Here is a 69825-nt window from a genome sequence, read left to right on the forward strand (position 1 = left end):
TCACCACGTTAAGGTCACGCAGCAGTCCAAAGGCAGAGCCGGGGCCCTGACCCAGACTGCTGCTCTCTCCCCACCCAGCTGGAGGAGGCAGCCTCCTGGATCAGGACACAGAACAGGTGTGTTGTCGGCCCAAGCTCCCAGGCACTCGGGCTCTGCCCCACCTGTAAGCCGCAGAGACCGGGGCCTTCATTAGCAGAGTGGTACTGACAGCTCCCTGAAGATCTATCTGGCCCTCTGGCCCCAGGGCAGGGCAGGTGTGTTGGAGGATGAAACCCTCCCTGGCTGGCTTGTCCCCCAGAAGCCAAGTGCGGACAGCATGGATGACACCCAGACATATGGAAAACACTTGCCTGGGTTTCTGCACGGATGCAGAGGGCGGACTCTGGGCACCCTCGTGAGCCAAGGGAAATGCAGGTGCCTGCAGGTCCCAACCTAACGGGCCGAAGGAGCCACTGGGGCCAGCCAGAAGGGGGTGACAACGTGCAGGGGCTCGGGCTGTCCTTGCTCCCCTAACACCCGAATGGCTGCAAACAAGGTGTCCTGGGCTTCGGAGGTGACCCTGGCAGGGCCCTCCCCGGTGGCCATTTTCGTTCTCACCGTATGGGCCCTCGGCAGTGGGGGCGCCAATGAGGCCTCACTCAGAATGTGCCATTTCTATGACAAGCTCGATAAAGTCCATTTTAATTTTCAGGCTCCTTTGCCCTCGCACACACAGAAGTCACCAAGCCCCACATGGAGTAGAACCCAGACCCCTGCAAAGCCAGAGTGCTTGTTCCTGGGTAACATGCAGGGGACGACAGGCTCTTCCCAGCCATTAGAGCCCCGGGCTCTACCTGCTGATGCGCCTTCCTCCACCCGGGACAGGAAGGCTGAGTGCCGCCAGTGCTCGGATGGGCCCGCACTGTGGCTTTTGTCAGATTCAAAGAAAACTCCCGGTTTAACCATCCAGAGCAGTCTCTGTCTAAACTGTGGTGGCTGGGAAACCAGTCACGTAGCAGAAGGGAGGACAGGCCCCAGGTGGCTTGGGGCTACGTCCTCAGGGGGCACTGCGATCTCAGGGCTCCCCCTAGGACTCCGAGGTGGCTCCTCTTCGTTACACTAGACGTGGTCCATTTTGCACGTGCGGCCGCAGATGGGGCCCCATGCTGGGTGAGGAGCCTCCCGGTGCGGACAGCGGGGTGGGGCAGACTGCACAACCCCTGGGCTCGGGGTGGGACGTGATTCCCAGAGCTGAATCCCCTTTATTTATTTACTCGATTCCCACAGTACAAATCCCCAGCCTGCCGCCGCCCCCCCGAATCGACAGAGCTCCTGATTCTTGCTCCCCTGATCACGGTGTTGCTCTCTGCATGATTAGCTGCTGGTTCTCCAGACACTGCTTCAGCTTGTCTTCTGTCAGCGTCAGCCGCTGCTCCAGGATGGAGACTGTCTGCAAAATAATGGGCGGTCCAGCTCAGAGGGGGCAGGGGTCACCAGGTTGCCCTGGGGATGCCCTCAGCCAGTCCTGCTCAGCCACCCCTGCCTGCTGTCCAAACGCCAGCTGTCGGCTCTGCCCACCCGGGGTCCTGCCTGGCCCTCTGGTGGCTGTTGGGAGAGCCTGTGCCTTTATGTCCACTCCTGCTGGCTCTGAACAGTTGTCTGGTGTTTGTGGGCGGGGGTAAGGCCCTGAGGGAGAGGAGGCAGCAGGTCCCACAGCCCTTGGTCATGCCCCTGGTGGTCTGGCATTTAGGCGAGAGTTCAGAGCAAAAGCGCCTCCTATCGGGGCCAGGCTTTGCCCATACACAACTGGACACCGGCAACCATCTTCATTCCAGAGGTGAGAACGCTGCACCCACGGATGACGGCACCCCATCTAGGTCTACGCCTCGGCCCTTCGCCTCCACACCTGAAGGGGGTTCCGGGGCTGGGAGGTAAGACCCTGAGCCCAGGAGGGCCTCTGCCTCTCTGAGTCCAAAGACGGCCACTGCAAGGATGTGCCACCTTGGGGTGAGGCCCTGACTCCCCAGCTCTGAGCCCATGTTTCACCCGCAATGGGAAAGATGAGACTGAGCTTGCGGCGGTCCCGGAGGCTGCGAGGTGAGTCAGCATGGTGCCCAGCTCGTTAGCTTGCCCATGTTGGCCACTGTGACAATGCCTGTCATCACACTGGCTCTTGGAGGCCGAGCCCTGGCTCCCTGGCCTCTCCCGCACACCCAGCACAATGGCTGGCCTGTGGACCTGGCCATCTGGCCTGCCAAATGCCCCAGCTGCTGGGGCTGTATGTGTCTGTGGGCCAGGGCCAGCCTTGCAGACATGGCTCACGGACAAGGCTGCGGGAACCTGCCTGCCTCCTCTGGCCTTGGCCAGTGTGGCAGAGGGGCAGTGGTGTCTGGAGCTGTGTGCTCCCAGAGAGGGGCTGGCCCACTGCCCTCAAGTGCTCCCCGCATGGCCTGCCCCGCCCGTCACAGGCTCCCCCTGCCCTCGCAGCCCTCACTCAGCCTGACCCACGCTGGCAATGACCGCTGCGCTTACCACACACGACCCTCGCCGAGGGCGGGCTGAGCGCCTCTGCATGCCAGGCCCACACTGGGCGCTGGGCACGATCGCTGTGAACAGGGTCAGATAAGAAACACGACTTTCTATTAATTCTCCCCATTTGTCTGTGGGCTCTCCCGAGTCTTGCCACCTCCCCTGAGGCTCCGTGGAGGCCCTGGGCCTCGGTCCAGTGGAAAGTTTCCTTCCGTGCATTTAATGAAACGCTGAAACATTCTGGGACGGGTTTCCCGCCAAGGCTGCTATAAAGTCTCACTGCGTCCCAAACCACCCAGCCGCCACGAGGCTGCTCCTCCTGGCGGCCTCTCCTGGCTGAGCCGGCCGGGGCCGCACAGGCTCGGAACCCCAGGCCACAGGACAGGGCCTGGGAAGCTGCCGCCCGCGGCGTGGGGTTGCACCCCGAGAGGCAGAGCTGAGCTGGGACAGTCACCCTCCCCCACGCCAGCCAGCTGTGGAGGGGGCTGCATTTCATAAAAGTGGCAGTGGAAGCAGCCCCCAACCCCCGCCGGCCCCCGGCCGTTCCTAGACCAACAACTGGCCGCTGCGAAATGCACGCTGAGCCAAGCTCCAAAACCATTCTTCGCCCAGACTTTTTCCGATGGCCCCGGACTCCGGGCCACGGTGGGGGAGCCAGCCTGCTTCTCTTCTGCCCCCTCCCCCTAAACATTTCACAGGGGCCGACTTCCCACGTGTGGAGGCAGTGGGTGCGGGCCCATGGCAGCACGAGGCCATACTTCAGCCCGACAGAAACAGGACCATCACGTGTCAATACAAAGTGTCTGAACAGGAAGGCGTCACCCGTTTCCCACCCGGGCCCCCAAACCGAGGGTGCCAGGGTGCCGACCCAGTCGGGGCCTCTCCTCCAGGAGCTCTGAGGGGTGCTCTGCAGCATGTTACAGACAAATGGGTTTAAACGAAGCCCATCCCCTCCCACACCCTGAGCTCCTTGCTGCCCTCCGGCTTCCCCGCTTCCCAGCCGAGCTTCTGCAGGAGTCACCCTCATTCCCACACTGCTGCTCCCCTCGGCCCCCAGCCTCCTCTGCCAAGGTGCTGGGTGGCAGCCACCATCCAGGGATCAGGCCCACCAGCTCTTCCCCGTCCGTTCTGATCCCCTCCCCACCCCCACCCCCCAGCTGGAAGGACACGTCAGGATGTCTGTCCAGTGTCCTCTGCTTCACAAACTGTCTTAATGACCCTCCTCCAATTAGGCAGGACCTCGGTTCACAGAGAGTGGCGCTCCCTGACGGTGAGTGGACGCTGGGACCCCTGGACTCTACCTGCTGATGTGCCTTCCTCCACCAGGACAGGGTGTCCCCAGGGACGGGAAGGCTCGGGGTGGCCAGAGCCCAGGCCACCACAGTGCCACAGCACGTCCTGGCCCCCGGGACCTCTGGGAGGGGGAGCACCCGGGAAGGGTGCGGGCTATGGGGCGTCTCCAGCGAGGGCTGCCTCCATCCCGGGCCATGCGGCCTGCTTCGTAGTGTGAACCTCACACCTAGCGCCCTGGGTCCAGCCCTGGGGACCCTCCCCACACCACATGGAGCCCGGAAACGAGGAGGCCAAGGAGGAGGGCGCCAGGGGATCACCTCCGCGGTCTGAGACCACGCTGCCCGCTGCGGGCTCGCCTTCCTCTGTTCAAGGGCAAATGAGAACCGACTTTCCCGCAGCCCCTTGACCCACAGGCCTCCCACCTTAACTCTGTCCAGAGGAACAGGGAGCAGAGGTCGCAGCCTCCCAGAAAGTCCCCAAGGGCGTGCAGGCCAGTGACAGGTGCCAGTGATGGAAATGGCCCTGCCTGACACGGAGCAAGGGCCGAGGAGGCCGGTCCTGGCCGAGGAGGCTGGTCCTGGCCGCGGGGCAGGCAAGGGAGCCAGGAAGAGGGCCCACCTCCCGAACGCCTTCAGCTGGGGTCCACACCCTCCAAGGTCGGCCCCCCCCTCTGCTGGCCTGGGAGACGCTGGGCTGCTCCTGCCCCCTCCCTGTGCCATGAGGCAGCCTCCCCTCCCGAGTCCCCTCGGAACCTGGGGGGGTAGAGCACAGACTTGGGGGAGACCAGTGGGAAGACGCAGAACCGGGCTCTGGGGGGGTCATCCGATGGTTCTTGACACTGCTGTGGGGGCTGCTCTCGGCAGGTGACGTTCACGGAGCGCTCACGGTGTACCTGTGCTCTGTCCCCACTGAGCACACATAAGGGGAGACCTGGCATGACTGCCCTTCCCCCACTCGCTCCAGCCGTGCCGATGGCTGCTGGCCATGAGACCCCAGGAGACGGTCTTGTCCCTGGCCCCGTGCCCAAACTTGAGCAGCCCAAGGAACCCGTGCGTCTCTGTTCTACTCAGTGTCGGCCACCGTCTGTCCTGCCAGGCCACCTGGCCTGGTGGCTCTGGAGTAAATGAGAAGCAGTGGGAAGGCATATCCCTCAGGGTCCCCGAGCGGCCCCCTCACACCCTCAGGCCACTCTCAGAGGCAGTCCCCAGGGCTTAGGCACCCCCAATCTCCAAAAGCAGTCTCTTACCTGGCTAAACATTTAGGTTTGGAATTATCACAAAAGTCATGACTTAGAGCTATAAAAGGACAATGTTATAGGGACCAGAAGGACATGCTGGCAAGGACTGTTCACTGACACGCACCGAGACACCACCTCACCACCTTCACTTTAGGCGTTTTCACTAGGGTACGGCACAGGTGACCAGCCCCACGACACACTGGAACTCGCTCAGGTCGCTGCTGGGTGCCCCACCCTCACGAGACGGAGCTCGACTTTAAACAAGGCACCTCCCCGCTGAATCCGACCCCATGCCGGGGACTGTCACCGCTCGGCCAATACTGTCTGCCTCCCAGGGCCACTGGGGAGCCCTGTGGGGTGAGGTAAGAGGGGACCCAGAGGTTTCATCTTCAGAGTCACACCTGTCAGAGGGGCACTTGTTTCTGAACCACCTTCTGCTGCTCCCAGCAATTTCCAGGAAGCCACGGACCTTCTCATAGAAATCTGTGCCCCCGGCCACAGCCCCGTGTGCGCTGGGTGTACTCTGCTGTTTCTCTAGAGCAAGGGCTGGCACCCCCGCCTGCTGCCCGCTCTCGTAAATGAGGCTTTGCTGTTGTGCCCATTGTCTATGATGGTCTACGGCTGCCTTCTGGCTACACTAGCAGGTAGGGCAGTTGGGACAGAGACTCGAGGCCGCAAAACCTAGAATATTTACTGTTAAGGAAAAGCTGGCCAGCCGCTGCCCCAGACTGTTCACTCACCTGGATCCTCCCCACGCCAGCCTGTGCCAGGCCTGGGTGACCGTGGTGCAGATGGACTCAGCTGGGCCCAGGGCTGCGCACCAGTCTGAGGACATGAGCGCTGAGCAGTCGCACAGACAGCGGGGTACGCTGGGAGGCGTGGCGGGGTCGGGGAAGGGGCCCCGGGAAGTGAGAGTGCGCAGAGGCTGGAGTTCGCCAGGCTGGGAGGGGGCTGGGCCGAGGGCTCAGAGTGAGCAAAGGCCCCGAGGTGGGAGGGAAGGTACAGAGCAGGAGGGAGAGACCAAAGGAGGCTCGTGCACAGGGGTGAGGACAGGGACCTCCGAGGAGGCAGGAGATAGGCCGGGCCCTGCAGCCACGCTGGCCAGCCTCGTCCTCAGCATCGGAGCAGCGGGATGGTGCTGGGGTCCCAGGCCGAGCAGCGATGAGACCCTCGGGCTGCTAAACAGGGATGGTCTGGGCAGTGGCTGTGGAAGGGTGAGATGTGGGCGAGAGAAAATGAGAGGGGGCAACACTGGCTTGGACGGGACGGGGCAAGGCAGAGCAGTGGACAACCACAGGTACCCAGGCGGCATGAACCGCCACCACCTGGTGATGAGTCAGATGGGGGACAAGAGAGGACAGATGCTCCCTGAGGCCAAGAGCACAGAACCAGGACAGGACGGGCCTGCCAGCAGGGAGAGGGACGGCTCCAGACCGGGCAGGCTGGGAGTGAGGCCCCGAGAGGGTTAGCTTGCATTTCCGAGATCACCCTCACCGCTGGGGGCGGCCAGGGGACCTGCGGCGGGGGTGGGGGTGGGGGTGTGTGAATCCACAAGCCATGGACACTAGAGGTGGGCTGAGGGCCGCGGATGAAGTCACTGGGTGACGCCCCTGAGATCTGCTGGGAAGCAGCTTCAGTGGGCAACAAGGAGGGACTGCCCAACCCCGGGGGACCCAGCTGCTTGGGGAGAGAGACACCGTGACCTGTCTCCCACTGCAGCAACGTCAACTGGGTGAGCGGCTTCTCTCACTCACAGTTCAAGAGGTGTAAGACGCTTCATGTAACACCCTGAGGAGCCTTCTGAGTGACACAAAAAAAAAAACCGCGTTTATTTTTAGTCCCCGAAGAACTGTGGTGATGCCCAAAGAAGTCGCACCGAATGCCAGTCCTCAGTGACATGTTCGGCCCTTTCCATTGTCCCCCGTTCTCCTCTGGCCACCTAGTTCCCAAACCCCCGCTTCCTCGCGGCCCGACCCCCCTCTTCCAGCCTCCCAGGACTCTTCCCGGCCTGCGTCCCTCTCGAGGTGGGCTTGTCCTGCACACGCCCTCAGCTCTCTCCCTTAGTTCTCATTCCTGCTTCCCTTTTAGGCCTGTTTCTCGTCCGCTTTTCACTGTGTTTGGAGAGAAGGCAGGAAAAGGGGCAGGACGTCGGTCTGACCCGCAGGCCGGGCTCGGGGGGCAGTCTGGGCCCCTGTCGCGGCTCACCGCTCTGGGGCTGATGCCGGGGCCGGCGGGCCGGGAAGGAGAGCCTCGGCTCCGACCGGGGGTCCGGGAGGTCCTTCTCAGATACTGCTCTCATTAATATTTTTCTAAGATTAAAAAAAAAAAAAGCCTATGGCATCGAATGTGTTTCTAGTGCTGGTAAATGTTGTAAAAGTGCTCTTGAAATTCAAAAGGGAAGTTAAAAAAGCAAGACAACACGAGACGGGCCACAGAAAATGCATTCTAAGCACGAGACGCAAGTGCAAAGGCCCCGAGGCAGGGAGGGACATGGCGGACAGGGAACCGTCAGGAGGCCGCGGTGGCCGGTCTGAAGAGGCTGCAGAGAAGGGGGAACAGGCCCCTGGCCCAGACGAGACAGGACTGGGGAAGCCCCCGCGCCCCGGCACTGCCTCGCCAGAATCATCGGTCTGAGCAGGTGTAGCCGGGGGGACGGCGGCCTCTTGCCTGCGGCCAGTCTGTGGAGCGCTGGCTCCGCAGCGAGCTCTGGGAGGAAGGCTCGGCCCGGGCACTGACCGTAGCCGCCTCATCCCACACCAGGCAGTGGACGGAAGGGCGTGAACTGGCACCTGAGACCAAGGGCACACACACTCTCCAAGCCAGGTCCCTTCCTGCAGCTCCTCCTCCCAGAGCCACTGCCACCTCTGTGGAAAGCTTCCTGCATGTTCCCCACGTGCAGACGTAGCAGGAACACTGAGCTACAGTGTGTGCAAAGCCCTGAGGGGCCGTGGGACACCCATGGGGCCCTCCTGACGTCACTCGTTCCCATGCGCCCATCCGGTGCCCATCACGTGCACCAAACAAGAGACTGGCCGGCAGGGGCTTCTGGGCGCTGACGTGGCCAACGCGCCAGTCCCCTCGGGTTAAGCTGCTCTGCCAGGGCTGACAGCGAACAGCATTTTGGCGGGGAAGGGAGGAGAACGGTGTCAGCCGGCCGGCCATCTGCATTTCTCAGAGGTTTGTTTGGCTAGTTCCCTACAAAATGCTTCCGCTGGCAGTCGTCACCCTAGGCTTCCCCCCACCCCGCACTGCCCAATCCTGTCCAGCTCTGGGGGCAGCCCCTCTTCCCCGCAGCCCCCCACCTGGCCAGAGCACTCCTCCACGTCCGCTCCCTACTCTGAGCAGGGCCCGAGGTGTGTGGGAGCCCTCTCAGGTGACTGTTATCTGTTCTCCGGGTGACATTCCCTCCTGGCCACCTCCGAACATGGAAGACAGGCGGCACGGAGGTGGGCAGGGTGGCTGGGCCAGAGACAGACTACCGGTGGAGGGACAGAGCCTCTATCCAGCCACACGCCCCCTCGAGCACTGTGCCTGGGCTTGGGGCACGGCAGCGAGGATCACTAGAACTGCCCCGGGAGCCAGGATCCTGGGGCATCGGTGTCCAAACGGGGCCAGATGCGAAGTGGGACGTGACGGCTGGAGTGGTCAGGGGCTGCCGCATGAGCGGGAGGCTCAGGGCTACGGTGTGGGCAGGGGGAGTGGAGGGTGCAGCAGGGGCTAACCGGGGGGCAGAAAACAAACCTCACCATGGGACCCGTGTGCAGGACGCCCCTGGCTGCTGTGTCGGCTGGCTGGGCAGGCGTCCCCACCCCAGGCGCCCACACGCAGTCAGCACTGTAGGCCCCAGCACTTCCCTCTGTGACTGTCCCTCTCAGCCCCCATCTTTACGCCTCAGCTTCCCGGTGACTCCTGGGCCCTTCCACACTGCTTCTGCCGGGTCCCTGTCTTATCTAAGGGCTCAGGAATAACGGCAGTCTCCCTGGTCTGACATTCATGTGACACTCAAGGCGTGTGCCGCCTGTCACTATGCAATTCCTGCCCAAGCCCCACCTACCTGAAACCCCACTACACCCTCCTCCCCCAGGAAGACCCCTGGTCCCAGCCCCAGCGCTCGGGTACCTGCTGCTCCTTGTCTGCCAGAACGTCACGGCTGGAGCACGGGTGTGGGCCCTTGGAAAATGCTGTCGAGTGACTCCAGGTCCCCACCTTAGCCCTATGTGGCAAGACCACGGGTCCCAGAGCTGTACAGCCTGAGTTTGAATCTGAACCTGACCACTAACTTACCAAGTGGCCCTGGGCAAGTTACCTGACTCAAGGCTGAAATTCCTCACCTGTACATGGCATCGAGAGAGCCACTGTAACACTGCAGTAATAACCGGTACTACTGTGGCACTCGCTCTGTGCCAGGCTGGGAATAGGGGCACACTGTGGGCAACATGGTGCCCCCAGCTCTTGCCCTTATGGAGGCCATGGCTGAGCTGGGCTACTGGGGAGCCCTGGGCATGATGATGAGGCCCTGAGAAACCAGTCTGTGGTCAGGCCTGGGAGGGTCTGAGCCATCAGGGCACGTGGTGGTCTGGCTGCTTCTCCTGGGACGGAAAGTTCCTTTTAATCATTTCCAGGCCTGTGGTTAATTTGGGCTCCCCAGGCAGTTTCCCCTTGCTTCCCAACACGGGAGCCAAATTACTGGGGGCCAGGGGGTCTCAGCTGCCCTGGGTTTCAGGGAGAGGGCACGGTCAGCCAGCTGTACCCCTGGGGCACTTGTGCCGGGCCACAGGAAGCATCCCAGGGCTGGCCACTGGCTCAACGCCCGTCTCAACTGTGCCACACAGAATGTCTAACTCTCCTTTGGTTTCATCGCAAAGATGGAAAAATGTGGAATCAATCTTCCCTGCGGCACGGCTTCACTTCTCTCAGACCCTAGCGATCTAAAACAGAGGCAGTCAAAGGGGATCTCTTCGCTGTGGGGCCTGGGAGCTGTCAGATCAAAGCGGAGCTGCTGGGCCCAGCGCCTGCCTGCTCTGCCTCGCCCCCCGCCAGCGCCGGCTCTGACTGCGTGCACGCGCACGCACGCGCACGCACAGGGCCAGCCCACTGCCACGCCAGAGGTGACTAGGGGCCAGAGGGGCCAGCCCCGCTCCCTGAGGACAGAGGCTGCTGGTCTGAGGCCAGCCCTCTCCACGTCCAAGGCTTTGCCTCTCAGCCCCAGCCTCCACCCAGGCTCACAGTCTACAGCACAGGGGTACGGACGCCAGCCCTCCAGCAGCCTGCTGCCATGCGCAGGTCGAAATGCCAGCACCACGAGGACAGGGCTTCTGTCTAGTCTTGCTCACTATTGTCCTGCCTCCAGGTACAGCTCCTGGCATGTAACGGGTACACACTGAGTGCGGGATGGCAGACGCCCAGCCCCAAGCCCTGGGGGACACAGCGAGCACAAGTCCCTGAAGGCCCCTCGCCTGGGGTGAGCCCGCCTGATGGTGAGGAATACTCCCCCAGCTTGGGCCTTGGACCAGGCAGGCTTCAGGGGACAGAGAGTGTGGGGCAGGGGGGAAGGGGGGCCAGCAGGCCAGAGGGGCACCTTCCCCCATCCCGCCAGCTGTCCCAGGGAGGGAGGGGGCCTCCTAGCCAGAGCAGGAAGTGGGGGTGCACCAAATGGGGCAGGAGTCCAGGAAGCAGCTGAGCTCCTCCCCTCCCCACCTCAGGCCCGATCATGAGGACTACAAGCTCCGAGGCCTCACTTCCGAGAAGGAGTGGGGATCCGTCTCGTGCTGACATCTGACATGCTAACGGGCACAGGAGCACACACAGATGATGCACAGGAAACCGGGTTTCTACAGAAATTCCTCCCGACCTCTCTGGATTCAGCGACTATCTTTTTAACGACCTCCCTTCGCCCCCCAGTCTGTTGCTAACAGCACAAAACGAGCTTTCGTCCTTTGAGCCCACAGGTCTGCGTTTCTGGTTCCCATTATCTCAGGGATATAGGGTTTCTCTGCATCCCCCAGCCCCCCTCTACTGAGGTTCAGCTCTCTTCAGGAAGTACATGAAATACTGTTTTCTATTGCGGGATTAGCCCTGGGATTAAGGAATCTTGGCTAATTTACCTTCCTCGTGGCTTTACAGCAATTCCTTTTAAACAAACATAAGATTTTCCGTATTACTGCTCATCCCCAAAGGAGAAGCTATGACGAGCGGGTCCACTCACTACGCCCCATAAAACCGGATGCTGCTGGGACCTGGGGCGATGCCCACGCCGGGAGGGAGACCTGAGCGGCATGCCCTGTGGCACTGGACTGCGTTCAGGCCACCAGGGAAGCCAAGGACACAACAGGGACAGGTGCCAAGGTACAGGACGCCAGTCACCGCTCAGCCCCAGGCTCCGCTGTACCCTGACTCCAGGGTGAATGCAAACAGGGCTAAGCATGGGGTGAGAGCCTTAGCTGTGGCCACCTCCTGCATCTCAGCTCTCCCGAGGCTGAGCTGTCCAATAATCCACACGCAGTAGTTATTTACTGGAACCTGAACACAATCGTCCCAAGTCAGAGAGACGGCGTGGTAGCTCACTGGAGGCCTGAGAAACCTTAGTACACCTGCCAAATTGGGCTGCGGCCCTGCTGACAGGACCACCCTAGGGACGAAGACGGGCTGCTGGCCTCCCATGCCCGGGCGAGTGCCCGCGGACCCCCGGTGCGAAGCCTGGCCTCTCACCTTGGCCAGTTTTCTAGATCACCAGCTGGGCCCAGACCACTCCTCCCAGTGCCATGTCCTGTCCCCAGAGCGTCCTCTGCTTTCTCTCCTCCCTCCAGCGGCGGTCCCAGTGGGCACAGTGGGGGTCTGTACCCGCAGCCCAGGCCTAGACGCAGCAGGCCAACCGCGGCTCCCCGGCCCTCCTCTGCAGCCCTTCACTTGGGAGAGCACCAAGCGGCCTCAGGGTCAGCCCCAGAGCCTTGGGGCTGCCTGTCACAACCACAATATTCACATAGGCCCCTCTTGGGGCCTGGGCTTGACCCTTCCTCAGAGGGCCCTTGGGTCCCCAGAAGAGCAAGAGCAGGTCACCTGGAGCCCCCTTCTCCTCGCTCTGAGCGAGCCCCCAGTCAGTCTGAGTGGTGCCCCTTGTCCCGCCCCCGGTGCCAGGCCTGCTGGGGCCTCACAGGAGAAATCTCGTAAGACCGTGACCGTCCCCAGGCCCCAGAGGGAACCGCAGCCAGACTGAGCCCATCTGGCGGGCTGCGGCCTCCAACATACGGCTTCGATGGGGAGGGGGTGCTGCTTGCTGCCACCACCACAGATGGGAGGATGGAAGATGGGGCTGCCATTCAGCCCCCACCCCCACCCCGTAACAAACACGAGCTCGCCTTCAGTGTGGCCCTGCCCTGGTACTGGCGAAGACACAGCAATGCCCCCCACCCCCAGCACCCCGAGCCTCTGCATTTGCAAAGCCAGAGGAACCTGTGGATAAACTGCCAAAAAGAGCGACAGGGCTGGGAAGGGCCAGGGCCCAGCCCCTCTGCACAGCTGGAGTCAGACTCCAAGTGCGTCTTCGGCACAGACCAGAGTGTGTCCCGAGTCCCGAGTCCCGAGTTCCCCAGGAAGCAGCCTCTTAACAGAGCCTAAAGACTCCTAACCCAGTGGCGGGAGCTCAGGCTGTCCCAAAGTCGACTCTGAGCCAGGGTTGTGTCCACGAAGGGAGGACCCCCAAACCCACTCTGGACGACGGAGGCAGGTGGCTACTTGTGCCGACATGGAGGGAAAGCTCGCGGTTGTGGAAAGCAGCACAAGCGTCCCCATGGCACTGCCTGTGTGTGCGGGCGACGCCAGGGGCTGCACACAGCCACAAACGGGGGTCGCGGGGGGCACGCAGGTGTGCTCCCAACAAGTTCGGTCTGGGCACACCTGGGAGGACCAGCCCCCAGGGAACATGGAGTTAAGTGTCTGAAAATCTGGAGCCTGTGTCCACAAACAATGGCTGGTCTGCCCAGGGAGGAGGGCCACCAACAGTCTGAGGGTGGCCAGGCGGCTCGGCCCACGCCAGGGAGGCCCGGGGCTCCCACCTTCCCACCAGTCAGGAACTAGACGCCCCACCTGAGCGGCCAACCAATTGGGGTGGACAGGACCACGGGGCGGCGGGGGGTCGGGTGTCTCAGAGCAAATGGGCAAAAACCCTTAGCTGAGTTAGATCAGCAGTTACAAGAACCTGGACGTTTAAAAACTCAAACGCCAGAGACGCACACTGGCAGGGGGCGGGGCCTGCCCCACCCAATGAGTCACAGGAGCCGGAACGTGACAGTGACACTGTAGCCTGCCGTAGCCAGCCCGAAGCGCGGGTGTCGTACGACAACAGTTGCAGCAAGGATTTCATGGCTCGGTATTTTTAAAAAACAGCAAGACACGAAACTGGAGTCAAAAATAACTTTGCTGTGGGCTTCTGAGGCAAAACCACCGCGCTGCTTGTCGGCCCAGGGCCCTCACTGCAGCCTCCCAGATGCCAGGCCGGCCTTGAGGAAGATCCGGCACCTCGCGACTTCCAGACATGACCCCCGACCCCTGCCACTCAGGAGTCTGTGAAGGACGCGGAGGGAGCCGGTGAGGGGTGAGCTCATGCAGGAATGCCAGCCGTGGAGAACAGCCTCGCCCTGCTCACTGGTTAGCTCTCCCGCTTCTGTGAAAGGGACCCCCAAGTCGCTTGGTGACACCCCCATAAGAACACGACAGGAAATGCCAGGGCCTCTGTCTATACACCCAGGAAATGCCCATCACCAAGTGGGCAGCTTGGCGGCCTCATGGGTCCACCCTGGAGTCCTTCTTCCAGGTGTGGCCACAATGGGAGGGGCCTGGCCGTGGCGGATATGAGCGGAAACTCATGGAAAGAAGGCCCTAAGTAAGGGAAGTCCCGGCCCTGCCTGCGATGCTGACCTGTGCTGTCCACTCCACGGGACAGGGAGGGGTGCGGGCCCTCCGGTGCCCGCTCTGCAGAGGAGGAAGCCACGGTTTCCCCATGTCCACATGGCTGCAAAGAGGCAAAGCTGGGTCGGAGTGGCCGAGGCTTCTAAGCCCTGGTCTGGGCTTTTCTCTGGACCCCGTGGGCCACTGAGGTGGAGCCAGCTTTCTCGAGAAGAGAAGACGTGGGGCAGGCCAGCAGGTCCGTGCCCAGGGTGGCCACGGGACAGGTGTGTGTTCTCTCCAGAGGGCAGGAGAGGGCTTGGGGAGTTAGGACAGGCTCACGAGGAAGAGGGGCGCACACACAGCACCCGTAGTCAAGGCCGCCATCCGAGTCACTCCTGAGAATTCCCAGGAGGAGTTCTGAGGGGCAAAATGTCTCCCCAAGAAAAATCTAAATTCTACTGCTAGGAAATACATTTTCCTCGAAAACCACGACGATAACTTGACTCAAGAGCTGCCGTGAGAAGGATACGTCTTTGAAGAGCTTCAGTCTTGGCCCTGATGCCTGGGTCTGGGTTCGAGGCCCCATCTAACGGGCCCCATGACCCAGCTCTAATTTCCGGCCCCTCCCCTCCTGGCCCTCCTCCTTCCGGGCCCTGGGGGAAGACATGTTTCTCTCCCTCTCATCCCACTGCCCAGGAGGACCGCCGGAGTGTCGCTGGCAGCCCAAAAACATTCCAGCAGTGCCAGAGGCCTGCGGAATGTCCACTCCTGACGCTGTTGGGTCAGCTGCCGCCCTGCCGCTTGGAGAACATGGACTTACTGCTGTGCTTCACGACACGGCCGGCGCTGCCCAGCGCATCATTAGCCAGGCAGACCTGGCCATTCCCACTTCACAGGGGAGTGGCGTCGCCTGCCCGAGGTCACCAATAATGAACGGTGGGCTTGGCCCTCCGATCCAGGAGGGCGGCTGTGCCCAGGCTCTCTCCAGAGAGGGAGGGCAGGTGGCTCACTGGCCTGGGCAGAGCACCCTGAAACCCAATGGGGGACCTCTGCTCCCCACAGCTGCTAGTGACGCGAGGCCAAACTAACCCGGGCTGCTCAGCACATGGTGTCTAGCTGGGACCAGGGTCCCAAGGAGCTCAGCGGAGGAACCAGCAGAGTCCCCAACAGCAATGTCACAGGGGTGAGGGGCCTCTCCCACAGAGGACCAGGGCAAGGGGACACAGCTCTTCCCTGGAAGGATGTTCTGCAGGATGGAGGCCCAAAGGACCCGAAGCCCGTTCCCTCTCAGAGGCCACTCTGAAGGAGACGTCCCTGTGGGGGAGGGCAGGGGCAGTGAGGGGTGGTGACAGGGCCGGGAGCACGATTCAGACGGGTGGCTCTGGGGTAGGAGTTGGGACACAGGGGCATGCTGAGATGGAGAGGGCGCCCGCTGAGGGGTAGCACCCAAGACTGATACCCGCAGACCAAGGGGGCCCAGGGCCTGGCTGAGCCACCTGCACAGGAGGACAGGGTGGCGCCCGGCTCTTGTCCTCAAGGGAGCTGCCAGAGAGGGGGCTGCCCTCGGCCAGGCTGGCTCCAAGAGGAGGGGCGGGAAGCTCCAACCCCAGTGGGGACAGCCTGGCTGTGGCCGGAACCCCCCGACTGCAGGAGTGCTGGGCCTGGGCCTGAGGGTCGGCGCAAATGCACCACGCACTGCTCTGAAACTGGCAGTACTCCAAGGCCTCGCCTGGGGCTCCACGTGGGGACCCAGATTCCTGAGGACCCGTGGAGCGCGTGGGCACACACCGCACTCGGGCGTTCAGGAGCGCACGCTGCTGGGCACAGCAGGTGACTGGACGACGGGCCTGGCGTCGGGTGGGCGGGGTGCCGTTGGGGTCTGCAATGGCGCTGGCTCAGGGAGGCGAGGCCAGGTACCGCCGAGGCCACAGGAGAGCCTTCACTGTTCTCGGAGGCCAGCTGCTTAGTTACTCTTGTACTCCTGACGGCCAAAAACACAGCAGACCTTCCACGCACTCCGCGGAACAGCGACGGGAACTGTGTTTAGTGTCATGCGCCTCTGGAGCCTGCGAGGCTATATTTAACCATCTTCTCAGACTTAATTTCCAATTTTATCCTCTGAGGTTCTAAGTGATTCCACCTCCCCGCTCTCACTTGACGAGGCTGTGAAGGACACGGGCAGGCGTGGCGGCCTCGGCTGGGGCTGGGGTGGGGACTGTGCGCGTCTGCACGTTGCTCGTCTCTCTCTCAGCCCACGCCTCCCTCTCACAGGCTCGTGGTTTTCAGAAACGTCTGCGTGAGGTGCCCACCGTCCCACCGTCCCCCAGTCACTGAGCTGGGCCTTTCCCCTCAAATGTCCTCCCCTCGGCGGGTCCAAGGTGTGCAGTCCCAGCCGGGACGCTGGGACACGCCGTGGACCACGTGACATGAGCTGGAGGGGCTGTCCTCACTGAGTCCCAGATGCAGAGGTAAAGGACGTGAAGGCACTGCAGCTCCATTTCCGTCACAAGCTCAAGGGTCCTTTGCGTCCCTCCCACACCCTCGCTCTACCCACGTGCTGGCCCAGGAGAGGGGGTGACCGCACCCGGAGACAAGAAGGAAAGGGACCTGAGGACCTTTAAATCTTGCCTACCCTGCTCCCCTCGGGCCCCACGCCAGCCACACCGGGCTTCGCTCGTAGCCCAGGTGTGCCCAGGGCCCCTCCGGACCTGCAGGAGGCTGCTTTCTCGACCAGGGCAGGCCTCGCCCCGGGACGAGATGCCCCTCCTGGCCTCATCAGAGCATTTTGTTCTCACTGAAACTGCTGCAGTCCAGGTCTGTGGTATGAGCTGCCAGATGCACGCACGCCCCCCCAGGGTGGCCTACGTCCGTCTCGCTGACGAGGGTGGTCGGCGCCCTAGCAACCTAGGGCCTGGCGCAGGCCAACACCTCCCACAGCTTCACTTCCTTGAATCCTCACCATGAACGTGGGAGGCAGAGCCCGCGACCACCACGCCTCGCAGACAAACGCACCAGGACCGCAGAGCCCAGGGAGTTCTCCAGGTCACTCAGAGGGGGAGGAACAGTGTCAGCTGTCACCCAGAGCCTGGGCTCCCGGATGCCCCGACTCCCGTCCCCGAGTGCCACCCAGAGAAGAGTGGGAGGAATGGACAGTGTTCAGCGTTCAGAGCTCCGCTGTGGCCCCGGCCAGGCCTGGGCGGGCACACCCTGGCAGGAACCAGCACTGGTGATTTGGGGGTCCAGAGGTTTGGCTAGGGTTTGGATGGCCCGAGAGCCAGGACCTCAGGGCAGGCACTACCATTTCGTTACCTTGCGCTGGAAAATAGGGCCATCAAAATTATGCCTTTTAAAATCCCAGCGCCTGCCGGCCAACTTCAAATGGTACAAAAGCCAGGCCAAGTGCAGACGACATGTGAACTCGAGTCACGGCCTACCTGGGTGAGGACGTCCAGCTGGCCCACGATGTGCTCCAGCGTGCTGGTCAGTGTCTGGGGCATGCTGGAGGGCTCCTGGGGCTGACTCTGCCCTGACTCCTGACTCCTGCCTCTGCCTGGCGGGATGGGGAACTCCATTTCTGGCTGAAGAGAAGGAAAGGAGAGAGCCCTCAGTCCTGAATGAGTGCTTGAGGAAACACAGGGCCAGTCCTCGAAGCGGAGCCAGGAGCAGACGTGAGGAGGGGCCCCAAACCCGGTGAGAAGCGCCGTGTGCTGGGCTCCACGTCCCCAAGGACGCGGCCGGCAGATGCCTCACCCTTGGTCTGGGGATCTACCACCCTCCGTGGCAATGACGTGCTCGGAGAGGCTCACTCTTAGCTGGCCCAGAGCCCCAGTGACCAAACGACGCAGCCACACTGAGCTCAGGGTTTTAAATCACGGCCTCACCAACCGGCACTCCAAATGTCACCAAGGCACTCCCCGGCTTCGCCAGTCCTGCAGGGCTCCCCGCCGGCTCCGGGAGAAAACTCGAGCCCCTCCACAAGGCGCCCTGCTCTGGGCCCGCCCCCTCCCATGGCGTCCCCGCCTCTGCGCCCTCGCACTCAGCTCCCGGCCCTCCCCCGCAGGAAGATCGCATCGCCCTCTCTCCCCGGCTCCGGCTCCGAGCGGCCTGTCCTCCACGCGCTCTGCAGCGCCCCGCACTCCCGAGCAGGAGCTCCTCTGTGCTCCCGCACACCTGGGCCTGCCACACTGCTGCCCCATCCCTGCCTGTCCCTCCGGCCACTGCGTCTCAGCGCCAGGACACCTGAGCGGGAGGACCAATGCTGGCCTGCGCACCGGCCCGCCGCCCGCCCGTGCGTCTGTCTCCTGCCTGCACTCGTCTCAAAGCCTGCTGGCTACCCATGTGCCACACGCTCCACAGAGCTGGGGTGACCCGTGTATTCTCCTTAGGGAACTATTCTCACCTCAGAGATAACAAACTCTCGAGTGCACTTCGATTTGAACTTAAAAAAAAACGAGAACTCGAACGTGACACCAGCCCGAGGGTATTCTTGGAAACAGAGCCACACCACGTCCACACGCCCACCGTCAGCACATCTGCTGCGGCACTGCGGCCACCGCGGCTGGGCCCCTCCTGTTCTCCGGGAACCAGTGCACCCCAGGCCTCAGTGCCAGGGGTCCATCCCAAAAGGAAGCCTTTCAGAGGCCTCGACCGGCCTTCACCTCCCGCGGCGGATCCTCAGGCCCAGCAGAGAGCAGCGGGACAGCAGTGACCTGGCGGACGTGCGAGCCCCACCGCTGCCCGGCCACGGGGCCCTGGGCAAGAAGGAGGCGCAGCCTATCTGGGCCCCCACTTGCTCATCTGTAAATGGGGGTGATGACTTGGGCCTGCCCTCCGAAGGGCTGGGCTGTGAGAAGCGCTCATCTGAACCACCAGAAAACCTTTCTTCAGACACGTTCTCAGTCCTGTGCCCTCCACTCCATGAGATCCCAATTCAGACATGCACATTCTTCCCCTGGACACCGAGTCTCCTTGGCTCCCTCAGGAAAGGCCACTGGAAGAAGGGCAGAGCTGGGCAGCCTTGTGTCCCAACAGCTGGCACCCTCAAGGCCAGGTGGGTGCTGCCTACTGCCTGGGGTGGAGGGCATGGAAAGTCTGAGTGTTTCCACAGAACAGCCCAGAAACTGACGGTGCTGAGCTGGGCCCCTGGACGCGCGGGGACGATGGCCGTGGTAAAGGCGTGGGGCGAACCTTGAAGACAGCAGCCACGTGCCCGAGCCGGGAGGGCAGCCATTGGAAGAGAGGGCCGTGGAACCACCACGCTTTCCCACCTACTCCCAGCTTCCACGGGCCACGTCCATTTCACAGCAAAGGAGACGGGGGCTCAGACAGGCGAGACTGAGGGAGGTACCCAGCCTGGAGCCTCGCTCACAAGTCCAGGGTCCTGCTGCTGGGCTACAGGCCATGCCCCTCGGTCCCCATATTACTTTCAACAGGACACAGCGCCTGTCTGCTTCCCTGTCCACTCCTAGCAGCAGACGGCACGGCAGGAAACACACTGCCAGCCCCGCAGGTGGCGATGGCTCTCGCTGCCTGTGTGCCAGCCATCTCCCACGTCACGTCGCTTAAGCCTTCACAGCAGGCATTCCTAACCTTACTTTTCAGATGGGGAAGAAGGCTCAGGGGGGCTAAATAACTTGCTCTTAGTCACCTGGGAAATGACAGCGCTGGGATCTGAACCCCAAGTAGAGGCAGTTCCCTGACATCGGGCGGCCCTGACAGGTGACACGGCCCACAGTTGTGCTTCCGGGCCCAGCTCCTCTTGGATCCCGATGGAGGCTCCCGGCTTTTGGGTCTAATACTTTCCGTATCGTTTCCCCACCCCGCCTGCCCTAGAATGCCTGCCTGGCACGGAGCTGAACGCAGACAGGCCCTCCACAAGCACTCGATGCCTCTAAGAGCCAAGCCCGCCATGGTGACATTCCTGTGTAATGAAACCTTCCCAAGGCAAAGGGCCAGCGGCCCTGCCCCACACAGCACTGCGGCCACTCACCTGCACTCCAGAGACGCAGCATTCCCCCGGGAGCTTGCTAACCGAGCGATAAAGCAGAGGTGACGGACAAGCGTGGGAAGAGACGCACGCGCCCGGGTGGCAACTGATGACAGCAGCACAGCGTTTCTAGAGAAAACCACATCCACGCTGTCTGTCCAGCACCAACGGGCACGCGGGGCCTTGCCAGGTGGCTCTGTTAGGTGCACCATGAGTGAAATCGCAGTGACATCGACCCACGCGCACACGCCCACAGAGCTGCACCAAGTGGACGATGTTCGCCTTTGCCAAAGAGAAACGTCTTAACATCAAAAGAGAAGGTGAAACTCAGAATAGATGAATCTGACTTTGTGGAGATCTCACTTGGGGTCCTGGCTGTCCCCTCTCACCCCCGCCCCCCATGTGGGACCTTGGGCTCTCAACAGTAGGTTAACCTTCTGCTTGGCTCCGTTGCTGCCAGCCTGTCCTACGCCACCACGAGCTCAGCACTTCGCACTCAGTAGGAAACGTGTTAGTATCTGTGGTTGATCTCAGCCACTCAAACACATGGGTCATCGCCTCATAAGTTTTCATTTAGAAAGACAAAATGAGATAGCTTGCAGGTCTTCTTGCGATAAGAAATCAACCCGTCGGGGTTGACTTCTTGACTGGTCTCTGGATCGACTATGGTCTCAATTTTTCATCAAGATGCAGGTATGGGTAAGGAGCTTCACCTAAGATATAGAAAGCTGGGGAAAGCATTAACCCCATCCTAGTAAGAGAAAGACCGACAATCTGAAAGAATCATCATCTCTCTTAAATCAGAGAGCCCAGGTCACAGAGTTAACTAGCCTAACATCTAAGGAAAGACAGACTCTCCCAAGGGAAACAGGAAGTGAGCACAGCTCACCTTTGGCAAAACACACAAGGGACACCCAGTGCTATTCAAGTGGGTGAGAACTGAGTTATAAGTTTTAACGAATCGCTAGAGGCTGACTGTGGACAGGATGAGAGTGAAGAACCCCTGGGGGGGCCACAGATACAAGGGGCGTTTGCATCCACTCACAGGTTCTCCTCCACAAACCTCCACCGGGCTCCCGTGAGAACGACGAGGACAGGGCAGTGGGTGGGAGCAAACCATCCTGGAGGAGGGGACCTCCTCCCCTACAGAACAAAATCCTTAAGATACGGGGAAAAAGCAAAAAAAAGATCCCTGGGGGAGAGGCAGGAAATCATCCTGAGCCGAGGTCACGGAGGTCGCCTATGGCTGGGGCAGGGGCAGGACTCATGAGGACGCCCGACTGAGACCTAGGGACATAGGGCCCAAGACAGAAGCTGCGCCAGGGCAACGGAACTCCCCCCAACAAAGCTGGCAAGAACCAAGGAACGAGGAACAGCAGCCTATGGCTGAGAGAGGGACAAGAGCGTGGGGACAGACACCCTCTGACGGGCAAGCCCTGAAGAAAGGCTGAAAGTTGGGGGTGGGGCAGGAACGTTGAGAAAAACCCTCAGACACCCAGACCTCATTCTGAGTACATAGAAACACTAAGCTAAGCTTGACTCCCGATGAGACTATTTACCTCCCCATCTCCACCGCACTATCTGCAACGTCTGGCATTCGGTCAAAGATTATGAGACACATAAAAAAGCAAAGGAAAAAACTCACTGTTAAGAGATTTGGATTCAGATGACTTAGGTGGTGGCACTACTGGACAGAGAATTTAAAATAACTATAATTAATATGTTAAAGTTTCTACTAGAAAGTGTGGACAACACACACGAACAGGTGGAGAATTTCAGCAGAAAGGTAGAAATTATGAGTTGATGGAAATGCTAGAAATAAGAATTGCTTTGATGGGCCATGAAAAGGTTCAATTTGGTAGAGGAGAATAATTCAGTGACCTTAAAGACAGATCAATTCCTCAAACCGGAACATAACTGGGAAAAGAACAGAATGGAGCTGTTCCATAAGCTCTGCCGACTGTGTAACGTGTGCGACTGGAATCTCAGGACAAAAGACGTTTCTTATAATGCAAGTTTGCCGGTTATGAATTCTCTCAGCTTTTGTGTGTCCAAAAAGAAGTATTTATTTCTCCGTTTCTAAAAGATATTTTCGCTGAGTATAGAACTCTGGTTTGTCTCTGAAAACTTTGCAGATGTTACTTCAGTGTCTTCTGGCTTGTATAGTTTCGTATGAGAATAATTCTTTAATTCCTGCCTTTGATCCCCGTATACAACGTGGCTCCTTTCTCTGCCTACCTTCAAGCTTGTCTCTGAACCTTCAGTTTTCAGAAGCTTGAGTATAATTTGTATGGGCTTTTGTTTTGTTTTGTTTTTCTTCAGCCCACTTATCATTTCTCTGAGCTTCTTAGATCTGTGGTTTGATGTCTTTCATTATTTTTTGAAAATTCTTGGCCATTATATTTTCAATAGCATCAGAAAACACAAAATGTGTTACCAGTTCCCTAGGCCTGCTCTAAAACACTGTCATACTTGGTGTCTTAAAGTAACAGAAAATTATTCTCTCAGAGTTCAGGAGGTCAGAGGTGTGAGGTAGAGGTGTCCAAGGCTGTGCTCCCTCTGGAGACCCTGAGAGAGAACCCTTTCTTGTCTCACCCTTTCTTCTGGTGGCTCTAGGATCCCTTGGCTGCAAAACTCCAATCTCCGCCTCCATCTTCACAGGTGCTTCTTCTCCATGTGTCTCTTACAAGGACACTTGTCATTGGATTTGAGGCCAACCCAATAATCCAGGATAATCTCACCTTGAAGATTCTTAATTTAATTACAACAACAAAGACCCTTTTCTCAAATCGGGTCACATTCACAGCTTCTAGGGGTTCAGACATGGACATATCTTAGGGGGAGGCACCATTCAACCCACAACGAAATGCTTAGATACAAATCAAACAACATATGTACAAAATCTGTATGCCGAACACTACGATGAGAAAAATCAAAGACCAATATCAGTGAAGAAACAGACCATGTTCATGTACTGAAGGCTCGATTGTTTTATCCTCCCCCAAATCACCTACAAGAATCAAAAGCTGATTCTAAAATTTGTATGGAAAAGCAAAAGAACTAGAAAAGCCAAAAACGTTTTGGAAAAAAGAACATTAGAGGACTCATACCACCTGACTTGAAGACTCAGCCTAAAGCTGCAGTGATCAAGACCATGCCGTGCTAGTGGAAGGACAGACACGTGGATCAATGGAAAAAATGGAGTCCAGAAATAGACTCTCAGATACCCGGTCAGCTAATGTTTAACGAAGGGACGCAAACAACTTAGTCCAAAGAAAGAATATTTTCCACAATCGCCGGAACGACTAGATGTCGATGTGCAAAAAAATGAACTTCAGTACATATCCTGCGCCATATACAAAAAAGTAACTTGAAATGGATCACAGATCTAAATGTAAAACCTACAACTACAATATTGGCATACATTTTTCTTCTGAAATATAAGAGAAAATCTTTGTGACCTTGGGCTAAGTAAAGATTTCTTAGCTATGACCCCCGAAGCATGATCCATAAAAGAAAAAGTTAATAAAATGAGCTTTGTCAAAACTCAAAACATCTGCTCTTTGAAAGACACTGTTAAGAAAATGAAAACACAAACTACACACTGGGAGAATATATTTCCAAGTGACATACCTGGTAAAGACTCGTACCCAGCACACATGAGAACTTTCAAAACTCGATGGGAAGATGAACAATCTAACGTTTAAAAATAGGCAAAAGATTTGAACCCATACTTCACCAAAGAACAAAGAAAGATGGCAGACAAATACATAAGCATTTGTTCCACGTCATTAGCCATTAGGAAAATGCAAGTTAAGGTCACAGTGAGCGATCATCGCACACTTTAGAACGGCGATGAGGTGGAGAAACGTGGTGTGCCGTGCCCCATTGGGGAGAACACAAGATGGTTCGACCGCTTTGGGAAACAGTTCGACGATGACTCACAAGGTTAAATACGCACATACGCACGTTCAACCCCTAGGTATTTACACCCGAGAAAAATGGAAATATATATCTATGTAGAAACATATGTATATGACGGTTAATAGCAGCTCTATTTTTAATAGCCAAAACCTGAAAATAACCCAAATGTTCACCAACAGGCAGATAAACACATTGTGGTGTATCCATTTGATGGTGTACCACTCGGCAATAAAAAGCAACAAACTATTGATACGTGTAACATGGGTGAATCTCAAAATAATTTGGCTGAAAGACACCAGACCAAAAGAATATGTAACTATGATTCTATTTATATCAAATTCTGAAAAATGCAAACTAGTCCACAGTGATAGCAGATTAGCAGTGGGCTGGGGCTGGGGCTGGGGCTGGAGGGAGTGGGCTGCAGAACTATGAGCAGGCACAAGGGAACTTTTTGGGATAATGGAGTCATTCTCTACCTTGATCACGGTGGTAATTACATGAGTATGTGTCAAAATGCAGAGAAGAGTTCACTTTTTAAAACGGTGAATGTTACTATTTATATATTAATAAGCCTGATTTCGAAAAAATGCAGTTGAAACTGAAATGCCCTTGGGAGCCCAATCTCCCATCACATGACACTGCACTTGAAACCACTACCACTCTGCACTCAAGGTGCAAATCACCACCTTTCCACGGGACATTACCAACGGGCGAAACGCAAGGCTGAAGACCCCGGGTCAGGCCCCGGGTCAGGCCCGAGAGGTTCGCCACTGGTCTGGGGATTAGTTTCCAAACACGAGACGGTAGTGTCACATTTCAGCGTAGTTCATTCCCAAAGCCTCGGTCTCCCTGGTTGTCAGCAGATGTCCCCAGGCAGGTTTTCCCAAGCAGCAGCTGTCCAGTCTATGGAATGTCAGGCCTCGGCCACTTAGGGGCCCACACACAGCTTGACAGTCAAGAGCAGGCGAGGTCTGCACACACCTGGCCAGCAGCCAGGAGTGGCTAGAATTTTCCCATAGAGATATCATGATCTGATTTGCCAGAATGTGCCCCTCCAGTGGATGGGGCGGTCAATTACTGATACCTGCTCCAGGTAGAAATTTCTCTTTTTCTTCTTATCTCTAACATTAGACCTTACTCCCAACCCGGTCTGCTCTGGGAACTGAAACAGACAAAAACGTTCAGGAGCTGGAGTCTGGGCCAGAGAGAGGACAGGGAGTTGACCCAGGCCTAAGATCTGGGCCATCTTGTGTAGATCCAGGCGGGCATCACTTCTGGCCACTGCCCACTTAAAACACCAAAGCGTGTCACTGTTTCTGAAGCAGGGCCGAGTGCAGAACTGGAAGACATGGACACACACATGCACCACGATGAAATCTTCTCGACTGAATCGTCCAGCAAACCGCTCACTGCGTAGTCTGCCAAGTGGGTGCAGGGATTCACGGCCACAGACATTTCTGTCTGCACCTCAGGCCTCGGCTTTGGCAACTGGCCCTCGTGGGAAGCAAGCAGGCACCCCTGTCTGGCTGCCTCCCTGTTTGCTAAGCCCGGCCCTGGCGAGGAGAGCTGGGGGCCGGACAGAGCTCGTCTGGGCTCACCCGCAGCACCAGCCACTTGAGTGGAGAAAGGCACGGCTGTTTTCTCAACTCAGAGCTCAGAAGAAAACCAGTACTGTACTCCCCACACACGCTTGTGGGCTAGATATACTACAGTCTTGTCTGCCCTATAATTTAGGGTTCCGGAGTCCAACAGGAGAGGAAACTTCTTCTAAACATAGCCCTGAACCCAAGAGGAATTCTAGTTTCTTAAAAATCATCTAATTCTTTGGCGGTCTTGCCAAAGCTCTTCCAAGCCAGTCGAGTGTGAGTGTGGGGTCTGGTTACTGCTGCTGGCTTTTGCACGAACGTGTGTAAATGGGCAGGGTGCCTCTGGGAGTGACCGGGGCCTCTGTTAGAGCGTTCCCGTTGATCACCTCCTGCTTCCGGGAGGGCTGGCCTGGCTCAGTTCGGTTCCACTGACATGGCCGAGGGCCCCCACCCGGCTGGGCACTGAGCACCTCGGGTCACCTACCCCCACCTGGAGACAGAAACACCCGCCCGCCCACAGCAAACAGAACTGCGGGACTTCCTGGGAGGGAGATTGAGGCTTCTGATAAAGCCCAAGTGTTGACTGTAGATTAAAAAAAAAAAAAAAATTTAAACTGCTTTGAGCTAATTTTAGACTTAGAGAAAAGTTGCAAAAAATAGTGCAGAGAATTTCCATCCATCCCTCCCCCAGGCTCCCCAGTGTTAACATCTTACGTAACTGTCAGTACAATGATCGCCGCAGGAAGCCAGCACTGGGACCATGCCAGTGAGCAAACCCAGGACCCCACTGGACTTCCTTCCGCCAGCTTCTTACTAATGTCGTTGGATCCTGATGCCCCAAAATCCGACCCAGCAACTCACGCCTCACGTAGTCATTTCTCCTTCAGCTCCTGCACTGTGTCAGGCCGTCCGCATCCCTTGTCTTCCACGACCTTGACACTGTTGAAGAGTACTGATTAGTTATGTGGCCAAACGCCCCTCGACTGGGTCTGTCTGACCTTTTCTCATGACTGGAGTGAGGCCGTGCATTTCTGACAAGCGCAGCATCGAAGCCACACGTGCACGACGGCACGGGGCTTGTGCCACCAGGACTGGTTATCAGAGGCCCTGACCTTGCTCGGTGGTGATGCTGACCTCTATGCCAGGTTTCCCCAGTGCAAAGCGACATTTCTCCCTGTGTAGTTAATCTTGGAGGACTGTGGCTTTTTAAAAGGGAGCGTGTTGTCATCACAAACTCCGTGTCGGCCCCGCTTGCTGGTGGCTGCAGCTGCCCCACAGACGAGAAGCGTCTCGTCTCTCATGAGTGGCAGAGCGACATCTCTGGAAGACGCCGAAGCTCTCCGTGACAAAGAGGAACAGTAGCAGTTTATTTATAGATCCACTTGAAGACAGCTCATTGTAACTACTGGAGTTGAGTTTTCAAAGCTCGGGAACAAAGGCTGGCAATCTTAGCTCTCCTTGCACTCGGTTCGATGGACTGCGTTCGAGGCGCAGACTGCACCTGGGCATCGCTCCCAAGACCGGCAATTCATACTTAGTGCCGCTTCTCAGGACACGAGCAAAGCCTGCCAGGGCAGATAACTGCTGGCTCTGCCTACCCTGAAGAGGTGGCGGGCCTCAGATGGGCCAAAGCCTCACCCTGTGGCTGCCCAGGGGGCGGGTGGCGGGGGGCAGTGCGGAGCGGATGGAGACCACATTCCAGGGGGTCTCGCCGCCTCCCTGCTCTGTAAAATGAAGTTGCACACGGCTGCTGTGACCCCAGGCTACATCTCTCTTCTTCCTTCCCCCTGCAGTCTGTGAAGGGGGACAGCGCCCCCCAGCGGATGCCTGCCCTGAGACAGCTGGCAGTCGCTGCCCCACCTGCCCTGCCTTATCTCCAGGCTGGAACGAGGGCGTCTTCCAAGTCACAACTACCCCTGAGGACAGAAGACGGTGGAGCCCCAAAGCTCCTCCTGCCCCCTGCCCAACTGTGGCTCCCCACCAAGACTGCACTCTCTCCCCAGGGAAGGGAGACATGGGTTTTCTCGAAGCCCCTATGTCCTCATCTGAACAGAAAGCACAAAACAATATGCTTGACACATGAGGAAAACTGTGACCATGGACCAGGCACTTGATATTAAAGAACGATTAACCGTGTTGGATCGATAAGAGTGTGGCAGCTATGGAACAAAAACGTCTTTACCAAGGGTAAAATAATACACCTGGGATTAAATACAAATATTCCAACTCTCCAGAAAGGACGTGGGGGAGACGAACGAAGTGAGGCCGGCAGAAGGAGGAAGCGTGGCGAACGGCACGTTCTCTCCACTTTCTGTGCTAGCTCGAAAATTTCCACAGCACAAGTATTTTTTGTTTTGTTTGATGATGATGATGATGACGACGATGATGATGATGATGATGATAGTAGCTCTTGGGTGACTAGAGTGAGCTGTGGAACCCCAGGCAAGTGGGACCCCAGGAGGAAACTGAGGCACAAGGTCGCCCCACCCCCCGCCCCGCACTCGGCGTCCTGGCAGGAGGCAGATTTGTGTGGCTTCACGACTGCTCAGACCAGCCTTCGGCACTGCCACAGGGAAGGCCCCGAAGGCACTGAGAGCACCCCGCGAGCCTGCAGCAATGTCGGACCTTCAGAAAAGCTCATTTTAAGATAATCTCCATGGAAACCATCTATTCTGATTTTTTCCCATGGTAACCAATGAGAACATAAACATGCGCATTATCCAACACCCTTACACCGCATGGGCCCTGCTGCCATCCAATCTGGAAACTCTCAGCTGCCAAGGGCTCTTCTGCATTGACCGTGAAAGCAAGCACGGAGACTCCCAGTCCAGGCGGGCACACTCCACCACCCCACCGCCCAGTCGCCGTCCAGACCACCCTATGCCACCTGCCCCCGAACTGACCAACCAGGCCAGAAAGCGGCTTCCTTCATTTAGCCCGGGACCATCCAAAACGCCAAAGGAAGGAGCCACAGCCTGCTTCTAGCCTCGCGCCCTCCACCCTGCTACCGGACGTGTGTCCATGGACCCCTGGTGTCCTGACCACACTGTGTTCCAGACACAAGCAGCGCGCTCCAGGAGACCAGGGCGCCAGCCCTCCAGGGAGACGAACGAGGCCTGCGAATCGCCGACTCCAGCAGAGAGCGGCTGCCCCAGCGAGCAGAGTGCTCTGGGTGGGCGGAGTGGGAAGAATTCACAACCTGCCGGCCTCCTGGGAAGGCTGCATGGAGGAGGTGCCATCTGGAGAGGATGCGTGCAGCTCTTCTGGGGAACAGAGTATGGCCCAAAGAATCACAGCCAGGCTTAAGCAACTGTGTCTGTTTCCACTTGCGGATCGTTTCTTCCATTTTCGGGTTTCCGGGTTTGGAAGAAAAGCACAGAGGAGGAAGGGTGGGAGGGAGGGAGAGAGGAAGACTCAGGTGCCAGCGGCCTCGGTTCTTGCCCACCTCTCCGCTCTGCACCACGTCCAGGGCCTCTGCTGGCTCTTCTGTGGAGAAGGGACTGTCAGCGTGGCCAGAATGGGCCGTAGACGCTTGTCATCACTGTGAGCCAAATGGCAGTGTCACAGCTGTGGCCCTAGGGCTGAAACTAAAGGCACTCCTGCCCGGGCCACGGTCCCCTGTAGCGAAGTGCCAGGGTGCCAGGACCCACTGTCCTGTGATTTGGGCTCATTTCCTCACGTGCAACTGTGGACTCTCCACTGGCCTTGAACCCAACGCCTGGCTGCCAGCGGGAAAGGAAAACCAAAACAGTTCTGAGATCCTCGAAAGAGACAACAGAGCTCTCGACAGTGTGTGTGGGTGCCCAGGCTCACGCACCAGGCATGCCCCAATCCACGCAGAGCTGGACGCGAGGGCCACCAGGCTTCGTGTGGACTCCAGATCAGGTGTGTCCATCTTCATGACACTGTGACTGTCTTAATACACCCGCCCCGGATTCCTGCGACTATGCCCGCTGTTGGTTTGTCACCAAGCAGGCCCTTCCTCCCTAGGAACCAGGCCACTCTCCTCTGGACAGGGACCTCTTGCTTGTGGAATGGATGGGAACTTCCCAGTGACAGGAAACCGTCGGCCCCTCGAAGGGGCAGCTCAGAGAAGGGAGTTCAGCTCAGTCCCACCCCACAGCACATCCTCTGCCACCGTCGCTTTCCGCAGGGCTGTGCCTGCTCTTGCGACCTGGGGCCACTTTCCGAAAGGTTCTGCAAAGAAAAACTTCACCCAGGGGTTTCAATATCGAGCCGCAAGCACCCAGACCACCTCAAGCTCAACCGTCAGAGACTCGCCTGACGGCTTCCCTACAGGCCCGGCGGGTTCTGAAGGACGGGAGCTGACCGAGGCACCCATGTCTACGGGGCAAAAGACAGGAGCCAAGAACACTGAGGACAATGCAGGAGGCAGGTGGTCTACGAATTTAAGAACAGGTAACTGGATGGATGCAGTGGCACTAATGGACAGGACAGAAGCCAACGTGGCATGACAGGCCCAGCAGAGGATGCACTGGGTCCCGCCCTCCCGGTGACATCCCTGGCTAGAAATAAAAGCGTGCCTCTGCCTGCCCAGTTGTAAACAGAGCCCAGTGGGTGCCTTTGGGTTTAAAGAGCCCACACTTCCACGATGCCCAAGTGCCTGGGCATCCTCTGACTCATGCACTGTCAAGAGCCTCCTTGAATAGCCTTGAAAAATTTGAATCCAGAACTGAAGTCAAGAGGAGAGAAGAGAGGCTCCTCTAAGACATGTAAATCTAGGGTTCGCTCCTGCTCTAAACACCCACGAAGCCCTGTCTGCAAGGGTCCCCTCAAATCCACACTTCTCACTATGGAAAGCAAATGCCAGCCAAAAAATTTTTGTTGTCAGTAAGAGACCCAATTCCTTCATGTTCCCAAGTGAGAAAGCAAATCTACAAGGCAAGTGGAAACAGCCCCGTGCCCCACCTTGACCCTATGACTCCTCAGGCCTGGAGACTGGGTGACAATACAGATCTTTAGCAACTGCCACCCAGGAACCCCCAGAATCTCAGCATGGGGCGAGATCCAGTGCCAAGACTCTCTGGGCCAGGAATTGGGCCCAAGAATCCCTAAGTCAAGCCTACCCCTGTGCAGCACCCTAAAACAGAAATGTGAAGTGAGGGTGCAGGGGGTGGCTGGGCCTCCTCCCTCAGAACCAGCAGAACTGGTAAGAAGAAACGGGCCCTCCTCAGGGAAGGCTGAGGGCTCGGGCAGGTGTGCCTGGCTAACCAGCCCCTTCTCCAGGGGACAGTCCCAGCACTGAAGCCCTCGGGGTCCCGGGCAGCTTTCTCAGAGGAGTCGAGCGGGTGGGGGAGGAGAACGGGCCCGTTCCCACCCACCTCATGGATTTGCTTTCACGTCTGGGAGCAAGGAGGACGTGGGTCTCTCATCAGGAAGCACACTGCTGTCTGCAAGGGTCTGAAACCCCCACCGGACCCCACGAGGACAGCCTGCAAGGCAGAGGCAACATGGAAAACGGCCGCGGGGAGACCGGCCCCTCTCCTGCCCGCCGGCCCTCACCCCACAGCCTGTGGCCGCACAGCCGCCCTGACGGGGCGGGGGCCCATCTTGCTCAGTCGGACAGAGGAAGGAAAAGGAACATTTTAAAACATTTTAAAGGAACATTTTAACATTTACAAAGATGGGTGAGTGCTTGCCATGTGCCAGGCACGGTTCCAAGCGCCTTTGGGCCTGTGCCACCTCGTGAGACCCCACCGAGGCGGACCTGGCATCTCCCCATTTGAGATGAGCGGAGAAAGGCCCTTGGCCCTAGAAGTCAAGGTTACTGTCTGTACTGGAGGGCAGCCAGCCCTGAGAACTCAGGAAGTGGGTTTTTGGTTTTACTGAATTACCTAGAATTCTGCATCCCTTCCCCGACCCCCAGCGCGACCTTCCTTCCCATTGCATAATGGGCTCAGAAATCTTCAGAGGGAGGGCAAGAATGACAGTAAGTCAGAATCAGTGCATCTTGGCTATTCGAAGCGGTTTTAAAATGCTTCTGTGGTTGAGGTAGAAGTCAGTCCCATGGCAGCTGGGACCGGAGGAGCAGGTACCAAATTCAAGGTCAGCCACGATGCAGTGGTCCTCGTGCTTCAGGGACAAAAGCACAGACAGCAGCACGGGGCGAGGCCGTGGAGGCGAGTGCAGAGTGCGAGATGACCACGGCTTCGGCAGGGAACAGAGCTAAACGCTAGACCACTGAAAACACCAGCACGAGCTCACGGGGCCCGCACAAGTCCCTGCGGGAGACGCGCATCTGCACGGAACCTTCCAGCATTCCTCCAGCCTTGCATCTTCCGACTCACCCTCAGCCCGGTGCGGGGGTCCTTTCCCTGCAGCCCTCCAGGCAGAGAAAGCTCCCCAGCCAGAGCCCGAAAATGCCTCCTCATCACAACTCGGCCAAGAATAGACGGAAAATGGAACCCATTATTCTCATTCCGAAGGGCTGGGAAATGGCTTTGCTTTTCAACATGAAACGTGCCTAAAAATAAGCTGTGAATTTGAAGCAGAGGTTGAAACAGCTGCGAGTGACCTGATCTCTCTTCGGAGTGGGCTCAGGGAAAGCCTTCATTCCAAGAAAGCTGAATGTCACCGTCATTGCCGGGGTCCTCGGTAGGGGTTTCCAGGGCAGAGGGGCTGTGACGGGCTCACGGGGCTGCCCCCGCCCTGGGCTGCCCCTCCGGCTTTTAACTGCCACAAGCGAACAAGCACACGCTCAGGAACCGAAGACCCAGCAGCTGGGCGACGGGCTTCCTACGATCCCCGAACATCAGGTGTGACCCGTGGGCGTTAGGGCCAAGGCCCAGCGCTTACACGGAGCTGGGGGGCGGGACCACAGACTCGAGGGGCTGGGGCAGGGGCTCATGGGCTACCTGGGAAGCGCCAAAGCACTCACCAGGTACTGTCCCAGCACCAGGGAAGCCCGCGGGCGGGCAAGGCATGAACGCTCCAATCGTAAGGGAAGAAAACCAAGAGGCCGAAGATCTTTTTTGATATTTACCACCACCTCTGGAGGACTCAAAAGTCTGACAAGCCAACACTCCCACAGAACGGGCTTGCGTTAGAAACCCAGGCTGACACCTGGACCACGGCTGCTGGGGTGGGGCTCCAGGGGGCTCACACGCCTGGGCAGCCGGAATGGCGGGTCCCCAGCGCCAACCCCATGCTCCTCCCTCCCATCCGGCAGCACCTCCATCAGCACCACCCCCCGCTCCACCAGCCTCCTCTCTGGCTGGCTCCCCGGACTGATGTTAATGCGGTGATTCTCACCTGGGGGCGATGCTGGCAGCAATGCCTGAAGACATCTTTGGTTGTCACAATTAGGGGATCAGGGATGCTACAGCCAGCTAGTAGGTAGAGGCCAGGGACACTCTACACCTCACATGCTCAGGACAGCCCCCCAACAAAGATTTATCCAGCGCAAAGGCTGATGGCGCCATGTCTCAGAGCCCCGAGCTACGGGGGGCGGTGTGAACAGAGCTGAGGCAGACTCATTGGACGCCCCCGCCTGGGCTCCCCGAGGAGCCGACACCCTAGCCAGCAGCGGACTCAGTCACCAGGCACCATCCCGGCGTCAGGAAGCCCGGGGCAGGACAGGCCGGGCCTCGTGCATCAGCCTTCCTCCCTCGGAGACCTGACCACTGAGCGGCGCCCACCGGCGGGCCCGCCTGCATCAGGAAGAGAAGCAGGTCGGGCACGGGGTGGTGGTCGCGCAGCAACGTGGATGTACCTACTGCCATTGGACTGCACGCTGAAAAACGGGTAAAATGGTACATCCTACTTGACGTGGATAAAGCAAATAGCTCCCCCCAGGGGTCCTGCTGGCCTGGGAGCCCTGACTGCAGGAGGGTGCCGGCCACGAGGCGCGCATGTGCTGGCAAGGGGGCGCGCCTGGCCACCACCTCAGTCTCCAAGGGGCTTGTGACAAATCAGGAAAGGCCCTCAACAAAGGATGACTAGATTTAACAAGTCAAGTCACTCCTGGGTGGACAGATGAGGTGTATTCAGGTCCCACTGTGGAAATGGAGGCTTGGGAAGAGGGGGTGCTTTGCCTGGGACCACAAAGCCAGGGTTCAGAACCCAGCACCCACACCCTTTCTCCCTACTGGAACCGCACATGGGGACGCCCACCAGGCAGAGCTGTGGCCTGAGGCAGTATGGGAACAAATGGTTTAGCGCCTGCCCACCCCACCCTGTCCTGCTGGCTTCCCCATCCCACGGCCTCTGCCCTAGATGACCAGGCCCCACACCCCACCTCTGAGCCAGGACTAAAGGGACAAGAGGCAGCCTGTCCAAGTAATTCTCCTAATAACTCTAAGAAAAGGAGCACAGGGTTCTCCCCTTGCTAGGGACTACCAGCCATTCCCAAGAGGCAGGTGGCGGTACCCTCCCCTGGGATGGGGAGGTACAGGAGCGTGGAGATGGGGGGAGGAAGGGATCCTTCTGCTGGACTCAAATGCTGGATGGACTCCAGGCTTCCTGGCTCTATTCTCGGCCAGCCTCGACTCGCTGGGGGCCTTGGGCAAGCCGCTTCCTGTTGTTCAGGCCAGCCTCTGCGTGTGGGAGAGGCCGCACGGCCTCTGCGGGCCAGCGGGGCTCACACCCTTGGGGCTCCATGGCCTTGGCTTTAATGTTTATTTCAGCCAAAGCCGAATGCGACCTCAAAGAGACCTTATCAGTTATCAATTTTTCCCCCAAAAATATTTGCCAAAAATATATCGTTAACTGTTTTAATCGGGAATGCCGAATGCCCTTTGACCAACAAAGGTACTAAAAACGGTCTGTGGCTGAAGAGCTTCCTCTCCATGGTCTAAAGAAAAAGGAAGTGAGAGCAGCGGACAGGGGCCTTGGCCGCCCCAGCTGCGGCTCCGGGCCCACGCCCTCTAGGAACCCGGGGCCTGGCCCGAGACAGGTCCGTCCTTTCCTCAGGCCTCAGCCAAGCGGGAGCATGTGCCGTGGCGACACTGCCACCGAACGGAAGGCACGGAGCGCAGGCGCCGGCAGTCTCTGCTGGGAGAGCCTCCTCACGTAAAGCAAAGCACTGCAAGGGCCCAAGTAAGACTTGGCAAGCGACGAGGTCTTACTAGTGTCCCATCCCTGTGGCCAGCCCTCGCCTCCACCCCCCACCGTCTCAGCGCAGTGCTGCTCACGGTGACCCAGATCGCCAGCCACAGGGCTCAGACACGCGTGCCAGGCCACTCACCCGATTCCCGGAGGAGCCGGCCAGCATGGTGGGGGGCCTCTGAGCCTTCATGAGTTCTCCAAAATCCGCGGCGTCGAAGTTACTCTTCCAAACCATCACCTGCCGAGACCAACAAGCACACAGGCTCAGGGAGAAAACTCACCAGCCCTTCACAGAGAAGACGGGCCTGAAGGCTGTCCCCAAAGCTCTGGGCCAGTGGCAGGATAGTGGTCCCCACCTGACACCCCGAGTCAACTCCAGGACCTGCCCCGCTTTCCCAGAGAGCAGGCTTTTTGGACAGGCCTTGAGAGAACCTGATGTGCCATTAGGATGGAATCACTGTGCGCCACCACCAGGCCTCCACACCTGCTGGTCCTCTCTCTCAGCTGGCCCAGGCCCAAGCTCCATGCAGCTGGCTCCTCAGGCTGGAGTGTCAGACAGGCCATCCCTAGATGCCTGTGAATTCTCATCACAGCCCTCTATTTCCTTCACAGCATCAGAGTTGCTAGTTACTTAATCTTTGTCCCTTTTCCTCGTTTGTTAGTCTCCGCACTAACACAGAAGCTCCCGAGAGTGGGGTCCTGGCCTGTACACCGTGAGAAGTGGTTAGCACGTGGACCCCAGCCCAGACCACTCGGAGCCAACATCCTGCCTCCACCCCTTACTGTGTGGCTCTAGGCAAGGGACTCAACCTCTCTGTGCCACGGATCCCAGTCCCCACCTCCCAGGGCTGCCGTGCAGCCCACAGGAGACAGCTGGGCACAGACACTGGCACCCGGAAGAAGTCGGTAACGTGTCCTAGGCCAGATCCCACACTCCGCTGGAGGATCTTCACATCCCAAGGCTCCTCCAGCGGAAGCTGAGTGAGGCCCTGCTGGAAAGCATCGGCCACGTATGGCTGCGCCAGTCCAGGGCCACTTCCAGGACGGTAGGAACTGTGCAGCGTGGCCAGTGGTCAACCAAAAACCACGGTATCCACTTCGGATGAAAAGCCAACGTGCCCGGGGGCACCCCCCGCCGGGACACAGCCACAGCCTGGTTCCTTGGGGGCCTCTCGCCACTCCCAGCAGCATCACCGGTCACTGCTCCCCGACCGAGGGGCACCCAGGGGCTCCCATCTGTCCCCGCGACGAGCAGAATGTCGGCACACACCCTTGTTTACAGGGTCCTGTGTCACTGCTGAATTACTCTCAGCAGCAGACGGGCTGTCACGAGCGTGGAGAGGTGCTCAGACGTCACTCCAGAAGGCTCCAGAACAGACTGCAGGAGGCGGCTGGGAGCTGCCAGCGGCGGCTGTCCGAGGACGGCCCGGGCAGGTGGAAGCCCACCTGGGCCATGTGACTTTCTTCACCCTGACTTTCTTTGCGGTGTGAATTTACCGCTCTAGATTCCCTCATCTCCCGAGCAATGAGCCAGGCCTCCGGGCCCAGAGGCGGCTCAGGGGCCCCGTGCCCGGTTAGTGCAGAAGCTGGCACAGGTACGGAAAGACGCCCGCCATCTCTACTCCAGGCAGTGCTGAAAGCACCCCCGCCCCACTTTCCTGGTAGAGACTCGACCAAAATCGGTCCACTGGGTTGGGGCTGGGCTCCCTGGGAGGCCAGTGGGACTCTCCTGGGCTGAGCAGTCAGAGCTGTGAAGCTGGGCATCAAGTAGAAGGACATTCTGGGTGGCTCACCAAGTCGAGGTGGCTCAGGACAGCCACCCCTCCTCTCTGGACAAACAGCACTGCACAGGAACCTGGAAGGAGATTTTCGGCGGGGGACTCTTCAACGCCCCCGAGACCCCCAGATGCCAGGCTCCGGGCCGGAGCCCAGAGGCAGGGTGCCCACCACGAGGTCATTGTTGCTTAGCAGTCCAGGCAGGAGGCACCAGGGCCAACGGGCGGAAAGCCTCAGCAGACAAAGTGACAAAGCGGAAAAAGACTGCCTCGCACAGGTCCCCTCTCTGCAGCCTCAGAGTCTGAAAATGCTGAGCCCTGAACACAGCGCACAGGCGGGCGAGGGGAGGCCCCGGGCGGCCGTGGAGCCTGTTCCCTCACCCGCAGAATAGATGCCGGGCGCCCGCCCCTCTGGGCCGCCGTGAGCTCCAAATGAGGGACGAAGCTCTGGCCACACTGCCCACAGCGCCAGGCCTGCGGCAAGCACCTGAGACTTACCTAATTATTCATTTATGATCAGGAGAAAGAAGTTACTAAAAATCTTTAACTTTTTCATGTCAACGGTAGCCTAGACGCCCCCCCAGCCCACGCTGGTTGAGCAGTGAGCGTTTGGAGATGCTGTCCCAGGGGGAAGGGGCCCCGGGTCTGAGCACCCCCGCCCCGAGCTCCAGCCTTCACGGTCACTGAAAGCCACCAAGGACGCTGGGGAAACCCGGCCCGTGCCCAGGAAGCCTCGGCCTCCTGGTCTTTTCCGCTCAGTGTCGGGTGAGAGACCTCAGGCCATCGTCACTTACTTGTTCATCAGAACCTCCGGAAGCGAAATACTCTCCCGTTCTTGAAAAGGCAACAGTGGTGGCCGGACCCTAGCAGAACAAACGAAAAAGAACAAACACCCAAGGTCACTCCAGATTCTAAACGCACAGGAAACCAGGAGCTCCTGAGCGAACACAGCCATGGCGCGAAGCGCGAAGGACCCCGTTCGGCCCTTGGCCAAGGGACGTGCAGGTGCCCAGGCGCAAGCACCACCACGGAGACCTCGGTGCCTGAGCACCACTGACAGGACAAAGGACAAGCCATGGGGTCATGGGTGGCCAGAGGAATGAGGACAGTCCACGCTGGCAGCCCTGCTGGGCCGGCATCACTGTCCCCACTTCCGAGAAGCCAGCGGTCAGAGAGGCGCACTGACATGTCCCAGGCCCAGCACTGGGACCGGAACTTGGTCCCCCGACCCAGACCATGCTCTTCCTTACCCCGCCCTGCACTGAACAGACAAGTGGAGCCCTAAGGAGAAGTCAGTGAGCAGAGGCGGGGCGCCTCAGTGACATCAGAGGCCAGAACTGGAGCAGGTAGGAGGATGGGGAGGGGGTCACCTGGACAGGTGCCCAGGCAGAGAAGCAACGCGACATGCCCTCAAATGTGCATGTCACTGTCCTTACGTTCAGGCCCTGGGACATTCTGGCTGCCAAGGTACGGAAGGTCCCACAACCATCAGAAGGGTGACGCCGGGCCTGTGCCAGGCCGGGCTCTGAGGGCCGGGGGGTGCGTGCAGGCTTGGGGTGGGGGGCACTGCGCACCACCAGAACCGCCCCCTGCCTGCAACCCTTCCAGTGGCAGTGCTGGCACCCCCCCAAGCCACACTGGGCAAGAGGTTCTCTCCCGGATGACGATGGCAGGCCACTGTCACAAAGACCACTCGGTCCCTCCAGAGCAGCAAGGGGAGCAGTGGGAGCCCCAGGTGCCCACACAGGTACGCCCAGCGGTGAGGCTGATGGAGGGGTGGTGGCCCGGACAACAGCAACACTGGGGAGCACCCTGCACTCAGTGCCAGAAGGGACCAGACAAGTTGTGGGCTGGAAAGGGGACCGAGGTCAGGCAGCAAGGCTGGCTTCTGCCTGCCCAGAGAGACAGACAGGCTGAGAAGTGCCCCCTCCAGCACACTGAGCGGGAGTGGAGATGTCTGCCCACACTTCCAGAACCTAGCCACGGCTCCCCACCTCCGAGGTGCCACGTGCAGTGCCGAAGAGAAGGCAAGAGCAGGCTGACCAACACCAAGCGCGTCGCCTGCGCTGGCCCCCGTGGCCCTCGGAGTGTGGTGTGCACGCTCGCCCCTCCTGAGGGGACAGGTCCGAGTAGACAGGGACACGCCTCCAGCCCATGCCTCTCCCTGCCTTCTCGAGTGTGGGGCCCAGGGGGCTGGGAATCACAGCGCTGAGAGTCCCATGCAGCCATCAACGGACAAATAAGATCCATTCTTATCGACAGGGACTAGACCCAGTCACACCAGTGAGTGTGAAATGCCAGGTGCAAAGCTGCACACACGGGGCCCGCGTGTGTGGCGGGGCAGGTCATGTGCCATCCAAGTACCCTTCCAGGTGACAGTCACCGAGGCCTAACAAGCTTAACAAGACTTTATGGGGTGTGTGTGTGTTAACAATTTCAGGTGACTTTTGCTTGATTCTTGGAAGTCTTTGTAATTTCCCAAACTTTGAATTTTTAACAAATATATGGCATTGCTACATTCATATAAAAACAAACAATAAAAAACATAACTATTTTCATTTTGATGAAAAACCAAAAGGGAAGAGAGAAAAGGGAAGGAAGCCGGGGCCTGAAGTGTCCGGAAAGCTGGGCCCTCTGCCTGACCAGAGCTGGCTGAGGAATGGCAGGTTTCCAAGAAGTCACAGCAACTAAGGAACCAAGCAAATATTCGTGGGTCAGTCACCTTTCCTGCTGTCAGTCAACCACTAGAGGGCAAACTGGAGACAGGCGTTGGAGACCAAGCGGCACCAAGCAGCGGCAGGACCAGCGCAGTGAGGCCGGTGGCCCGCGGCTGGGCAGGCGCCTCGGGTCAGGGCCCCGGTGCCGGGAGCCCTCCAAGCAAGATGTGCTGAACTCTGCCCAGGGGCTGAGTGCCGAGAGACTCTGGGGACAGCGCGAGGGACATCAAGCTATGAGGGAACTCTCAAGGGTGAGGCCCGCTAGGCGGGCTGCTCAGCTCCCACCCGGTGCCTCGGTGGTCCTGGAAAGAGGCCTCCCATGAAGCCTCCCGCCTGCCGGTCCATCAGGCCCCAGACAAGAGGCCCAGCGGCTGGTCCTGGGCGCTGTGGTGGGCCCCACGACTGGAATGCGGACAGGCTCCCCTGTGCTGACCATCAGCGGCTTTGGCCTTCCCAGGAGGGGGGGGGAGGCAGACCACCCAGGCCCCCCGCGGCCTCGCCAGGCCCTACCTGCCTCCACCAGCGCTCCCGCACTGCTGACTGCTCACCGCCCAGCAGACGGCGTGGGCTCAAGGCCTCCTCCTTCTCCATGTCCTTTCTGAGCCTCCTACATTCAGCTCTGAATTCAGTTATTTTCCATCTTTCCTGGTTTTAAATAAATTCACTTAAGGCTACAAATTTGCCTCTGATTACCACCTTAGATAGATCCAAAAAGCTCCCAATCCACTGTGTTCTCCCAGTTGTTCGCCTTCAAGCGTTCAGTTTCCACTGTGATTTTCTCCTTAGCCTGACAGTGATTTTGGGGTGTGTTCTAGTTTCCAAACCGTGGGGCTCGGGGTGTCTCTCACAGACAGAAGGCAAAGTGTACGTTGAGATCGTTCTGCCTTCACGGCGGCTTATTCCTTTTCGTGATCACTGCATGCATTCATCCGCCAGCTCAGGGCAGGGGTATTGCTACGTGGTCTCTTCCCCCAGGCCAGAAACCTCTGCGCTGACCCGAGTGTGACTCTGAGCAGCAGCTTTTGGCTGGGCCTTCAGCAGTGTGGAGCCCAACCTGCCCCAGACTGCTGGAGGTGCCCACCTGCCTGCGGTCCTGGTCTCCGTGGGCTCTAGGTCGGGGCCGCTGGCAGGAACAACTCCTGAGCTCCACCAGGTCCTTCCTCCCTCCCTCTCTGGATCTGCCAACCAGAGTCTTTCATGAGATGGTCCTGCTTGGCCACCATGAGCACTGGACACAGCCTGGCCACCCCCTCCCCTCCCCTCCTCCCCTCCCCTCCTAACCCAGGCACCCCTGGTCCTCGAGCTTGGCTGGACTCATACCCAGCCATTTCGCCACACGCCGCCTCCGCCTTGCCAGCCTCCAGACCCAAGGGACCCTGCCGTCTGCTTTCCTCACTCCCACACAGCAAAGCATGGATGGGGAAGTTTTTTAAAAAGAAGGCAAACCAAAGGGGCCCATGCGTCTGGATCGCCAGCTCCCAGTGCTTCTCACTCGCAGCCCTGCGGCTTGTCCAGACCTGGCCACTCCCCTCACCCCTCCCGCATGATCCCCACATGCCTCGGCCTTGACCCTTGTGCCACGACAGCTATGCCAGCAAAGCCGAGCCAGGTGCCCTGGCCACCACCGCCCCCAAGGGTTTTGAAAGTTTTCGGTAGCTACCGACAAACAGAATGTCATGCCACGTGCCCCAAGTCGGGGGTGAAAGGAGTGTTTACAGGGACACGGAGGCCAGTAAGGCCTGAGAGGTCTCCGGCCTTCGTGCCCAGGCCACTTCCTCCACAGACCCCTGCCGGGGAGGCACCTGCACTGCTTACCAGCATCCACTGTGGGCCGGCTCTTGAGTCTGAGAGGTGGCCCAGGGAACAAGAAGCGGCCTCTGGGAGGAGCTGCCGCCCAGGCAAGCTGAGGCTCTCTCCTGACCCTGGCTGGGGACACAGCTCCCAACCCTCTACCCTGGGCTCTAGGCAGGGGACAGAGGGCCAGGATGATCTCTTGGTTGCTTAGTTTGGAGCAAACGAGCTGTTCCCCCTGTTGATGTCCCCTCACCCAGGAGGTGTCCAACTATTCAAGCCAGGAGATATGAGCTTCCTTTGCCCTGGAGTAGCCTGAAGGGCAGCCCATGTGTCCCAGGCCACTGTCACACCTCTGCCTCCATAGTAAGCCTCCATGGCCAGTGCCCCAGCGCCAGCCGCAGCCCTGGTGTGACACAAGCTGCCAGTGACGTCAGTGGATCCATGTTCTGCGATCTCACGACCACCAAGACCCCAAGCAGACAGCAGCCCTGGGTCGGGGTCCAAGCCCTCACCCACCTCATGGGGCAGCCAGGCTGCACGAAACCACGTGCCTAGTGGTCCCTGTGCAGCTCAGTCACTCCGCAGAGACACGAATACCAACTGCACAGCCACAAACACCAGATTTAACTTCCACCCACGTCCCGCCCACCATCGTCTCCCAAATAGCTCTGGGGACTTAAACCAAATGAGCATAGCCTGAGATTATTTCAGAAAATACAGAAAAATAAATCTCTATTTCTAGCCCATTGTCCCCACGCTTGCCACACAGAGCTATTGGGGCCTCGCTCGGGGCGCAAGGCTTCGAGCGACAGCTGTGGTTGGTGGGAAAACCCTCCCTCTCCTGGTCTTGCTGCAGAGAGGGAGAAGAGGGGGTGAGGAGGCTCCCGTGGAGCCCTGACACCCCCGAGTCTGTACCGGATCCAGTGGAAGCAGGGACTCCCTTTCCTCCAGCTTCACTGGCATGGCCATGGCGGATCCCACGCAAGACTTTGCAGAGCCTCAGAGAGGACGCTGCCCCCGCTCCCAGCCAGTCCTGCAGGACTCAGGCCCTGGAGAAGATGACCTGACTGGTGGGACTAATAAGGACACGCAAACAGACCTGCAGACCAAAGGGCCAACAGGCCACTGCTCAGGACAGCTATGGGGCAGGGGCTGGGGAGCAAGCAGGTTTGGGGCAGGGAAGTGGCCGCAGCCCACCCACTGGGGGACGGATTTCAGGAGCTACACGACAAAAGAGAAGCCAAAGCAATATGACATTCTAGGGGAGATGAAAAAAACCTTAAACAAAAGAAAAAGCCAGATAAACCCTTTGGAGACTTCGCGGGAGGGGGAAATGGGCAATCCCCATCCCAGAGGGGGAAGGGCTGGCGGCTATGGCCCTGTGCCCACCGACAGGGACTAAGTCATCAGAGACCCCCAACATGGGCTCATTTTCCTAACAAACACTGACTGCCCACCCATGTACCTGGACCATGCCCATAACAGAAACTTTATATGGTCTCTTAAAGAGCTCTGGCCTAGAGCAGTAGGGGACCATAATCCAAGAGCTGAAGTGAAAAGGGACTAGCACCTGTGAAGATCTACTGTGTCCGATCTGGGCCATGCAGACTCTTCCTCTCCTAGAACGAGGCTGATGAGCAAAGGCTCGGCAAAGCCAATGTCGTGCTCAGCGTCATAGGTAAGAGGCAAAGCGAGGATGGCCAGACTCCAGTGCCCAAGCCAGAGGCTCAGGCTCTCTCTGCTGAACAAGATGGGAGAGCCCCTGGTTTTCTCAGAAACGAGGAGTACAAACTGTTTCTGCAAATACTGGGTGTTTCCTTAGAAAGCTGGGCATCATCACCCAACAGACAAGGCTGTGTGACCCCTACCCAACCGAACATACCCCAGCACTGGGCCTCAGTCAAAGGAGCTGGCAAGGGTGCTTGCTGCAGGCTCTTTGCCAACCCAACCCACCAAGAGAGAGATCGCCCGGTGTTCCCTGGGGCAGAGGGGGGAAGGAGGGCCGTGCGCCACATCCAGGCAGGGCTCGGCCCACTTTCCACTCGGGCGGGCAGGTGCAGCTGGAAACAGAGGTGCCCTAGCTCCCAGCCCCAACAGGCTCCTCAGCCCCTCCTGGCCCTTGCTTGGCAGAGGCAGTTGTATCTGCTCAGGCTGCATCTAGAAACCTGCTGCCACCTGCTGCCCCGTCATCGCTGAGCCCGGCACAGCCAGAGCAGCAGGCCTGCTGAGGGGCCAGAGTCCATGCGGGCTGCAGCCAGCAAAGGGCCTGCCACCCCATCACTCGAGGATGCTCAGCTGGCGGAAGCTTAAGGGCCCCATGGGTCCCAGCAGCTGCTCCCAGGTATCCCATGGGCAGGACCTCAGTCCCCACAGAATGGCCTTGTAGCCCAGAGTGCCCAAGACTACAAGAGAGAAGCCCCAGGATCCCTCGGGCCTGCAATAAGCTTGTCACCGATGTCCACTCCCAGCCCCACAGAGTGAGCCAGCCTCACGCAGGCCAATCGTGCCAGAGAAGCTCCGAACTGCTGGCCAGGCCCTGGGGCCCAGCACGTGGGCTCAGCCCAGGAGACCCCAGCTGCACTGGGCGATGCTGGTCTTAGCTTGGCGCCTCCGTCCTGTGCTTCAGGAGACAATGAATGGCACTTCCGGCCCCAACCCAGACAAGAGCACACCGGCCCAGCAGCTCTGCCTCCCCCAACCTCTCTCCACCCTGACCCTCCCTGTCATGTCTCCGCCTCAAGCCCCGCCCTCATGCAGGCCGCTTCCCTGGCGCACACAGAGCGCCCCCTGCTGGTCAAGGAGCATCAGCTCCCTGTAGCTGGCGGTTCTCAGCTGGCCTCTGACCCCCAGCCTGCACTATCCCTTCCCACAGGTGTGGGACTAGACGGGCGAAGGAACCGCTGCTCCATCCGGCAGAAAAACAACAGCCCTCCCTCCCAACAGCTCTCTCTGGAGACTGTCACAAGGAGGTGCTTCAAGTCCCAAAGTGTCTGTCACGGAGTTCCTCCCTGATGGACCATGGCAGGTCATATGGCAGCGAGGCTAAGACCCACACAGCCACAAGCCTGCTGGCCTCCTACACAGACCAGTGACCTAAAAACAGGAGTGAAATCACTTCTAAACACCGTATGCGTGAGGCCAGTGAGTGTGGTGGAAACGGCGGACTCGGGCACTCGTCCCAGCTCTGCCATCTGGAGACCCGAGTGAGACCCCTACAAGCCCAGCCCACTCCTCAGTCTCTCCACCTGGACTCAAAAGGGCTCTCAGATCTGCCATCGTCATCTGTGGACAGAATCCCAGGCACCTGGGAGCCCTGGGGCCACACAGCCACTCGCTTCAGGAAGTGGTTGGTGGCAGCTGTGCTTCCTGCGGCCAACCCACGCCCTGGGAGAGAATGTGAAAGCCCAGGTGACGAGAGCGCCCAGGTGCACATCTTCCTCGAAGGCCGGGAGGGCGTGGACGTCACGACAGGAAGCCTCAGAGGACCACAGCCCTGAAGAGCACGCTCCAGCCCCCTCTTCAGCAGCCCAGATGCAGCGCCCTGCCAGGCTCTGTCCCTGGGGCTCAGGAGCCACTGTCCATGCCCTGACGGGTGTCAAAGAACTCCTTCTACTCCCGCCCGCACAAACTCTCCAGTCAGGAATGTCCTCCGAACACGCCAGCTCCCAGGTGACACACGGGCTCAGCCTCCACGATGCCTCCCAGGGGCTGAGCAGAGCAGCTCTCCGCTCCTGGCCACGTCTCCACAAGCACTAGGTACTCAGTCCGGCTGGTGGCTCTGTTTTAACCAACTGCCCCCCACAGGAAGGTGCTATCAGCTGACTCTGAATTGCCCCAAACCTAGAGGCAGAGCCAGGCCCAACAAGGAGCCACAGCAGACCCTAGCAGACCCTGGGGCACAGAGGGCAAGCAGGGCTTTGCTCAGGGCAGACAGGCTGCCCTCAGGCAGCCCTGCCCCAAACACGACACATGGACACCCTGACATCTGCCCTCAGGCCAGATGCTCCGATCATGCTGCTGCTCCACATCATTAGGAAGCACCCCAAAACAAAGTCCTCTCAAGGCAGAAGGGGCAAATTAAGTGGGCAGGTCCGCATGAGTGGCCAGCCGTAGACGCAGCACGGAGCTGCTGCCTCCAGTGGGGAGTGCACAGTCCCATCACCGGTCTGGAGGAGCAGGAGGGCGGGAGAATCAGTTCTCTGCGAAGAGGCCAGGGGTTCCAGCAAGCGCAGGGATGGAGCAGAGGCAGGGCGAGACTGCCTCAGAACCCTGAGCTAGCCAGGCCCCAGGATCCCCACCTCCCGCACCCCACAGTGGAGCTGGTGCCATGGGTCCCCCAGGAGGAAGAGCCCGAAGACCCATGGCAGGCTGATCCTAAGTTTCCGTATTTGACAGGGGCTGTGGTTCAGAAGAGAAACGAATGGAGCCTCTCGCTCTGACTCCCACTAGCACCGGAGATGCACCGCCTCCACCCATCCCTGCTAGTACCGAGCCGACTCGGCCTACCTCGCCTGGCCGCCTAACCTGTCTCATGCCTTCTGAGCTCTGCGGACCTCCCCGGGGAGCCCCCCGCTTCCCAAGCCCCAGGGGGGTGGGACCGTGACATCCATTCTGTGCCCCTGGTGCCCAGCCCAGCGATCTGGGGGGTGGATGATGAACAGACAAACGTGTGGCTTTTGCCTTCTGCCTTCTCCGTCCCTCTGGGCACCGTGAGCTCGGTGCTCTGAGGAAGGGATGATTCTGCGGAGCTGTTCCCCGTCTGTAACCCCAGCGCCAGCTGCCCCTCAGCCTACTCCTCACATTTCGAGGTTCAAGAGCAACAGGCCACCGCAGTTAGACTTGGCCCGTTTCACTTCTCGGGGAGAATGGCGTCAGCAGGTTCTCTTTGCGGGCCCGACGCGGGGCCTGAGCACGGGAAGGGCGTCTTCGACACCGTGCGAGGGTTCTCAGGCCAGGGGCGCGCCAGCCGTGGAGGAGCTGCGCAGGGAAAGCAGAGGGCGCCGTCTGCACGTGTCTCTCTGCTGCTGTTTCTCCTTTTTGCCGGGAGGAGAGGTGGCAGCATCACATGGTTTCATGTCCCGTCCTGGTTGTAAGATCCCAAACGGGCTGCACGTGACTTTAAATAGCTGATTGCCAAAGGGCCAACCGAGGTTGTTGCCAAGAAGCTGACAGCAGGAGCAATGGTCACCCCAGTCCGGTGGCTGTACAGGACACTTAGACATGCGGGCCACTGGGGGAACAGGCCCGTGGTACAGCAGACGCGTCCTGACACGGAGGACAGGAGGCTGAGGGTGGCAAGCAGCCTCCTTGTCCCGGGGAAGCAGGAGGAAGGGCCCAGGCCCCACCTCAGGCTATGGCCAACGGCCTTCATGTGTCCCCACTCCAATGACAGCGGGCTCCGGAGCCCTGAGCTAGACACCTCACACCTGGCTGCTGGCCCAAGACACACGAGCTGCCTGGGGCCCCTCAGCCCTCATGAGCCTGTCCCCATCTCCGTCCTGCCTGCCTGCTGCTCACAGGTGGAGAGGATGAACTGAAAAGCTCTGGTGTCCAGACCCCCGCCCCACTAGGGTGTGGTGACTACACCCCGACAGGAGACATTCTTTGCCCACGGGAGACAGCTCAGCCACAACTCCTGGTGGGGAGAGTCCCCGCCACCCCTCACCTCACCCCACAGGGCTGCCTGCCTACTGCCCACCCAGGGAGCCCAGGAATGCCCAAACAAACGTTGGGGAAGCGTTCCCTCCCGCATGTTTGTGTCTGCAGAAGCCTGATGTCTGCAGGACCCGGAGACTCTGGGGTGGCTCAGGGAATGGGTCCCAGGGCTCCGCTCAACACTGGACCAAGGGAGGTCTGGGGTCACAAGGGGACAGACTGCATTCAGCCCCCGGGGGGAGTCTGCCAACCAGATCTAGATGCCTCTCTGCCCACTCCCTACCCAACTTAGCTCCTGCACCCGCTTCTCAGCTGTGGGGCCGGGGTCAGGCCCTGCAGTCCTGCTAGAGGCCTCAGGTCTTATGGGGGGCAAGCCTGTCTCTGCCCAGATCACGAGGGAGCCACAGATACTGCCCCCATGGGGTCCAAGGGAAGGGCTGCCGCAGGGGACCAGCCCTGCACGGCCTCGAGGCGGCACCTCTGCCCTGTGCGTGCCATGCAGTGCCAGGCCACGCCCTCACCTGATGCCCGTGGAGCGTGTAGAGCAGCCGGCCCTCCAGGAGGTCCAGGATCTTCAGGGTCGAGTCGCTGGAGGCTGTGACCAGGTAGTTCCCCGATGGGTGGAAGGAGAGGGCAGTCACCGCGGCACTGTGCACTGAGGGGGGGACACCAGTCAGGCGGCTCTGGGAGCCCACGGCACAGAGGAGGCCTGAGACGGGCGATCGGGGCAGCCATAGCAAGAGATGCGGGGAGCCCCCGGGACTTCCCAGGGGAGTGGCAAGAGGTTGAGGGCAGAGGGCAGGCAGCGGGAGTGCGTGGGGCGCGGCCAGGGGCGGAGCGACTCCTCCTGAGCCACCACGCGGAGCGGAGCACCCAGAGTGACCGCTGTCTCCACGCAGCTGCTTTAGGGAAGCCACGTGGAAGGCAGACCCTGAAACGCGATCCGAAAGCCCCTGCCCCGTGACAGAGGGTGTGGGGCGGGTGAGCGGACGGCTAAGACACGCTCCAGAGTCGCCCAGGCCTGGGTCCCAGAGCGGCCGGCCTCCCCACTGGCCCACTGCATGACCTCGAGCCAGCACCCTGGCACGCTGGGCCTGCATCGCGTGGTAGGGGTGCCGTGGGGCGTTATCAGGTCGGGCCTGTGAGGCCTCTGCACGGAGGGAGCCCCGCGTCCCCTGCGACTCCAGGTCCTGCCATTGCACCCACTCAGCAGCTCCGCGCTGTCCACGGCTCCTCCCCGCGGCCCACTGCCGCAGCCCGAGCCCTGCAAGCCACCCTGGCACCCTTGCTCTCCAAGGTCTGGCTCTGCTGGCTCCCCAGCCACGGGACCGTTCCACGCCTTGTCCCCCTGGGCCCAGGAGACTTGCCACCTCTTCCCCTGACCTCGAAGCTCGCTGCTCGGTCACCTCCATAGGGCAGCCTCCCCTGACCTCCCCACCTGGGCCACCCCCTTGCTTGTCCTCCTGAAGCACCCCGAGTCTCCGGTCAGTGTATTCTTCACGGCAGGGCCCCCCATGAGACAACGTGCTCGATTAGAGTCCTTGACGCAGAAGGTGGCTGCTGAGTGGGTGAGTGGGACCCAAGCAGACCACAGGGGTGTGGCAACCAGCTGCATCACAGCATCTCAGGAAGACCCCACCGCCACGGGCCTGGCGGGGAGAATCAGTGGACCTAAGAGAACCGTGACCTCGCCCAGTCAGAACTGCCACAAACATCACCACCAGTCCAAAACCCAGCCCCTCCTCCCGGCACTGTGAGGCCACCTGCAAGGAACCAGTGCTGGCCCAGGAAACACACCCACCGTGACACGGAACTCAGCAGAGGCCACACAAATGCAAGGAGCCCGCAGACCCCAGCCCGGATGATGCGTGGACGTGCCTGGGTGTGGGGACAGGGCCCAAGCACGCTTGGGGGACAGCGAGGGCTTCCTGTAGGACAACATTCACGTCTGAGCACTGTCTACACGTGAGGCGGTGTGGGAGGGGCCGGCACCCTCGGTGTTCACCCACACTGGGCGTGCGGAGAGCAGAGCGGGGGAGCCATAGCCGACTCCAGCAGGAAAGGAACAGGCGGCAGCCGCAGCGGCGGCAGAAAGAACCTCAGTCACCCACAGAATGCGACTGTCCCTAACCACGTGTGGAGGGACAGACACTCGCATGCAGACCCAGGGGAGGGACGTGGGCAGAGGCTCTGGAGAGAGCGTGGGGGTGATCTCTGGGGAGGACAGCAATAGATGGACGACTAATGTCTTCTCCACAGACTTCCGGAATGTTTCTCTAACCATCAGGACAGCCACTGCGATTATACCACCGAGTGAACGTGAGAAGTGAATCCTTGTCACACTCGGGGTGGCAGGAGAACTAACTCAGTGTACCCTGCACAGTAAATGGCTGGAACTAACTCAGTGTACCCTGCAGGCACTCCAGGTTGGGCATCCATGGCTGGGAGCCAGTGCCCGCGCTCCCGAGGGACAGGCTGTGCCGGCCCACACGCTGGCTCGCACCAGCAGAGGAGTGGGGCAGGAGCGGCCAGAGCACTGCGACGTCCCCCACTCTGGGCGTCCTCCATAGCAGGACGGCCCTGAGAGGCAGCGCCCTGCATCCGTGTCGCCACGGCCCTCCCCGTAAGGGCCGCTCCTGGGCCAGCTGCCCGAGCACACGGCTCTGGCTCCTCGGCAGTCTGCACTGGGTGAACGCCGCCCGCCACCCACTTCCCGAGTCGAAGCTGGCACAAGAGCGGCGGGGGGCAGGGGACTAGGTCAGGGAGGGGGGTCAGGGAGCTCAGGGCACCCCAGTGCCACCGGGGTGGCGGGGTCAGGGTTTAGACACCATGCCAGGGCCTCCCGCCGGTCGACCCACCCAACGGAGAAATGTTCCCTAGAGACAGTACCAGGGCCCTGCTTCACGACAAGTGGCAGGACTGTCAAAGGCCTCCTGCCTGGTGGGGGACAGGGTGCATCTGGAACCATTTACTCCGGAAGAGAGTGCTGTCTGGCGTGCCAGGCTCTGGGGACACACCAAACCCAGGACAACCCGCCTTCCACACTCACTCTCATGCCATGTCCCCGGCCCACCAGCCTGAGGCAGCCGCTCTGGCTCTGGAGAAGCAGTGGGTGGTCCAAGGAGGCCTCATTATAAGAGTCACCAGTGCTCAACATTCCCCCTCAGAGGCTTGGCAACCCCCCAAGGGGGGTGAGCCTCTCGCATGAAGCCCGAGTGACTAGCCACAAACAACCCACTTTTCGTAAAGCCCAAAGCTGCAGGCCCTCTTCTTGGCTCCATGGCAGGTATCAGTGGTAACTGATGGCCGATGGCCATTTGGGCACAGTGTGGGCGCCTGGCTATTATCCCCCACACCTCAGGGCCAGCGATGCATCGACGTCAGGATTCTACAGGTCACCAGGAGCCCAGGGAGGGTGGGACCGAGGCCGCTGCAGACCCTGCCCCAAGCACAGGGAACTGGCCACAGCTGGTGGACAGCAGGTGACTGAAGGAGAAGCCGGAGCACCCACCACCCACTCCACCCCTGTAGCCCTGCACGGAGACGCCCTCCGCACCCTGGCCGCTGCCCGCTGGGCTCCAAACTGGCCCGGGGCCCAGAGACCCGAGAGCAAAGCAGGCGTTTCCTTTCTGGGGCAGCCCTCCCGACCCGCCCGCCGTGTAGGGTGGTTCCTCACAGGGAGCGGTGGGCCTTCCCAGTGACCGGCAGCTCTGGGATTATAGGAGCTGGACTTGCAGGGCAAAGGTGCTCTGACCAGCAGCAAAAGACACTCCGGACGCTGTCTCTGTGAATGCCACATAAATGCCGTGTAGGAATGGTGGGGAAGAGCCAGTAACTTGGCTGATCTGGTGGGACAGCACACTGCCTCCCGATCGAAACGCCAGGCAAAGGGTGCAGGCCTGCCCTGCTGGCCACACCTGGGTCCGGGGCCTGCTGAGACCCAGCGGACAGAGGACCTGGGACCTGAGCTCCAGCTGGAGCTTCTGAAGAGGGCCGAGCTGCGCCCCCCAGGGGCCTGCACAGGAAATGGCTGGAACTAACTCAGTGCAAGGGGCCCAGGTGGGATGGTGGACAGATGCCAAACTCGGGGTCCCAGCCACGCGATCACGGGTGAGCCTCAAGCTCCCCTCTGTGAAGTGGGGAGTCGCCCTGCACGGATGCCATCCAGGCCTGTCACTGCATGAGAGGCCCGTATGTGCCTGGAAACCGCAGCGCGCACCATGGTTCTGGGACAGGGCTGCTGCTTGGCTCTCCGAACAGTCCCAGTGCGGGCTCCGAGCACAGGGAGCCCACCCCTCCCCTGTGGGGACGGGCTTCCCCAGGGCTCCGAGGGCCCCGCCGACTCCCTGCTGAATCGGGAAACCGAAGCTTCTCCCCGCAGCCATCGGCCAGAGCCAGCCAACTCCTTGCCAGGGATAAACGGCGCCAGCTGCCCGCTACAGCCCAGATGATCACGACCACCCAGCGTGGGCCACGAAGCGCCCTCCACGGAGCACGGCCGTGGGCAGCTGGCCTCACACCAGTTTCATGAACCGAATCCTCTCAAAAGAGCCCAAGGCCCACTCAGGAGTGCCTGGTGTCCACCCAGAGTCACCGGGGGAGACAGTGGATGTCACTGTCCTTAAACACTCTCCCCGGGGTTTCCTAGAGATCAGGGACAGAAGACAGTTCAGGCACCCCTGCCACAGGGCTGGAAGCTCCTCTCGGGGAATCGGCTTCCAAACAGATCCCCCTATACTTTTGGTGGGCTGCTTGACCCAACGGACCTGGCCTCAGCCCTCTTCAGGCCCCAGCTCCCTGGGCCTGGCTGGCCGCCACCCCACAGCATGGGCTCTTCCGCCTGCTCAGTCCCCCAAGCCCTTCCCTGGGCCTGACCCTGCTCCACTCCAGCACCCGGCCCTCCTTGGACACCAGGCACGGGCGGCCTACCCGCCAGTCCCCCAGGCCCACCGGCCAGTCCCCCAGGCCCACCGGCCAGTCCCCCAGGCCCACCGGCTTCCTACCCAAGCAAGCTCTTGCTGCTGCTGTCCTCACGTGCCCCCCACCCCTTCGCTCCTTGAGTGACGGGCTGGTCCCAGCACTGGCAGCCAGGCCACACCTTTGGACCCTGAGACAGAGCATGGCATCCGAGGCCCTTCCAAATGGGTGCCCGGTGCTGCAGCACCCCACCAACACCAGGCCCGGGGTGCCGACCCATCAGAGGTGGGCCTGGACCCTCCCAAGACTTCTGTGGTATCAACCACGCCCCCGGCACTGTATTATATATAACCCCACGAACCCCATGAGGGCACTATCACCTCCCCCTGCACAGACAAGGCCAGCTTGTGCTCCCAGCCACCGCAGGGCCTCGTCACCTTCCTCCCCACCTCTCCCTGTCCAAGCCCGCCCTCCTGACCCCACGCCTGGAGGCGGTCTTCACGCCCCGCACTCCTCGGTACCTACACACCTTTCCCGATCTCCAACTCAGGCTTCTGAGCCTGAAGGAGGGGAGAAGTGTGGCCTCCAAGTCGAAAGCAGATCCTGCTGCTGCTCTGTTCTAGAAGCCTCTGTGTGAAACAGACAGCATCAGCCCGTGGAGGAAAGAACCTGTGCTTGTGGCTGGCCCCCGCCACCTGGTGGTGGTGCAGGGTACTACAAGCCCCGACCAAAGACGCTGACCCCTCAGGAGCTCCTCACCTCCTGACTCAGCACCACTGTCATTGTCACCAACACTGTACCTGGTTCCTGATTTGTACCAAGCACTAAGTCCTTGACATGGACAACTCAAAACCTTCCCAACACCACCTGTGAGACAGGCCCTATCACTGTCCAGGGGGCTGGATAGGCACAAGTGACCTACTCAGCGTCACACAGCTAAGAACGCTGAGCTGGCTACAGAGCCCACCCTCCACCTGTGCTTTTCAAGACTGGCATCTGCTCCCCCTTCAAGGGAAGTGTGTCACCCTGGTTACCCCAAGAAAATGCTGTTCTCAAGTGTCCGAATATTGGCTAGGAAGGCTCTGTGGGCTGTTGGGGGGACGGCCCTGAGCCTCAAGCCTACACCTTTGTCCAGACGTGACCCTCCCACCGTCAGGTGTGAATTTTGGAAGTGAGTCTGTGAACTCTCAACTCAGCCCCATCGGCATCCATAGCTCTTCCAACAACTCCAGCTCCACCCCTCCAGGTCCCAGCCCGGAGCCCGCGGAGCCTCCCGCCCAACTCACAGCCGCTCCCCCTCACCGCTCCCTTCGCTGGGCTCCATCCCCACATTCGGGGTTCATCTAGGAACCCAACCCACGGCTCTGCCCAGTCACACGGCTCTCAGGCCAGCCCCACACTCCACCGCCCTCAGCGATGCCCTCCCGGTCACACCCACGTCTGCCCCGCCCGCCCTGGAGGAGACTCCAGCCACTGCCCTGCCTTCCAAGAGCGACAACTAAATAGAGGACACAGCCTCAGGGCTGGCTCCTGTGCCTGACCCCAAGCTAAACTGACCCTCCAGATGGCTCATGGCTCCACATCTATGGAGGGCTCTGTGGGGCCAGAGACGGCCAACGTCCCATCAACAATGACCTCTTTTGACAGACGTGCCCCCTTCACCGCAGGTCAAGGGTTGTCACCCTGGCCCTGGGGGGGCAGAGCCTCCAATACACAGGGAGCCAAGTGATAGAGGCAGCTCCTGAGAGAAGCCCCTTGAGAGGAGCCCCGGCCAGAGACCCATCGAGGGCTCCCTGTCTGGCCTGCAGTGGGCATGCGACTGTCACCTCGTAAGCAGTCACTGAAGTGCCTAGTGGATGCCGGGTCACGTGACACTCTATCTCCTGGCCAAGGCTCCATGCCCGGACAGCAACACCAGAGACCACCCGCGTCCGAGAGCCCGAAAGACCCAGGACGCGCCCCGCCTGGCCAGGGCTGTCAGGTCGCGGGATCGCGGCAGCAGCGAGCGGGCCGCTCACGGACACTCACGCTGATAGTGCTGCAGGAGCCGGTGAGTGCGCACATCCCACACCTTCACCGTGTTGTCCATGCCGCCCGCGGCGATGCACGTGCCGCTGGGGTGGAAGTCCACGTAGGTGACGAAACTGGAAAGACAGGAGCCACCACGTGTACAGGACATGTGCACTGGCTCAGAACAGACCCCCAAACACCGAGCACCGTCCCAGCCTCGCCCATCTGCTCGCACTGTCCTTCGGCCCAGGGTCACCTCCCTCCCACCTGGTTCCCTCAGCAGGTGGCCAAGGGAGAGGAAGGGGAGGATGAGAGCAGTGGCTGAGTGACGCAGGGGCACTGACCAGGGGCTGAGGCCTAGCACCAATTCTAAACACAAGGAGGGAAAGTGGCCTTTGGACCAACGGGCAGCCGGCCGCTCGGGGCTTTCAGAATGAGAGCCGGGGCCCCAGACATGAGGGCCCGCAACACACCCACCCGTACGGGACACCCAGGTCGGTATCGTGGCAGGATCTCAGGAGGGGCCCTCACCGGCCTCACTGAAGAGGGCAAAGCTGGGGTTCATCTAGGAACCCAAGACAGGTGAATCCCTGCTCAGATGCAGGACCCCCCCTCTGCTGATGACACATCACAGCGTGAACAGCTGCCACCCACTACAAGACCGCAATGGTCCTTCCACTCATAAAACCATCACCAGGTAACTCACTAATATGCTCTTCAGGGGTCTGGGTTCAACTGCTTTCAGAGAACCATGTCACAATCTGAGGACCAGAAAGGGAAGGGAAAAGATAGCCGCCAAGACACGCATGCCTTGGGGTTCAGCACACCCCTCGTGTGTGGGAATGGGGATGAAGCCGAACCTTCCAGTCACAGGAAAGATGCAGAGACAGAAGACAGGGCGCAGCCGAGATGCGACTGCCGGCCCCACCACCGCCGCCACTGGAGACCGCCGGGGCCTCCTCGTGTCCAGGTCCAGACTTCTCGTAGGTGCCTACAGGTGGAGGATGGCCTGGGGACTCACCTGCCATGCTCGCAGTACGAGTGGACACACTCCCGGCTGGTCTTGTCCCACAGCTTGACAGTCTTGTCATCACTGGCAGACACGATGAGCCGTCCATCAGGGGAGAACCTGAATCAGACAGGGCACAAGTCACATGACCAACTAACAGACACCATGGGCGCCACGTGGCACCTCCCACAGCCACCTTCCCGCACTGCCCACTACCTGATCCCGGGCATCAGTGCGGCTACATGCCCTGCTGTGACCCAAGCGACTCTCTGCAAGTGGCTTCTCTCTGTGAGATGAGGCAAGCACCCCATACTGCACATACCATGTGGCAGCGTGCGTGCTAACTGCTGGTGCTATCGGCATTAGGTGGTCCCAAGCCCACCATCGGCACCATTGTCCTGTTCTAGGTCCCCCAAGTCTACATGTGACTCTGAGAATGGACGAGCAGAACATAATGTGCCAACGACGAAGTGGAGGTCCTGGGCTCCACTACCAAAGGCCACTATGGGCTTGACACTCATCTGCTGGCCTGGGCCCCCCATCCTCAGGATCCTGATAATGAGGTCTCAGAACCAGGGACCTCCCAGGACAAAAGAACAGGTGCCCTGGAGAACAAGTAAGTTGCATGGGGTCCCCAGAACACAGCCACAGCCCCCAACCTGATTCCCATAGTTCCCCAGTATCCCCAGACACCCGCAGCCTCCTCCCCTGCAGCAGAGATTTGACAGCTGAGATCTCTATTGAAAGAAACAGACTAAGCCGGAAGCAGGCTCATCTATGTCTGCAACTCTTGAACCTCGAAAGGTCCTTTGGGTCACCCCACCCCTACGGTATTGCCCCTCCCCACCACCAAAGCAACAGAGGAACAAAATCAACCTCAGAGGAGCAGAACGCGCCAGGGGAAAGTAGACAAGCCTTAGCGCCAGACTCGTTCAAGCCCAGCTCTGCCACTTTCCCACCACGTGCCCTGGCCTCAGCATCCTCATCTACAGAGTGGGGGCGACACTGCCCAGCTCGCAGGACTGCCAGGAGGAACGGGGAGGAACGCACAGTGCAGGGCTGACAGTACCTTCCTGTCATGGCTGCTCTTGCTAGTGAGCGGCCCCTGTCGTTGTGCCTTGGGCTGCGTCAGCATGGAGGTCGGGTCTCGCGGCCAGCAACAGGGATAACTTACTTGTCACACATCAGCTCAGCGAAGCCTCCCAGCGACTTATGATGGAAGAATCGCTGCTGTCCCCATTTCACAGATAAGGGAGCCAAGGCTCAGGAGGCTCGGAGAGCAGCTACTTTGCCCAAGGTCACGACGCTGGGTCCCGGCAGCCCCTCTGTGCCCCCGAACCCCCGTCCTTCCAAGGATCTTTGGGCAGGAGGACGCTCACCTGGCACAGCGGACCCAGTTGATGTGCTGGCTCAGTGAGAACAAGAACTTCTGGCGATGAGTCGACCACACCTTGACTGTCTTATCATCGGAGGCCGTCACGAGGGACTGGCCATCGCTGCAGAAATGGACGCTCCTCACTGTGGCCGTGTGAGCACGAAACACCGTTGACTCACCTTTGCTAAGGGGACAGGCACCCCCGACAGCGACATGAGGGCCCACGAGCACGTCGAAGCTCTCCCCACCCCTTGGGAGCCCCTCCCAAAGCCTGAGCGCCCAGTCCCCAAACAAGGCGGCCAGATGCCCCTGCTCGTCCACACACGAGCAGCATCGGGCGGACTCCCTTCCAGGACAGCTGGGTCAGCCCAGAACTCATCGCCCGACCCCAAGGGGAAGGCCCCAGCTGAAGCCTCAGCTTCTGAGGGCACCTCCTCAGGAGGGGGTTAGATGCCCCACTGTAACCAGTCCAGAGCTAGGATGTGGAGCCGGGTGAGGACAGCTCTGGCACCAGGGCCCCAGACTCACACAAGATCCTCAGAGCCTATAACTCACACGTTGGGTACCCAGATTCGGACAGTCTTGTCACGGGAGCCCGAGGCGAGCAGGTGTCCCGAAGGGGAGAAGTTCACACAGGTGACAGCATCCTTGTGGCCCGCGAAGCGGTAGGCACGTGACTGGGGCTTCATGTGCCAGACCATGAGGCACGAGTCCATGGAGCCACTGGCTGAGGAGAGTGGGAACACCGTGATGCTCAGCTCCAGAGGGCCTCGAGTCTCCACCGGGACTCTGGGGTGATGGGACGGGGAGCAGCAGCTCCCCTTTCCCCACAGGAACAGGTCGCACCTCCAATGAACCATGACCGAGTCTGGAGAACCTGTGGCCTGCCAGCTCTCCACGCAGCAGGCCCACCTGGGAACCAGATCACGAGGTGCTCTCATGTGCCGGCCCTGGGTCCCAGTCTCCCCACAGACACGCCCTGAGAGCCCTAGACGGCAAGTCTTTCCAACGCTGGGGAGCCGGCCCAACCCCACGGGCCTTTTACCACTCAGAAGCCTAGAGGAGGTCCCCGAGGTGGACCAAAAATGATTTCCGTTTCCCGTTAATCTGAAGTGACCACAAGGCCAGCAGCCTCTGGCGGGGGACTCTGACCATAAGATGAAGGGGAAATCTTGCCCACAGAAACAAGGATGGCTGTGTATGAACCCCCAAGTAGCCAAATCAGGGGGCGCTCAGCTGAGGCCCAAGGGCAGCGGGGAGGGGAGTGCCAGGCCCGACACGCTTCTCACTGGTAGGCATCTTCGACACGGTGTGTCATATTACTGCGGCCAACAAGACTGACAAAGACCCAAGGAAAAGGAAGCCCCACTCAGGGCCCACCCAAGACGTGGCTGGAGCATATGAGAAAAGCCAGAACCCAGTCCCACCCTTGAAGGCTGTGGGGACCCTGGAGGCCCCAACCTCTCTGGGCCTCACACCCCATCTGTAGAATGGAGCCCACGAAGCCCAGCACCCAGAGAGCTGGCTGCCTGAAGCAAGGTGCAGGCATAATAAGAGCACGGGGGCCCTCACAAGGCCCTGCTTCCCCCACACCACACCCCCAGGTGGAAACTCGGCCTTCTCAGCTCATAACCTAATGCCTGGGACAAGATGCCTCCTCTTACCCAGCTGCTTCATGTTGGGACTGAAGTCCACAGAGGTAACTGCATCTCGGTGGCCTTTAAAATGCCTCTCCAGCGACGGGTCCTCCTAGGAGAGACCAGGGTCAAAGGTGTGAAGGCTGGTTGAGGAAGAGGCAACAACCAAGAAGGTTTAAGCATACTCATGCATGACCTTATATAAAGAAAACCCTAAAGAACCCACTAAACGAACATCAGAATAAACAAGCTTGGCAAGGTTGTAGGGTACAAAATCAACAAAGTTACTTGCATTTCTGTACACCAGCAACGGACAATCTAAAAAAAGTAATGTGGTAATTCTACCTATGATACATTTTAAAAATGTAAATAAGCTACTAGGGTCTATTTATGATGTATTTAAAATTTAAGTAAACTTAGGAATAATTTAACAAAAAAAGTACAAGATGTATCCATTGAAAACTACAAAGCATTGTTGAAAGAAACTTAGAAAGAGCTAGATAAATGTAAAAACATCCCATGTTTAGTTTGGAAAACCTGGTATTTTTAAGATGCAATGCTCCTCAACTTGATCTACAGAGTCAACATGATCCTGATAAAAATCCTAGGTGACTTTTTTTGCAGAAATTGACAAGCTGATCCCAAAATTCATATGAAAATGTGAGACAGCCAAAATAGGCAAAATCTTTTTCAAAATCCAAAAAAGAGAAAAAACAGCCCCTGCAGAAAAGTTTGGCAGTTCTTCAAAAAGTTAGTCATCAAATGATCCAGCAATTCAAGGTAAAAATTCGAATTAAAAACATGTTCACACAAAAACCTGTACACAAATGTTCATAGCAGTTTTATTCTAACAGCCAAAAAGTGGACAAACCCAAATGCCCATTGATGGGTAAATGGATAAACAAAATGTGACGTATCCATATAAAGGAATATTATTCAGCCATGGAAGGGACGAAGCACTGACACACACTACAACATGGATGAACCTTGAAAATATGTGCCTAGTGAAAGAAGCAGGCACAAAAAGCCACATTTTATTTGATTCCATTTACATGAAATGTCCAGGATAGGCAAATCTATAAAGACAGAAAATTAGTGGTTGCCAGGAGCTAGGGGGAGGGAAGGAAGGGGAGTGACTGCTTAATGGGAAAGGGTTTCTTTCGGGTGACAAAAATGTTCTGGAATTAGAGAGTGATGATGGTTGCACAACACTGTAAAATTACTAAAAACCACTGAATTTTACACTTTAAAAGAGTGACGGTTATGGTATGTGAATAAAGTCTCCATAAAGTTATTTTTTTAAAAACCGAAGGAGGGCCTTTCGGCACGCTCCATCTCAGGAATCAGAGCCCGTACGTTCGATCCCAACGCAGAATGGCCAGTGAACCCAAAGGCCAGCCCTGGCGGGGCCTCTGGTGGCCCAGGGTCAGAGAAGCCCTAGTTCAGGACCCCACTTAGGAAGCCATGGAGATGATACTCCAGATTCTCCATCTAACAGTAGTTCCTGCCTTAGCACTTGAGGAGTTAGATCCCAGCATGCAAGCAACCACCTGTCCCGCCCCAAGCATCAGAAACCTAAAAGAACCCACAGAGCCCAGCAAGGCCTCCTCTTGGGAAAAAATGTCCTTGGGGTAGAGCAAAGCCACACTGCCACTCCAAAGAGCTGTAACCAGAACAGAGGCCCCCACGGCTCAGTGCCCAACTCCGCCCCCAACACACCAGCCAGAGTCTCCCTTTCAATGAGAGGGAGTGGCGGCTGGGGGAGGGCCCCAACGGAGCAGCAGCTGACCCACCTGAGTCTCTCGGAAGAACAAGGGTAAGGCAGTACTCACCTCTAGGCCCAGGGGGGAGGGGCAAGTTCAGGTCCACGCCTGACAGGGGGAGGAGATCTCCCAACGCCTTCTCTTCCAATCCCCTGGGCTCTGTGTTTCATGATCTCCCCCAAAGTGATTTATATATTGGGGGCTGGGGAGGTCTTGTGGGAAGAGCACTAGATAAGGGGTCAAAGGCCTGGATCCCAGCCTGGGCCCTCTGCTCAAGTCCCCAGATGCCTAATAGGACCAACGGGCCACCACGCAGCATCCGAGATTCACAACTCAGTCAGACAAACTCGAAACGATCTCTCAAAAAGAGGGGCTATGGAGTGTCCCCCTTCTGGCCTCTGGAGGAGCCTGGGACTCAGAGTGGGCAGCCAGGCCCAGGACACACGGCATGCCTGGGCGGTCCCGGGCATCCCAGTGGCCTGCTGTAACTTTGGGGGCAGGAACCGGTGTGTTCGCCCCGGTAGCCCGCACAGGTCCTGGCACGCAGGAGGCGCTCACTAGGTGCCCCGACCCAGCGGCCCCTGCACAGACGGTAAACTGGGGCCGGGGAGGGCGGGCTCGGCTCCCGCCCGCCCGACCCCCTCGCAGCCTTCGCGCCAGCCAGGAGCCCATTACCCCCGCGAGGAGACTAAGGCCCAGGCGGCTGCCGCCAACAGGAACTTACCGGGCAGGGCGCGGCCATGGTGCGGCCGGGGGCGCCCGAGGCGCCGGAGGAGCCGGAGCAGGCAGCGGCTACCGTGGCGGCGCGTTCAGTTTCCGCGCCCCCAACCGCCGCCAATAGCAACGCGGGTGGCGTCCCCGCGCCCCGCCCACTGCGGTTAAAGGGGACGCAGCGCTCTGGCTGCTGGCCGCCTACCGGGAGCAGAACTGCCGGGCCGGGTACGCGGTCTCTGCGCCCAGCCGCGCCAGGCCGGGCACCCTGCAGACGGCGCCGCTACACGCCCCTGCCCGCCGTCACTCATTCCCCTGGAGAAATTAAGGAGTCCAGGATGAGGGGTTCGCCCCGCCGGCCCGTGACCCGGTTACCCAGACGGCGAGCGCGGCCTTCTGGGAAATGTAGTTCCGGGACGGCAGCCGCCGGGTGTCTGGAGACCGGTGGGACTACAATTCCCAAGCGGCCTTGAGGGCGGGACTGAGGGGCCCGGGCTTAACCGCCCACGGCGAAAGCGGCGAGAGTCCCGGAAGTGCAGGGCGCGCGAGTCGCGGTGCGTGCGTCCCCCGAAAGCGCCCGCGGCGGGGCGCTCGCGCCGCTTCTCGCTGGCCGGCCCTTCGCTCCTCGGGGACTCTAAAAATGATGTTTCGCTCCTTCCAACGCGCTTAAAGCAAGTGTCGCTTTAGAAGAACACCAGTCACTTGGAGTCACGTCCGTGGGGTGGAGAAATCTGGGTTTGATTCTAAGTCCTCGCCCTGATACCTCGTGTGACCTCAAGGGAAAATACCTCCGCTCTGTGGGCTTCGGTTCCCCGAGTATAACATGAGCGAGTGTGCGAAGCTGGGTCCCCTCGGGGCTCTTCAGCCCTTCTAAGTTAATTACCTGTTTAAAAGGCAGGAGACTGTTCCTGCTCTGCCATCAGAAAGTCCAGCTGTGTAGACCTTTCTACCCCACACCTCACTCTGAGCACCGTTCCAGCCTGAAACTGACCTGGCCCTGACGTTTTTTGCAAGATTCAGGAAACTTCTTTCCACGAAAGAATATTTAGCCTATAGGAAAGTTTTATGACCTTATTTGAGCCAAAATCTCGAAGACATGCCGAGAAGCAAAAAATCTCAACGGACAGAAAACGCTCCAGGAATGACAGTTTTGCAGCTTATTTTATACATTAGAATCAAAAGATGGCCGCAAAGCCATTGGTGATAGATTAAAGAGGTGAGAGAAAGCAAAGCGGGGAAATCTCTAGGACTGGCTAAAAAGCAAAATGGAGAAACTTCTTTTACATTGATGGAGACATGATCATTAACTTTTACAGTAAATAGAGGCATTATGCAGGCAACAAGATAATGTGGGTGGGCTTGTGCTCTTGTGCATGCAGTTGTGCCTTCTGGAACAGAAAATTACTCTGACATTTCACAGGTATGTTATCCTAGATGCATAAGAACAATGGACAGGACTCCCTTAAGGTAAAGATTGACCTTTGCTAAGGAAGCATAGGCCTGAGACGTCACTAGACTTCTCGCCGTCGCCTGCCCAGCTGAGAATTTCTGATTAGACCATCCTGTTTGGTTGCTTTTGGTCATTGAATTTTTCAGGCCTTCCGTGTGGCTTTACTGATAGTTTGTCAGGTTTATAGCATATCTCCTTTGTCTCTCACGCTTCCATCACCTCCCTTGGGCAGGTGGGCTTGGCCTGCGGACCCCAACACTTATTAGGATCTGGCCAGACCCTAAGGTTTCCCACTACATCTCAGACCTAAGGAGGTGTTTACCTGGACCTGCAAACCAGAGCCCGATTCAATAAACTCAGTTTAGGGCGCCAGCATGTGGGGGCGTGGGTCTCTCCTTCAGAACTGGAAGGTCTGGGGCCAGACAGAAAAAACAGAGATGCCTTTAATCCAGTCTTTGCTGTGAATAGGCATAAGATTAGTTCCTCTGTCTTAGAAATATTCAGGCTCATTTAACTTAGATACTATGAAATTCTCCTTAAAACAACAAGTATAGTATCACTCACACCCTGAAATTGTTCAACACTGTTCAAAGGATGATCTCCAAGCTATAGAACACCTCCTGGTCTACAGGAACTTGTAACCTACAAAACTGAATTTAGAAAAACTCTTACATAAAACGATTTTCAAATGTCAGATTTGCTCAACGTGGGAGGTACTAGAAGATTATACTCATCCTCCCGAGTCTTTCCAGATCCCACTGTCTTCTGTCTTTACTTATCAGGGAGTTGTTGGGGCTGCCCTATCCCCTCTTGCTCATTTATTCTCCAAAAAACTGAAAATAGTCAACTCCGCCAACATCGCATAGACAACCCAAGATCCACTGATACAACCTGCAAAAACCAAGACTGTTGCCTCTACTTTCCTTCTGAGCTGCCGCCACCTCGTGCCACCTCCGTCAGACTAGACTCCACTTCTGACCAAGGCCTCCATGTTGGGAGGCGGAGCTTAATATTGGAGGAGCCCCAACGTTTGGCGGGGGGGAACCTCTATGTTGAAGGGAGCTAGGAGACAACTTCTTTTTCAAGTCCCCTTGTGGTGGACATGTCTCCATCCTGGTACAAAGCCCACAGATGCCTCCCCCACACACACACACACACAAGAGACGCTTTCACTGTCATCCCAGAGCCCCCTGCCCAAGGGCCAAGACTACCCCAGGGCCAGGTAGAGAAAGGAGAAGGAGAGGTAGGGATTACACTCACCCACATAGCCCATCAATGGAAAGCCCCATCTAAGCTATCAGTCTGCACTGTACCTACTGGATTTGAGACTCTGAGCAGGGCAGCTCAGGCATGTCCCAGGGTCAGGCAGATCTAGGGGTGAGTGATCTAGATCACCTCTGGGCTGGGCAATCCAACATACATCACACCACCTCTCCAAGCCTCCCTGTCCTCAATTATAAAGCAATCATGATAATCCTGCCACAGTGGGGGAGGGAGGATTCGATGAGCTATTAATTCACGTCAGTTGAGCTGCCACTTCATACATGTGACTTCTTACTCGACCTCAGTCACATCGTGTACCTCCTTTCGCTCTGACAATCTGACCGACACCTCTCTGCCTCGGATCCCACTGCCCCTGGCTCACTCTGCTCCAGCCACATTGGTCTTCTCACTGTTCTTTGAACAAGTATGTGCCAGGCACACTCCCATCTCAGAGGACTCTTGCACTGGCTATTGTCCCAGGGTCCACTGGGCTTAATCCCTTTCATCAGGACTTTGTTCAAACATCACCTCAATGTAGCCTCCCCTGACCACCCTACTGAAAATGCCGGCCACCCTCCCCTTCCCCTGCTTTATTTTCTGTCAGCGACTTATCTCACTGGACTTGTTTGTTATCCTCTCCCCCTAGAACAGCAGCTCTGGAGAACAGATTGACCGTATTCTTGCACCCAGCATAGGGCCCGGGGGCACAATAAATATTTGCTGAATAAATAAATGAATCACGACAAGATTGCTCATACACTGTAATAGAATTTGTGATGGCAGGACTTGTTTTCAGCTGGAGAGAAGGGGAAGGGATTAGGGTAATCAGGAAAACTTCTCTGAGGGAGCAGAGAGATCTGAACTTTGGAACACAAGTAGGGTGTAGGTCAATAGGAGAAAAGAAGAATGACAGTTCCAGTGCAGGGAGCAGCCTAGGCAAAGGTCTGGTGACAGGACTGCACACGGAGTGTCAGGGGAGCAGGGACAAAGCAGGTGGGCTCAGGAGTAAAGCTCGATTGTAAGGCCACGAATGTAGATGAGATTCATCAGTCTCAAAGGTCAGGGGGCCACATGTTCCCTCCTAGGACTGAGGTGAGCCAAAAGAGACCCCTTACAGATAGGGCTGTCATATTAGTTCTGCTTGTTTTAGGAGTGACCCACACAAAGAAAATAAAAGATAAAAATCATATGATCCTATCAATGGATGCAGAACAAGCATTTGATAAAATCAAACATCTATTTATGATAGAAACTCAGCAAGGTAAGGATAGCGGGAACATACCTCAACATAATAAAGGCCACGTATAACAAACCCACAGCTAAAGTCATACTCAGTGGTGAAAAGCTGAAAACTTTTTCTTTAAGGTAAGGAACAACACAAGGATGTCCATTTTCACTTTTATTCAACATAGTATTGAAAGTACTATCCACAGCAATCAGATAAGAAAAGAAAAAAGGGCATTCATATTGGAAAGGAAGAAGTAAAACTGTCATTATTTGCAGACAACACGATACTATATAGAGAGAACCCTAAAGACACACACAAAAAGAAATTATTAGAACTAATAAATGAATAAAGTAGCGAGATACGAAATTAATATTCAGAAATCAGTTGCATTTTTATATACCAATAATGAACTTCCGGAAAGAGAAATTAAGAAAACAATTCCATTTACAATTGCATCAAAAATATTAAAATACCTAGGAATAAATTTAACCAAGGATGTAAAAGATCTGTACTTGGATAACTGTAAGATATTAAAGAAAGAAATTGAAGAAGATGTAAATAAATGGAAGGATCTACCATGTTCATGGATAGGAAGAATTAATAGGAAGGCTAAAACATCCATACAGATTCAGTGCAATCCTTATGAAAATACCAATGACATTTTTCACCTAACTAGAACAAATAATCCTAAAATTTATATGGAACCACAAAAGACTAAATAGCCAAGAATAGTTCTTCCTGAGAAAGAAGAACAAAGTAGGAGGTATCATGCTACATGATATCAAAATATACTACAAGACGATAGTACTAAAAACAACATAGCACTGGCATAAAAACAGACACATTTATCAATTGCACAGAATAGAGACCCCAGAAATAAACCCACATCTGTATGGTCAATTAGTCTATGACGAAGGAGTCAAGGATATACAATGGGGTAAAGGTACCCTCTTCAATGAATAAAGCTGAAAAAACTGGACCAAAAAATGAAACTAGACCACTTTCTTATACCATATACAAGAATAAACTCAAAATGAATTAAAAACTTAAGTGTAACGACGCCTCCAATAAGGGCCTAATATCCAAAATATACAAAGAACTCATACAACTCAATAACAACAAAAAAACAAATGATCCAATCAAAAAATGGGCAGAAGACCTGAACAGACTCTTCTCCCTAGAGGACATACAAATGGCCAACAAATATATGAAAAGATGCTCAACATCGCTAGCTATTAGGGAAATGCAAATCAAAATCACAATGAGATACCATCTCACACCTGTTAGAATAGCCACAATCAATAGGACAAGAAATAAATGCTGGAGAGGATGCGGAGAAAAAGGAACCCTCATACACTGCTGGTGGGACTGCAAATTGGAACAGCTACTATGGAAAACAGTATGGAGTTTCCTCAAAAGCACTGAGAATTGATCTACCATATGATCCAGCAATCCCTCTACAGGGTATTTACCCCAAAGACTCGAAAACTCATATCCGAAAAGATATTTACATGCCAATGTTCATAGCAGCATTATTCATGGTGGCCAGGACATGGAAGCAACCGAAGTGTCCTATGATAGATGATTGGCTAAAGAAGCTGTGGTACATATATACAACGGACTATTACTCAGCCATAAGAAGAGATGAAATACTGCCATTCGTGACAATATAAATGGACCTCGAGATAATCCTGCTAAGCAAAATAAGCCAGACAGAAAATGTTGAAAATCACATGATATCACTTATATGTGGGATATAAACCTAAAAGCAACAAATGAACAGGAAAAACAAACAGAGACTCATGGACATGGACTATAGACTAGTGGTTACCAGAGTGTAGGGGGGAGGGGGAGAGTGAAGTGGGTAAAGGGGATCAAATATACGGTAGCTGAAGGAAACGACTTTGGGTGGTAAACACACAATAGAATATACAGATGTCAAATTATAATGTACACTTGAAAATTATATACTTGTATTAACCAATGTTACCCCAATAAACTTAATTAAAAAAAAAAAAGACATAAGTGTAAGACCTGAAACCATAAAACTCCTAGAAGAAAACATAGGCAGTAAACTCTTTGACATTGCTCTTAGCGATATTTTTTGGATGTCTTTTCGGGCAGGGGAAACAAAAAAAAAAATACAAATGAGACTATACAAAATTAAAAAGGTTTTGCACAGTGAAGGAAACCATCAACAAAACAAAGACAACCTATTGATGGGAGAAGATATTTGCCAATAATACATCCAATAAGGGGCTAATATCCAAAATATATAAGAAAACTACACAACTTAATGTAAAAAAAAAAAATCAGACAATCTGGACAGAGAATCTGAATAAACATTTCTCCAAAGAAGACTCACCCATGGCCAATAGACACATGAAACTAATCAAAGTCACTAATCAGAGAAATGCAAATTAAAATAAGCTATCACTTCACACCTGTCAGAATGGCCATCATCAATAAATCAATAAACACTAAGTGTCAGCAACGATGCGGAGAAAAGGGAATCCTAGTGCACTGTTGGTGGGATGTAAATCGGTGCAGCCACTATGGAAAACAGTATGGAGATTCTCCCAAAAATTAAAAACAGAACTACCTTATGACCCGGCATTCTCACTTCTGGGTATTTATCCAAAGAAATCCAAAACACTAATTTGAAAAGATACATACACCCCTATGTTCACTGCAGCATCATTCACAATAGCCAAGCTATGGAAGCCATCTACATGTCCACTGATAGACAAACGGATGAAGAAGAGGTGGTACATATGTACAATGGAATATTAATTACTCAGCCATAAAAAAAGAATGAAATCTTGCCATTTGTGACAACATGGCTGGACCTAAAGGGTATTATACTAAGTGAAATAAGTCAGAGAAAGACAAACACTGTGTGGTTTTACTTACATGTAGAATCTAAAAAAATAAACCAACAAAGCAGAAACAAACTCATAGATACAGTGAACAAAGTGATGGTTGCCAGATGGGAGGGGGCTGGGTGGAAAAGGTGAAGGATTTAAGTAGTACGAATTGGCAGTAACAAAATAGTTCTGGGGATGTGAAGCATAGGGAGTATAGTCAAGTATTTTAATAACTATGTATGGGGTCAGATGGGTACTAGACTTCATAAGTTACATAAATATCTAACCACTTATTCTGTACATCTGAAACTAATGTAATACTGTATGTCAACTGTACTTTAAAAAATTGAAAAAATATTATGTAATGCAAAAAAAGGTACATTCGTAAGAAGAATCACTTCCGAATTCTTAGCCTTTGGATTGGTCCAAGGTGATAACCTTCCAGATGTCACATGGTCTGTATAATGGATGTTGGGCATGTGGACAAGTGAACATCCTAAGTTCTTCAAGGAGTAATCAGAGGGTTATCAGTGAACATCCTAAGTTCTTCAAGCAGTAATCAGGATTTACACGCACAGACACACACACACACACCTCACACCTCCTGGCATAACTGGAGTTCAGAAGTTTAAGTTCCCAAGCTAATCAAAGCAAGAACAAAATCATTTCCTCGGGCCTCAACCTTCTTGATTTTAGTAACTCAGCAACTTGACTACAGTGACTCCATTTTCTTTCTTCTCCCTCCTCAGCTGCGTGTGTGCATGCCTCTGTGGGACTCCTCACACACGTGCCTGTGCCCGTGCATCTTCGTTTGGTTCCTCCGGAAGCTGACCCTGAGAAAGGATTCAAGGGTAATTAGTTCACTTGGAAGATGATTCTAGTGGGAAGTGGGACGGGGGAGGGGAAGCAGCCTGGGAAGCGTGAGTTTCTGAGCAAGATACCACTGTGGTGACCAGGTCCGGTCCCACAGGAGAGCTCAGGAGCACGGCATAGAACATGTCTCAGGGTCATTTGCCTGAGGGTGAGGAGCCATCACTTCCAGCCTGTCCTGCATCAGGCCTGGGGGCTTTGAGGCAAAGAAAGCCCTCAGCATGGGTCTACTGTGGTGGCAGCAGGAAGCCAGGCTTGTGTGCACCACAGTGCCCGGGGGTGTGGGTAGGTTCTGGTGCCCTGTTTTGTCACAGGGACATAGGAACTCCAGTGACCTCCTGTGCAAACCTCTGCTGGTCCAGGGGAAGGTCAGCATAACATCGAATTTGTCTCAAAATTTGCCACATCATGCCAGACCTGTACCAAATGTGCCCCACAAAACCTGCAGCTTCTTTGAGCAGTAGAAGCTCTGCCCTTGGGCCGGGATGGAGGTCAGGGGAAGGGGTGTCAAAGTCGGGGGGCAGGGAGACAGTGAAGGCCCTGCCGCAGAGGAGGCACTGGCACTAGTCTCCTCTGTCTGAAACTTGCTGCCCACGAGAGCCTGGACAGTTGTGGGGGAAGGCCTCACACGCCACGCAGGGGCCTCTAGCCTCTGTCCTGCGGGCAGTGGAGAGTGCGGACTGTGCCCGCGGTGGCCACTCTGCAGGCCGAGCTGCTGGGGAGGGACCGGAAGCCCAGCGAACGGACCGGGCAAAGCGCTAAGCGTGACAGGCGACTGACTCAGGGCAAAGGGGACATGCCTAGGATGACACTGGCCAGGGGCTCTTCCCCTTTGGGAAGGTATGGTGGCAGGTTACTGTCTCAGCAAGGTTTAGGAATTCAGGAACAGTGGGACAGAGCTGGGACAGAGCCGGGGACAGATGGAAAGGGGCAGGGGGAACTGCCAGGTCTCCTTGCTGTGTCTGACGGCCATTGTGTAGGGGAAGGGGCTGCGAGGGAAAGCTGGGAACGAAGCGGGAAGGGGGCCAAGGAGCGACACAGGAGGGGTCTGAGGGCTCAAGGGCGCGTCCCAGAGAGTGAGCTGAGAGGCCCCAGCAGGGACGAGCCCAGAGAAGCCCCTCAGAAAGGGGAGAGGTCTGGGGACAGGCCTGGGCCGGGAGTCCTGGGGAGCAGCGGGAGAAAGGGGGCGGCCACGGGGAGATCCTGTCTGCATAAACGGTGGGCATGGGGGGCCAGGTGGTGGGGTACCAGAATTCCACATGGACAGCTGCGAGCAGCATCAAAGACTGAGGCCACCGTGGGGCTTGCGGGGGACAGTGAGGGGTGCCCCTGAAGCATTCTGGGGAAGGGAAGGAGGGAGCTAGAGCTTGGGGAAGCCTGGACACTGGAAGTCTTTAGGAGCTAGCAAGGAAGATGAGAGGGCCCCCAGCTGGAAGGGCACGGTGTCTCCCCTGAGGCTGTGTCGGGGGGGGCGAAGGCTGAGGAAGGGGGTGGGGGGGGGAGGGGAGAGTGCTAAAGAGGTCAGGGGATGGAGCCAAGGGCGAAGGTGACAGTTTGGGGGCTGTGGAGGTGTTGTGCAAATCTCTGGGCTCCAACCCCAGGCCGTGACACCGACTTGCTGTGCGACTTTGGGCAAGAGCCTAACCTCACTGAGCCTGATTTCCCAGGGGAAAATGGAGGCCATGTGGAAATCCCAACGGCAGCTAGGGTGTCAGCTGCCCAGGGCTGCTGTAATGAAGCACCACAGACCGTGCGGCTTAAAACAACAGACATTTATCTCTCCCAGTTCTGGCGGCCAGAGGTCAGACGTCGAGGTGCCGGCAGAACCATTCCCCTGAGGAAACCCCTAAGAAGGACTGACACCTCCTTGGCTCACCTAGCTTCCAGCAGCCCCTGCTTTCCTCGGCTGGTGGCAGCACAGCTCCAATCCCTGCCTCCTCCTTCACGTGGCCGGTTCTCGAGGTCCCTCTGTGCCCAAATTTCCCTCTTAGAGCGACAGCAGTCATGGCGGAGGCCCCCCCAACCCGGTATGGCCTCATTTTAACTTGACGACATCCGTAAAGACCTATTTCCTAATAAGGCCACATTCCCAGGGACTTGGGGGCAGGACCTCGATCTATCTTTTGGGGGGAGGGATGCACCCCTAGGGCATAAGGTTGCTGCAAGGATTAAGCCACAGGCCTGGCACACAGTAAGATTCAGTAAGTTGTAGCTCAAAAAAGACGGGCAGGTGGGGAAAGAGTGTGAGAGCTCAGCGTGGCAGACCTTTCCTGCAGGTGCCACACCCTCACGTGTGCACAC

The 69825-nt window shown here is 57.6% G+C and overlaps 1 protein-coding gene and 2 long non-coding RNA genes across 6 annotated transcripts in view; all 3 read right to left on the reverse strand.

Annotated features, from left to right (window-relative positions):
* Nucleotides 1-651: 651 nt before the first annotated feature.
* On the reverse strand, nt 652-60053 carry POC1A (POC1 centriolar protein A). Of its 3 annotated transcripts, none has more exons than XM_039837925.1 (11): nt 59860-60017; nt 57400-57484; nt 56291-56462; nt 55740-55919; nt 54373-54480; nt 53370-53485; nt 46946-47079; nt 37053-37121; nt 34623-34721; nt 17356-17499; nt 652-1429 (listed from the first exon to the last, which is right to left on the reverse strand). In XM_039837925.1, the coding sequence occupies exons 1-11, from the start codon at nt 59875-59877 to the stop codon at nt 1331-1333; spliced, it is 1224 nt and encodes a 407-aa protein (XP_039693859.1). In that variant the 5' UTR covers nt 59878-60017; the 3' UTR covers nt 652-1330. The 3 variants fall into 3 exon arrangements, with proteins under 3 accessions (XP_039693859.1, XP_039693861.1, XP_039693860.1); XM_039837926.1 differs by lacking the exon at nt 652-1429 and adding an exon at nt 7053-7347 and having other exon boundaries at nt 59860-60035; XM_039837927.1 differs by lacking the exon at nt 17356-17499 and having other exon boundaries at nt 59860-60053.
* LOC120582421 (uncharacterized) lies at nt 27578-31515 on the reverse strand. The gene is made up of 2 exons (XR_005647555.1): nt 30760-31515; nt 27578-29818 (listed from the first exon to the last, which is right to left on the reverse strand). It is a non-coding gene; the product is annotated as an uncharacterized LOC120582421 (long non-coding RNA).
* A 7175-nt stretch (nt 60054-67228) lies between the features above and the next one.
* LOC120582422 (uncharacterized) overlaps nt 67229-69825 on the reverse strand; it is a 13273-nt gene continuing 10676 nt past the window's right edge. For both annotated transcript variants that reach the window (XR_005647557.1, XR_005647556.1), the window contains exon 3: nt 67229-67487. This is a non-coding gene — a long non-coding RNA (uncharacterized LOC120582422). The remainder of the gene's footprint in view (nt 67488-69825) is intronic.

This window comes from Pteropus medius, unplaced genomic scaffold (assembly GCF_902729225.1).
Source record: "Pteropus medius unplaced genomic scaffold, Ma_sr-lr_union100, whole genome shotgun sequence".
Classification (NCBI taxonomy): Eukaryota; Metazoa; Chordata; class Mammalia; order Chiroptera; family Pteropodidae; genus Pteropus; species Pteropus medius.

What these genes read in the sequence shown, in the direction of transcription:
- POC1A (XM_039837925.1), bottom strand. An exon ending in CGAATCTGGGTACCCAACGT is followed by an intron (nt 55,920 to 56,290) that starts GTGAGTTATAGG and finishes CTGTCCCCTTAG; the next exon opens with CAAAGGTGAGTCAACGGTGT. An exon ending in TCGTACTGCGAGCATGGCAG is followed by an intron (nt 53,486 to 54,372) that starts GTGAGTCCCCAG and finishes CTGTCTTTCCAG; the next exon opens with TTTCGTCACCTACGTGGACT.